This window comes from Choloepus didactylus, chromosome 18 (assembly GCF_015220235.1).
Source record: "Choloepus didactylus isolate mChoDid1 chromosome 18, mChoDid1.pri, whole genome shotgun sequence".
NCBI classification, from domain to species: domain Eukaryota; kingdom Metazoa; phylum Chordata; class Mammalia; order Pilosa; family Megalonychidae; genus Choloepus; species Choloepus didactylus.
In genome coordinates this window covers 62910553-62962363 of record NC_051324.1, presented here as the reverse complement: position 1 = coordinate 62962363, position 51811 = coordinate 62910553, and the positions used below count along the sequence as shown (strand labels likewise).

The following is a 51811-nucleotide window of genomic DNA, read 5'->3' as shown; positions in this document are numbered from 1 at the left end:
AACAACACTTGTTATTGTCCTTCATTATTATTATTGTTGTTGTTATTATTATTATTATTATTGCCATCCTACTGAGTATGAAATGATAGCTCACTGTGGTTTTCATTTGCATTTCTCTGATGGCTAAAGATTTTGAACATGTTTTCATGTGCTTATTAAAAGCTTTAATTCTTATTTGGATATTACTATAAAAATCTTGGTTACTTAAGGATAATTGCAAATATCAAGTCACCAGAGAATAAAGGGCTGAAGTTTGGTAACTGAGTGCCCTCCCTGGTGTGCGTTTCCCTGAGAGGCTTGAGCTGGCTTTTGTAAACAATTGTGAGGAAGGACATCCTTGGACATGAGTCTTATATAGCTAGAGAATGTCCTACAAATTGTATTCTTGGCTCAAACACCTCACTCCTCTGGAATTTGAGTCATGGAATTTATTTGCTTTATAAAGTTCACAGTTTGGGAATACTATACGGGTATGGAAAGAGCACTGGACTAGCAACCAAGAGGGCTGGCTAATGCTCACTTTGCAATTGACTGTGGTAGAATACAAAAATAGTAGAAACACCTGCAGCAGAATGCAAAAATGATAACACTAAGGATCAAAGTTGGCTAAGTGACTTGTTTTGGCCAATAGGGCTTTCATAAACACAATGCAAGCAGAGGCTTGAATAGTACTTGTGCACTGGGACTTCATCTCTTGCTGTGCTTGGAACCCTGAGGCCACTAAATGATAAGACCACCTGGTCTGCCAGAGGAGACCCAAGTCACCAGGAGACATATGAGCAAGGCCATCCGGGGTTATTCAGCTGTCAGCCAACACTCCCGTTGACCTGAGATGCATGAGAAAGCCTGGCCTGCCCAGATCAACCCCCCATAAACCCATGAGATAAATAAAATAATTGCTGTTTGGGGTGATTTGTTACACAGCAAAGGCTGAAGTACCATTTAACGTAGGACAGTCTGTTCACCTTTAATTTCAGCAGCTTCATTGTAAAGTTAAGGGTTTGGATTAGATCCACATTTATAAACTTTTGAGACCACAGACTATCCACCTCATTATAAACATTTTACTATTAACTATCCATAAAAATGTTTTTAAACAATTGTCAAATCAAGAAAAAAAGAATGCTGTCTTTTAGAAATACATATTGAAAATTTTCAGTGATATTTATATGACATGATGTCTGGGGTTTGCTCCAAAATATTATCTGGGGTGGGGCAGGGAAAAGTGGGGGTATGGATGAAATAAGATTGACCACGAATTATAGTTGAAGCTGAGTGATTGGTACATTGGGGTTCGTTATACTATTCTATTTTTGTATATGCTTGAAATTTTCTATAACAAAGTACAAAAAAAATCAAACCAAAACAAGAAGGAAATTAAACTAAACTGACAACAACAACAAAACCCAAAACTCGAGGAATGTAAGAAAAGAAGAAAAATAAAGCTCAATCTTACAATGCAGAAATAAAATCATTTAATCCATTTTTGTTACTAAATAGGCAAAATAATTTCTATAAGATTTTGAAATATTTTCCCCAAACTGGGAGTTATTCACGGATTCACAGAACACAGATCCAGCTTTAAAATGTTCTATCCTCTTCTATGGTGCTGCAAAGAAGGTATAGTTCAACCCTCACAAGGCCTTCAAGATGTTAGATTTAGTAGGAATATTGGAGGATTTCAGAACCACATTCACAGGTTTCTGGGGGGAAAAGTCCTGTTCAGAAGTAATCTCTGATTTCCAGGAATTTGAAAACAAAGCAGATATTGTCATTGTTGCTACTGGAAGAACAGTTGGTATCATGAGTTTGGGCAAGGAGTTCAAGTAGAAAAAAAGGCCTGCAGTCAGTGAAACATGCAACTATTTAAAACAAGTATCATAGGGATTTATGCTAATGATATATTAATGAATCATATATAGGGAAAACTTAATTGGACAGAAACACTAAAATTATTTATAGTGGTTGTGGTAGAGTAATGGGATTATGGGTGATTTACCCCCCAAAAGTTTTGGTAGTATACGAGGAAAAGTTCTATCAAAAAATGTGCAAATGGAAGATGCTCAGGAGCTGCTAGATTCTTATCCTTGCACTGACCATTGGAAAATGGTTCTTGGAGAAAAATGGCAGGAAATCAAGCTTAAGTCAAGTCAACTCTGCTGAAGTTTTGGTGAGCAGGAAATGAATTTGACCTTCATATATGTGGTAGATTGAATCAGGTACTCCAACCAAAGACATGTTCTTAATCTTACTCCGGGTTTCTGTGGGTGTGAAAACCCATTTGTAAACAGGACTTTGAAGATGTATTAAGTTAAAGGGTGGACTCATTTGTGAATAGGATCTTCTAAGATTCTATTGAGGCATGCACTGAATCAGGGTGGGCCATAATCCTTTTTACTAGATGCCTTATAAAGAGAGGAAATTTGGATACAGAAAGAAGCCAGAAGTCAGTGGAAACCAGAAGAGCAGACACAAGGAGAGTTTGCCACGTGATGGGAGGCAGAGCTGCAAGTCAGCTACAAGGATGCAGAACGCCACAGCTTTGGGGAGAAAGCACGGCCTTTCCACAGCCTTTTGGACCTCCAGCCTCTGAAACTGTCAGATAATAAAGTCTGTCATGAAGCTGACCGATGTGTGTTACTTGTCACAGCGGCTCTGGCAAACTAGTTGGAAGCACCAGTTTTTTGAGGCCATCAAATCCTGACTTTAAACGCCTTAGAACGGCCAGCAATGTGCACTTTATTTATTTTTTTTTATTATTTTTTTTTGGCTTTTATAAAGGGGGTTCATTTGGTTACAAGGTTACAGTCTTAAGGCCATAAAAATGTGCACTTTAATATCTATGACTTGTTACAAGGAAATTCCCCATGAGAGAAAGAGTACAGGGCAAAAATTGTAAAAACACTGTGGGTCCACTCCCCTTTGTCTAGTTTATGGATGGATGAGTAGAAAAATAGGGGAAGGAAACAAACAAACAAACAAACAGACAAAGGAACCCAGTGCTCTTTTTTACTTTAATTGCTCTTTTTCACTTTAATTATTGTTCTTGTTATTTTTGTGTGTGTGCTAATGAAGGTGTCAGGGATTGATTTGGGTGATGAATGTACAACTATGTAATGGTACTGTGAACAATCAAATGTACGATTTGTTTTGTACGACAGCGTGGCATGTGAATATATCTCAATAAAATGAAGGAAAAAAAACAAAAAAAAAACCACTGTGGGTCAATATTTTAAAAACCTATTGAGTTGCCTTTAGTGTCCTCAACGATACCTAAAATTATCTCATTAAGTCCCTCCCTTTTTAATTTTTTCAGGAAACATTAAAAGCCTAATAATAAGACCTTTGTGTTATAGACTATAAAATACTATATTATACTAAAAACAATTTTTGTTACAAGTTGGAATATTCTGGAAGGCGGAATATCCAAGGAACCCGAGTGTAGTAAGAAGACGGAAGCCATCTGGTTCGACCTCCTCCCTGCCCGGTCTCGTCAGTCTCGCCAGGCCCCTCCCGAGCTGGGCTCGGTCAGCTGGAGAGCCGCTTCTCCTCGCCGCCGGCCCGGGCCGCCTCGGGCGCAGCGCGGGTTACTCGCGGTCACTCTCCGGCAGTCAGACGAGTCTCTGGGCGTCGGTTACTCAGGGAGCGGAGCGAGAGCGTCCGCGTGCAATTGGGGTTCACATTTCCATCGCTTAGAGGAGCCAAATCAGAAACATAACAAGCTCCAAAACGACGCAGAAAGCTTCAGTGCACCGAGGGAGGGTAAGATGGGAGGCACGATGGGAGAAACTGCTCGCAGCCCGGGGTGGGCGGGAACTGGGGACCCTTCCCCTGAGCCAGGCCTCGGGGGAGGAGTAAGATTTGCAAAGAGAAGCAGCGAGAAGCCGGGGGCAAAGCGAACGCCCCAGGTCAGCTGGCGTGGAGGCCGCGGGAAGGGACGGGTGGTTGGAGAGGCAGCTGGTCTCTAGATCCCGGATGCCTCGAATGCCAGGCCAGGGAGTTTGTACCCGACTCTGTTATATGCACTTTGGAAGGTTTTAAGCTGTACAGAACTCTGCCTTAGATTTATGCTCATTATTTCCATACAGTTGGGCATCCAGCTCTTGGTCTGCAATGTATTCCTCGTTTACGTTGATTTATAGCATCTTTTCCCAAACGATAACCTGCTGCAAATGCAAGGATTGCCTGTAGAAAATGAGCCTTAACTTGTAATTTCATCAAGAGTTGAAGTTTGGGTGCTGTGATGTTCTTTTTTTCAGGATGAAGTTTCAGATGAACTCACTCTGATGTTAAAATAAATCATCTAGGTAAATCCCAGAGTTTGTAAGAGCTGGGATTTTCCATGTAGAAAATAGGAAAATAAAATAAATATACTTTTTCTCTCCCAAGGTCAGCACTGTTTGACCCTGAGTTTCATTTTATGAGCTTGTTCGCTCTCTTCAACGTTTAATGGGCAGAAAATCAAGGGTAAGTCTAAAGCTGCAACATAATTAATGACAAAAGGATTGTCAACTTTCAAAAGACGTCACTGCTTTTGTTTTCCTCCCATGTATCTTCATGGGGAAAAGAAAAGTCAACACACTCCCTCGCTCAGAATAAATGTTAATTCTGGACACAATTTCTCAGTATTCTCCTGGTGAACAGAAAGGCCTGGCAGCTGCCTTGAATGGTTAGCTTGTACTGAATGCTTGTTTGAGTCTTTTGTTTTCTTGGTTCACTTAAAAGAAAAAGGAACTCTTGTGAAATACAGCTGCATTGTTTTCCTAGTTATTCCTCCCTGCAACCCACACCACTGTATTTCAGGTGTCCCACTAATTTCCGAAACAAAACTATGGCATGTATTTTAAAACACTGCCCTAGGTCATCCGTTTTTTTTTGAGGATTTGCCAAATTTCCCAAGTTGGCAAAACGAACTTCTGGTTTAACCCATAACCTTGAGTTTCCTGTGTTCTCTTTCTACAACCCAAATTGTGAGCCATGGAATAGGTCATTTTAAGAGCATCTTAAACAAGTGAAACATGATCCTGACAGTTAACCATGATTGTGCCAAAATACTTTGCTAGCCATAATCTGAGTTTTAGCTATTTTCTTTTACAATATTGAATTCTCCCTTGTTCTCAACAAGAGCATAAGAAAAGGATTTTTTAAAAAGGTGTTTTGGTTTGTTTTGGGGATTCAAATGCTCAAAGAAGTTTAGTTTCAACTTTAAAAGGATCTTAAATCTCTTGCAGAAGGCCTTTAACAACCTGTTCCCCAAATCTTAGATTTTTAGATATTTAGTCTGAATTTTCCTGTCTCAATTTTTCTTGGCTCCAACAATGAAATCTCACGTTAAAAGTGAGGTCCTGAAGCAAAATTTTCATTTGCCAGAGAGGCATGGAGCCAACTGCTTGGGTATACCCAGTGACACTGAACATTTGATGCCTGCTTGGCATTTCGAAAGGTGGTAGAAAGCCCTTCATTCTGCTTTGGGGGAACAAAGAATAGAATGTGCACCTCTTTCAGTAAGTGCCACGCAAGGGAGAAAGATACTGAAAGTTACTTAACAGCTTCTCATTTAGCTGAAGTTGTAAAGGGAAACGATGACTGGGAGACCACGTACCCTCCATGTGACGTGATGAGAATGGGACTTCACCTCTGTGCTCCCCCAAACCCGTACCTCCAGTTTGACATGAGAAAAACATCCGACAAATTCCAATAGAGGACTTGAATGTGACTAAAAAGGGAAATGTTATGTTGTAGTTCTGTTACAATAAAAATTAAAAACAAACAAAACAAAAACCAAAAAGAACCACCCAAGAGAGACGGGAACAGCCTGACACAGAGACTGTCCAAAAAAGGGGTCCATGCAGCTCCCAGTCTGTCCTTGAAAACATCGCTATAAAAATTTTATTGTAAAATATATTAGATACTGAGAAACAATATCACGTTATGACACGTGTACCTACCTTCCAGTTTATCAAATCTAAAGACATTATGCTGTATTCATTTAGAATGTTTTAAAAGATATTTTAAAAGGTTTACCGATATAATTGATGCCCATCCATTTTCCTCCCTCTCTCTCTCCAGAGACAACAATAAACTATTAAAAAAAAAAAAAAAATCCCAACAGAAGGAGGGATGTTCTACAAAATACCTAACCAGTGCTCCTGAGAACCTGTCACAGCCAAGAAGAGCCCAAGGGGCTCATGGATGGGATCCTGGACAGAAAAAGGACATTAGGGAAAAACAAAGGAAATCTGAATAAGGTATTGACTTTAGTTAATATTAATTATCAGTATTGGTTCATTAATTGTGACAAATGTCATACAAATGTAAGATGTTAATAAAACAGGAAACTATTTACAAGGGGGGGATATAGGGGAGCTTTGTGTATCTTTGCATTTTTTCTGGAAATCTAAAACTAGTCTGAAATTAAAAGTTTATTTATTTATTTATTTATTCAAAAAGATGAGTCATAACATGTTGGCTTGTTTTTTAAAGGCTATTTCAATTGCAATAGTCGTAACAGCCTTAATTCCGTAAGCTGGACAAACCATGAGCCCAGATGCACCACACTGCAATTTCAGCTGTGTAAGAGGAGCCCAGAGAAAAACGAATGGTTCCTCTTTCCCCAGTCCCACGTCAAAACAAGTTGTGTCTGTGAACTCCCTTGGAAGAAGTCCACATCTCCATCTTTAATAAGGAAAAGTTTATAAGCAAAGGCAAAGTATTGTTGGCGATCTGCTGAAATAATTTCTGCGTCTTAAGTCACTAGATGAAACTTTAGACAATACTATAAATTTATATTTTATATTTATCAAACTGTTAGTTTAAACATCACAGTATTGAATAGTTTATTAAATGTCTAATTTTTACAAAGCAAATATTAATAGCAAGAGGCAAAATGTTTGCAAAATATGTACAAAAGTAAAAAGCCTTAATGAACTTGCAACTCATTTTATAAATTCAAACCATTCTTTCCACTTTTAGACTCCTTTAGAAATAATTTATTGTCAAACCTGAACTAAAGCACTAACAAGAAAATAAAATTACAGTATCAGATAATGTGCTTAGTTCCCAGAAAGTTATAAAAAGATACATGTATTAAAAAAATCCTAAGTCACAAATACTTTTATACAGAGCTAATACAAATCTTGTTTTGTTAGGTACAGTATCTATGAGGTTGTTACAAAGTATACTTTAATAAGGCTTCTTGTGATAAATGAGCTCTCATCACATCACAGTTGTATAGAAGAGCCATTTAAAACATTTTGCGATTCTGCTTTCAAGTAAGAGGTTAAGAAAGGGTAAATGGCATAGGAGGTTGCATTATTATGTATATTTTCCAAGAATTAACCCCTACTCACCCACCCTACCTGGCCTTTTTTCCCCTGGTACCATCAAATAGGCATGATTGAGGACAAATCCATCATTTGACTATGGCAAGAAATAATTATAAACAAGCTTTCTAAGTACAAACCAAAATCACATACCACGTAAGTAGCATATTACTATTATGATATTCATGGACTGAGAATGTGTGCATAGTGAGTCCAGGCATACTTCCATCCATCTGTACTTTATTTTCATCGTTATTGTCAAGAGCAGATTTGGGTAGGTCACAACATCTCTATCAACTCAGAAAATACTGCCATTATCATTCATGCTTAAAAACAATCAATGTTTCACATAAGCTCTGTTATCTGAAACCAGATGGTTAGACTGGAATGCCACAAGAGTCAACACATCTATTTAAATGCTACGTTCAAATACAGACATAAGAATGCTGGTGGTACAAACATGGTGCTTTAAATGACGTTCATAATCACTTACCACCCAAAGGCTAATATCTACTTGATGATATGTGAAAAAGCCATAAAGTCTAACTTGTTTAAAATGTTCGGGTTTAGACCTATATACTTCAGTCTCTTTGTATAAAGAAGCTCACACCTTGTACCGTGATACAACGGGTACGTACTATACCATGTGCTTTACTTAGAAAGTGGAGGCACATACACAACCACCCACTTACAAAACAGCCGCTTTCTTCCTCATGGTTACTAGATTGAAGCCAAAATATATCCTACAGTTTTAAAAAAATCAGTATTTTTACTCAAGCGGCACAACACATGGACGATCATCTGTAACTAACAGAATTTAGCAGGTTGAACTGATGGGAAAGAGAGAGTGACCCTGTACTAAGATTTCCAACTGAAAAAGACATGTGCAAAATTTCTGTTCCAGATTCCTCAAATAAAACTAAAAGAAATGAAAAGGTAACAGAGTGACTTTCTCTAGATTTATTAGGGAGTTTGTTACAAATGTTTGGGCTTTACAGGCATGATTTCATGGATTCAAACAAGAAATTAAGAGTTAACACTGATATTTAACCTTCCCATTACATATACAGATATAACATTGCTACAGATTGCAATGGAGAGAATCTTGTTTCAAATGGCCTATTTTGCGGTTTTGTTTAAATGTATCCATTAACTAATGAAAGCACCAATTTGAGGGCTTCTTCAAATAGTGATTGGAGTTTCAGGACATAACAGTGCATAACTTGGTAACTTTATTCTTCATTTAAATAAGGCATAACCGGATATGTGTACTAATGATGAAAATACATTTTATCAAAAGCATAAATACAAGTATTTGGGTATACATTGAAAGTTAAGATTTACCCATCCCCTCTTACAAAAAATTATAGGGCTTATGATTTCTATTGAATCTAAAACAATACTTACAGTTATTTCTGGCATTAAGCAATTTTACCTCCTTTTATTTTAAAGCAACCACTGCCCCCTGACTAAACAAGGATTTCCCTAAGCAGCCCCACTGCAGAGATGAACCAGCAGACGTTCCCCATGCAAAGTACATGCCAATGTAACTTGTTAAAACAAATCAAAAAAGAATGATCTTTTTCACTCCACCTTGCCTTCTTTGGTTGCAGTTGCTCTCTATCAAGTGTCCTTTCCAGGCAATAAAATTGAAATGATTTCAATTTAATAAAATATTTGGCAAAAATCAACAATTTAAGTTATTTAAAATAATATTTAAGTGGCAGAGGCATACAACTTGGATTATTATTTAGAACTTCAGAAAACATTTAACAAAACTCTCTTTAAAAAATCAAGGCTCAAACTTGTGTTGTTCTTTGATTTATAAGGCAACTCTGTATGATATAAATTTCTTCAAGGTCAGTGAAGACACTTGTGTGATATTTCTTGAGAATAAAACAAGAAGGCATTCAGGTTTAAGAACAGAATGTAATATAGAATTAGGCACATTTTATTTCAAAACATAACCATGAGGACAGAAAAACTGAACATATAACAAAGAATATTAAATTTAAATTACTTTTTTAGAGGTTAGAGGGAATTGGCATAATGAAAATTACAAGCATCCTTTCAATTCTGATCACTAAATATTCTCTCTCTCTTCGTATAGTGGTATTTCAGAAGGATCTGGTTTTCATGCTACCACTATAAGACTCCTTCAAATGGTTTAAAAATACAGTATATTACAAATGTGATCTAAAGCCTTTAGATTGAACCTCACAGCTCTACTGAATGTTCTACACAAGTCTGCCATGAAACACAAGGAATTTACTGCCTCAAAATATTTTCTAGATTTTAAAAGAATGTCGACTCGGAGACTTCACACATGCCAGGAAAGAAAATCACAAATGCCAAAAATAATATCATATCTATTTGGTGTTTTAACATTTCTTGGTGGTAGACAACATGGAGAAACTTGGAGATTTCTGCTTTGTCAGGCAATGTTTATGATTCACAGCACAGATATTAAGTATAATTTAAATAAGACTACGTTTCCTCTTTATGTAGGGAATTTATGTTAGCCTTCAGTAAAATTAAATATTCTGACCATTCCATAAAACTATATGCTAAATGTTCACATAGACTCTTCACCAAAAAATCCAATGTTACTGTGCACATACATATCCAGAGGGAGTCACTAGCACTGAGATTACATTAACCCTGTGGATTTAAACAATGTATCCTTTTTGGCAAGAAGCACTAGATGGAAAACTATTCAAACATGCATGAATTCTCCTGTGCACACCTGTGTTATGATGTGGGGCTACACGTTTGTAGCTCATGTATTACCAACACATGAAACACCGGCAGCTAGTATGCGTATGACAACGGTAGCACTTCAAATGCAAGAAAAGTAGGTATGTTAAGAGCAATGCCTGGTTGGCTCACTGAGAAGCCCACCTCTTACCCTTGACAGCAGAACAGACCAAGCGCCAATGTCCTGGAAAGGCTGGGTGATCCACAATGTTGACCAATCTTTGAAGGACTTTCTAACCAATAAAATACCTGAGAACACAGTCAGCTATACAGTAAAGTGACAGATATCACAGTCTTAATCACAATTTTCAAATACAGGAGAAAAGCTGTTCAACTTTTCAAACTGTCACCAGCCTTGTAAATTTGTTTCTCTAAATCCAATTCTAGCACTACATATAACCTACATGACAGTATTTTTTACTACTGCAAACCAGCCATTCTGGTGAGTTCACTATGAATGTATTTATAATCACAAAGCTACTTCATGGGTGCGTTTTAACTTGGTAAGCAGCGGGAGAAGTCAAATGTAATTGTCTTTAAGTGTGAACTAAACAATTACCATTTATCCATAGAAGTATCCTTAAAACATTTAAAATGTACCTCGAAAAAGCCGGTATTTCATAAACAATAATTATACAAAAATGTACATACTGTATCTTTTAGAGATACACAAGAATGAGTAAGAATCTCAAATAATGCCTTCTTGAATAGCTTGACAGAGAAATACTGCCTTGGCAAGCCCCAAATAAACAGAAAATCCCATAAATGCCACAGTCTGGAGTTGATGGAAATGGACAGGAGAGCAAAAGAAAGATGGTTGTGATGGTGCAATAATGTTTTCTACAATAAGGACCAAAATCATATGAGACAGGATTTAGAAGTGTGACTGGAAAAGGTATGTTTACTCAGAAAATTCTGCTTCCAAGTTGCTTGTAGCTTTTAGTTGCTACTATGGCCAGAATGTTTCACATATGGCACATTACTTATATGATAATTAAATATGAAAAAGACAAATTATATTTTACTCTTTACTGTTGATCAAAACACTATACATGGCATTTGCTTACCTTTTGCTCCCCCTTCCCCACCATTTGTGAACTCTTCATTAGCATCAGATCAAAAATCCTCATGTAAACTTGAAAACATTAAGAAAACTATCTTCAGAAACCAAAGAAATTTTAAAACAAAAAAAGGGGCTAAATCTGGGTAAACCTACAGAATGCATTCCTTAGATCAAACTTTTTTCCGATAGCCCTTTCAAAATAGGAAGTCAAGTGTCATTGCTATGTGTTAGGCAGACTAAAGACATCTTATTTGGTTTACTTGTTCTTGGCCTCATACCTGCAAGTATTTAAGGACAACCTCTAAGCTTGGCACTACAGGAAAATTCAGTTTGAAAATTGGAAGAATTTAAAGCCTGAAATATACCTAATCTGACGTATGCCAAGAAATTACCACTTGTCTCAAATGGAAGCCATAGTGAAACAGATCAAAGCCTGAGCTTCAGCAGATATTGGCAATGTGTTATTCAGCAGCTTTCACCCACAAACTAAAGTCCACAAAAGAGGGACTAAGACTTCCAGGAAGTTAATCAAAGAATCAAAATTTTTCTAATTCCTGTTGTAGACTGCTACTTTAAAAAGAAAAAAAAGAACAAAAACAGAAAACAATCAAAGACACAAAAAGATATTAAAATAGCAAGTCTTTTGTACATCACTGTAGCATAAGCTGCTTGAGGTTGTCATGAAGAATAGTATCCTTCACATCACGGAAAACAAGGCGGATGTTTTCCGTGTTAATAGCAGTGGTGAAGTGGTGGTATAAGGGCTTCTGCTGCTGGTCCCGGCGTTTGTTACGGAAACATTCCACCAGGAATTTTTGGACGTCTCTTAAGCAGTGGGGATCCCCTTCAAATTCTAAGAAATAGTCTTTGATGCTCACAATTTGCACTTTCTCCTCAAGCAAGTCTGTCTTGTTTAAGAAGAGAATTATGGAGACATTGCTGAAAACCCGGTTATTGACAATTGTTTCAAAAATGTTCAGAGATTCTGTAAGGCGATTGGTCAGTCGATCTTCCATTAGAACCTGGTCAAATTCACTTGAGGAAACAAGGAAAAGTATTGATGTCACACTGTCGAAGCATTCAAACCAACGTTTCCTTTCTGATCTCTGACCACCTACATCAACCATTTTGAAAGGAACACTTTTAATTTCAAAGTCGTACTCATGAATGCCTTTGGTGGGCCTTCTGGCAAGCAGAATATCTTGTTGTGAGGGAACGTAATCCTGGAAAGGAAAAACACTGTTTTATACTTAGTAATCCAGAGGCAGTAATTATTAGAGCTTTTAATTAGAGTTTTTAACTACTAACTAGTCCAGTGTCCAGTGAACAGATATACAAACAAAATCACCTTTTCTTTTTTTTAAACGATCCTGCACAATATACAGGATTTCCATACACCACTCCACCATCAAGATCACTTGCATTGGTGTGAAAAATTTGTTACAATTGATAATAGCACTTTTTGTAATTCTACTATTCTATTTTAAAAATTTGTTACAATTGATGAAAGATTATTAAAGTAGTACTATTAAAACTATTGTCCATAGTTTATGTAGGGGTGTATTTTCCCCATATTCTCAACCTCAAAATGACTGTTTTTAACACTTCCTGATAACAATAGTTGTTATTTTCATTATAAAGTGCCAAAATACATTAAAACGTTAATGTACAAAGACTGTTTCAAAATTCACTGCAAATGACCAGCATCTATTATTTTCTTCACTCTAGCAATACTAATCAAATTTAAGTTTCCATCTTCTCTACCAATTGTGGCCCCTACCCCACTATACCTCCACCTTCAATTCTGCCCCCATTATTACCCACTCTTACTTAGCTCTAACCAGGGCAACCTTCTTGCTGCTCACGCATGTGCCGTCTCGGCACCTGCTCCTTGCCCCTCTGTTAAAGCGACGGGATCTGACGTGCTGACTCGTGAGGATCTCCCAGGTCACGGTCCTGTCTGTCTCCCTAATGCACTATAAATGCTCCTTTACTGTGCATTTAGCTTCACGGCTTAGAATTCTAGACCAGGTCACTCCATGTTTTCGTTGCTGCTATATTACGTGGGTGAAAAACACTTTTTCTGCTGTAACTAATTAACCACATTTACACTGGGGTGTTTTCTACGTTTGTTTCCAGGGCACAGTCTAAGTAGTAGCAAGACTCTGGCTTTCTCATTTATTGACCCAAGAACTTGTAAGTGGTCACTGTGCTGAGTGTCAGTACCTTTGCCTGTGCACTGGAGACCCTGGCCTCTCTGCCTCGGAGCACTGCTGAAAAGACCAAGTGAGTTCTTCCCTGCGAACAGGACCAGTGAACTCCAGGGGCTACCTAGACAGCAACCCCTGCATACTTCTGTTAAGCAAGGTAGCTGGTTCTTTTTTCTCAGCTGAGCATTTTCCAGACGTTGACACAGCTTTCTGGCAATAATGAGGAGAGCTTTTAATGCTTATCATCGAGATCAAAGTATTTTTTAATAATTAAGGCAGGATTTAAAACAATGCTGCATTTTCTGCCTTCCCAAAGAGGATAATATGATTTTGAAATTTTATTACAACTTGAATACTCATCTCAAAATGGCATAATGGAGTTAAGGAAAAAAAAACACAACAAAAAAAGGCAGTTTTTACGTTATCTGCAATCCAGGGCCATTCATTAGATAACCCGAGACCCTATCAAAAGTGTTAGCTTTCCCAAGTTTCCTTCTAGCTTGTGTTCACACATTACTACTTTACTCTTAATCAACATATGCAAACAATTTTTAGCCTCCATCTCCCTCCTTTTTTGCCTAAGATTTTATCATGAACCATTCCATAGGCTGATAGTCATATTTAATTTTAAAAGACTGTAAAATAGCTCAAATGGGATCAATGTGCTGTAATTTACATAAACATTCTTAACTAGTGAATTCAAAGTTGTTAACAATTTTTTGCTGCAATTAATGGTAATGCTGCAATTAAAATTCTCATGCACATGTTTTTCTCCTTCTGGACTATTTCCTGAGACTAAGTAACAAGAAGTAAGATTATGAGGTCAAAGGTTATAAACATTTTGATGACCCTCGACACTTACTTCCAAACTGCTTTCCAGAAAAGTGGCACCAATTTAGTGCCAGCAGTTTCAGAAAAGATGCCAGCAATGAGCTTTTTTTAAAAAAATTTCCCAATTCCATAAAAATATAAAGTTCTTTATTACTGTTTTAATTAGGAGCTAACAAGCTAGTTCAGAAGCTAAAGGCTAACTCACAGGAAGCACAGAACACAGGACAATGTAATGAAGCTTCTGAGCTAAGTGGACCGGCAGAGAAAAGTGTAGTGACTGTGAGTGTGAATTCTAGAGCCAGATCTCCACAAACTAGCTGTGAGATCTTTACCTAGATACTTAACTTCTCTGTGTTTCAATTTTCTCATTTGTAAAATAGAGACAGTAATGCTTACAGAGTTGCTGGAAGAACTAAATGAGTTAAGTGGGTGAAGAGCTTAAAAGCCATGTCTGGCAAACAGTCGATGTGTCAGCTCTTACCAGTTCTAACATTACTGATGGCCACCAGCACCACCACTACCAAGGAAGAGAAGAAAATCAATGGCAGATAAGGCAGGTAAATTCCATTTGAGTCTCTCGTTTTTAAATGGGCACTAGTCATTGCCCCTGACAATCTACTGACATTCGAACACCTGTCCAATAAGAAGCCTCATTTTCTTTACCACCAACTCCCCTGAATCCAACCAGCTTGCCTTTCCTCTCTACTTCCCACCCTACCAACACTACCAACATTCTTTAAGTGTCCTAGTCTTGGACTCTTCTCTCTGTCATCTCTTATTTTGTATCAAATACTGTCACTCGTTTGAATCCCTTTCTTACATTTTCCGTTTCCTCTTTACTCCCACTGCCCTCATTTTTTTTTTTTTTTAAATAATCTCAAACATGGACTTTCATCTCCTCACTGGTTTCTTTGTCTCGAGTGTCTTACACCTCTTGGATCCATCTCTAAGCCTCTCTGAGATAACCTCTCCCAGACTAACCCTCCTAACGTCATGGCTCCAGAACTTACAGGGCACTCCTCACTGCACTAGATCCAAACTCTGCTGACTGGCTTTTGGGCCCTCCTTACCTTTTCATTTTTGGAACTGGCATGCTCACCCTAGTGCCCACACAAAGCTTCACTTCTTGATACAACAGTACAAATGCAATGAGCGATGCATAAAAAACCAAGCTACTGCCTTCTAGAAATCTGTTTTTACAACTTAGAGCCAAGAACTTCATGTATCCTTCATCAGACAGCTGTGCTTCCTAAAACTAAAACACATCCAGCTCTCTCCCATCTTGGTGTGCAGCAGTTTCTCTTTACATATCTAAATCCAACCCATCCTTAATGCAGTTCAGATTCACTTATTCTTACGTGTTACCTCTGACTTCTCCAGTCAAAACATCTCTCCATTTTATAAACTAATATTATCTTCATGATCAGTATCATTTAACTGTCCTCTGCATATTTCACTGTATGTTACTTTTGTCTGACTAGACTGAGCGTCTTAGATACAGGGATGAAAGATGAAAATAGCTATCAATGAGCCTTTACTATGTGCAAGGCACCATTCTAAACATCTTGCATGGCTTGGTTCAAGTAATCATCCCATAAACCTATGAGGTAGGTTCTCCTACTATGCCCACGTTACGGATGAAGAAACGAAGCTTTAGATGCCCAAGGTCACACAGAGCCAGCCCATGTGGAAGCTGGAAACTGAACCCAGGAAGCCTGGCTGTAGATCCTATGTCCTTGACCCTTGTGCTGTTGAGACTTCAATGGCCCTGGTAAGTCAGGAAGAGATGGAACAGTGAATGAAATCCTGGACTGGTTTGACAGGCACAAAATGGTTGGCAAACATGTGGCACACCAGGTGTATCCTCCCTTCCTTTACAACTACCTACTGATCATAGCTCCTTATCCTTTCTATTCCAGATGTAGCTTCAGAGTTGTTCTTGACATAGCACTCTAAGCAGCTACTACAGATTGATGGAGTTGACCTAGAGTCATTCCTTCAAAAGCTGCAGGCCAAGCATTATCACTAGACACCAGGAACTCAACTTTCCAACCGAGAGATGAGGTCTTAGCCCTCAGGGAAAGAGGTGGGTAGAAAACAAGTAAACATATAAATAAAAATGCAAGGGCTGAGATTGAGAATAAGAGGAGGGGACCTACTTTGAATTGTGTGCTCAGGAAAAACGTATCTGAAGAGGTAAACTGAAAATTTAACAAGTCAATACTGGGACTGGATTGCAAAACATGAAATAATTCATAAAATTAGAGTTTATCTACAAAGTTCTCTCCATTTGGCTTATGCTCACTTTTTTAAGGCTTCAAATTGGACCAGATGGAAAAGTGGTAATGAAATAGGTCTTAATAGGAAGTTTCACTAATGTGGACTGAGTAAAAACAGAAAAACAGGGAAATCTCAACTTCTGGGAGACATCTGTGTCTAGAAAACAGGCAGCATAAAAACACTGGCTTAAAGGCAGGCAGATGTAACTTAGCAAAGTACAAGAATGTAAAAATCAACCTGTTAGAGCAAAAAAAAGGTACTTTTTCGTATGTCATAGATACACTAGTATGTAACTTTCCCACCTGCAATAGATGTCACTTTATGCTTTCTTTCAATTACATATATATATATATTATAGTTAAAAACCTCAAAGAACCCTAAGACCATAGTAAACTTTGTAACCGAAATTTGCTTGAAGAGGAGGCAAGCAAACTATACTAGCTTTAGTAGGTAATAAATGACTCTCAAAAATTTTCTAAGTAGCAGAAACCTTTTTTCCCATGAATTACACAGAAGTCCAATTATGTAGGACAGAGAAGTGGAGCTGCTCTGCCTGCAGTGGGCCTGGGAAACCAGAGCCAGTGACAGTGCCAGCTCCAAGGAACATACTACAAGAGAATAATAAACTCTCTTTCCCAAGACGATTCTTTCTCCTACATCTAGTCTTTTCAGCAGGGCCTCAGAATCTAGCCCTCCTACACTGTAACTCAGCAGCATAGAGGAGTCCTGAACTGGAAAATGTCGTTTGCCAAAAGGTTTTGAAATGATTCAATGTTATGTTTCTGCTTGCAAAAAAAAAAAATAATAAAAATAAAAGGCACTGAAGTATAATAATGTGCAATCTCATCTTCAAATATAAATTTTCTTTAAATGGTATTACTTTCACGAAATAGTGGATGGGGCACTCTTCAAGTAAACAGTAGAAAGCTGGATGATAGAGGCAGGAAAAAAAAAAAAGAACAGCGTACCAACTGAAAAATAAAAATACTTTTTTCATTTTGAAAAAATAAAAATCATTCCATATTCCTAGCTATCAGTCTAAAATAAAGCAGGAAGAGTCAGAATACTACAACTAGGAAAAAAGAAAGAACAGAGAGTTTAATAATTTTTCTAAATTTCCTAACAAGCTGCCCTAAAATAAAACTTCAATATCCAGACTACTGTTTTCAAGTAGCAGTAACATAAGCATTCATTTTAAAACTTACTGATTCTCCAAGTTTATCCAAGTTATCCAGGAAATATTTTACAGATTCACCCTAAAAACAAGAAGAAAATGTAGAGATATTAGAGCTTAGACATGGAAGATGTTGTTACAACAGTTTATATTACACTGTCTGGCTGAACGTTTAATCCAAACATACTTGTTTAGTCACCAATTTCAGATTGAATAGCTAACCCTTGTAAAAACATAAAAATTCTTTCTCTGTCATAAAATGCTAAATTTGCAAAGCCCAGTTAATTTCACAAATGCTTTATAAAAAGCCACACCCTAAGAGATCTAAATGGATAAAAATATATGCATGCTTTGCCATATAACCATCCATATACCCCCAAGGGAAGATGTAATTAAGTAGTAAAAACAGCTTTTGAGATAAAACATAAATACACAACTAAAATTCAAGTGGGATTCTTTTTGTCTACATTTTCTCTATCTTAAGTTTATAGCAAATGGTGGTTATTCTAGAAACTAGAAACAAACCAGGGATGAGGTGTATAAAATCTCCCAGTAACAGGCATGTGCCTGGAAAACAGGTCTTGCTCTGGAAGATTCTGGATAACGCTACAAGGTTCCTGTCTCCAACAGGTCTTCTACCGAGTGCCTACCCTTTCTAAAACCCAGGTCACTATTAGACCTTCAGGCAATTCTGAACGTCTAATCTAAACTGTAGGGGAACACACTCTATGATGAAACATTTGACTAGAGGACTGACAGATAAGAGGAAGAACCACTTTGGGAAAGAAAGGCTGTAAATCTTAATAGTTGCCCAATTCTCTCTCCCCACACTTTCACCTTCCTGCGGGACTTCTACCAGGACTGCATTCCCCCTGCCTGAAGCTGTGTACACAAGCTCCTTAAGGCATACTTGAAAGTACAGGAAAATCACCTGAAGATCTTGTTAGTTCTGATTTAGTGGGTCTTGGGTGGGACCCCAGTTTCTGCAATTGGATGACGCTGGGGACCACACTTTGAGGCACAAAGTCTTAAAGCAGCCATTTTCAAGCTTTTCGTTCTCAGGACCCCTTTATACTTCTTAAGATTCTTGAGGATCCCAAAGAGCTTTTATTTGTGTGGGTTATAGCTATTGATATTTACCAGTTTTACTAATGAAATGCAAAATGGGAAAAATATATTTATTAATTCATTTTAAAATATCAACAAACCCATTATGTTAACTGTAATATATATTTTTGCATGGCTTAATAGAAGACAGCTAGATTCTCATATCTTTTGCTTTCAAACTGCTGCAATAGGTTGTTATCGTTGAAGTACATGAAGAAAATGTAACTTGAAAAGGGAGGAGTATTTTAAGAACCCTTTCAAATACTTATATTCTTCATTATCACACCAAAACTTGACAAGTGGTAGATTCCTTTTTTTTTACTTTTGAATTTTATTTTGAAATAAATTCAAACTCAGAGGAACAGTTGCAAAAACAATACAAACCCCATACACAGAACTCCAGCATACCCTGACCCCCCCCCCGATACCCCAATCTACCAACTTTAACTTCCTGTCACACCACCATTTCTTTCTCTCTCTCTTCTTCCCTCCCTATCATCCATCATCTATTGCTGTCTTCTGAACATGTGAGAGCAAGCTGCACACATCCTTGAACAAACAATATAATTCACATATACATTTCCCATGAACAAGAACATTCTTTCATGCAATTACATTAAGCGCAGCTAAGAAGTTCAAGAAATTCAACATTGATACAAAGCTTACATTCTATATTTCCTTATTTTTCTTATGTCCCAACTGCGTCCCTTTGCGCCTCCTGTCCTCCATCCTCAGATCCCATCCAGGATCATCCTTGGCATTTAATTGTCATTATCTATTTAGACTTTTTTTTTTTCCCAATTGTGGAAACATACATACAGCCTAAATCTTCCCATTATAACCCCTTCCTAGTACTCCATTAGTGGGATTAATCACATTTAGAATGTTGCAATGCTATCACCTTCCCACCATCCATTACTAGAAATTTCCCTTCACCTCAAACAGAAACCCTACACTCATTTCTTAACTCCCCATTGCCCCTTCTCGTAACCCATACTCTACTTTTCATCTCTAAGGTCATATTCTCTGATACTGTCTTTGTGTTTACGGTGGGGCTTAAATTTAACATCTTAAATCTATAACAATCTTGTTTTTCTTTGATTCCAACTTAACTTCAATAGGACACATAAACTATGTTCCTATACTCCTCCATTCCCCAACCTTTATGTAGTTCTTGTCAAAAATTACATATTTTACATTGAGTCCAAAACCACTGATTTATCATTACAGTTTATGTATTTATAGAACCTATAGGACGTAAATAGTGGAGTTACAAATCAAAAATACAGTAGTATTGGTATTTATATTTACTACGTGATCTTTACTGGATATCTTTATTTCTTCATCTGTTTTCAGTCAATTGTCCCTTCCTTTCAGCCTGCACAATTCCCTTTAGCATTTCTTATAGGACTGATCTACTAGTGATGAAGTCCCTCAGCTTTTGATTATCCGGGAATGTTTTCATCTCCCCCTCATTTTTAACCTCCAGGTGTTTGTGAATTTTTTAAGTCTCTGATGGTTATTAACTTCTATTTGTACTCCACTGTGGTCAGAGAATGTGCTTTGAATAAATTCAATTTTTTTTAATTTATTGAGGCTTGTTTTATGTCCCAGCATATGGTCTATTCTGGAGAAAGATACCGTGATCACTAGAGAAGAACGTGTGTACCGGTGATTTGGGATGTAATGTTTTATATGTGTCTGTTAAATTTCTCTATATCTCTCTCTCCTTTCTTTATTTCTCTGTCGGTAGGGCCTCCCTTTAGTATCTGAAGTAGGGCAGGTCTTTTATTAGAAAAATCTCTCAGCATTTGTTTGTGAAAAATTTAAGCTCTCCCTCAAACCTGAAGGAGAGTTTTGCTGGATAAAGTATTCTTGGTTGGAAATTTTTCTCTCAGAATTTTAAATATGTCATGCCACTGCCTTCTCACCTCTGTGGTGGCCGCTCAGTAGTCACTACTCAGTCTTATGTTGTTTCCTTTGTATATGGTGAATTGCTTTTCTCTTGCTGCTTTCAGAACTTGCTGCTTCTCTTCAGTATTTGACAGTCTGATCAGAATATATCTTGGAGTGGGTTTATTTGGATTTATTCTATTTGGAGTTCGCTGGGCCTTTATGCTTTGTGTATTTATATTGTGTAGAAGGTTTGGTAAGTTTTCCCCAACAATTTCTTTGAATACTCTTTCTAGACCTTTACCCTTCTCTTCCCGTTCTGGGACACCAATGAGTTTTAAATCTGGATGTTTTATTTTATCTATCATATCCCTGAGATCCATTTCCATTTTTTCAATTTTTCCCCCATTCTTTCTTTTGTTCTTTCATTTTCCGTTCTGTGGTCCTCGAGGATGCTGAGTCGTTGTTCAGCTTCCTCTAGTCTTGTACTATGAGTATCTAGAATCTTTTTAATTTGGTCAACAGTTTCTTTTATTTCCATAAGATCATCTCTTTTTTTATTTACTCTTGCAAGTTCTTCTTTATGTTCTTCTAGCATCTTCTTCATGCTCTTCTAGGGTCTTCTTCATGTTCTTTATATCCTGTGCCATGGTCTCGTTGTTTGTCTTTAGTTCTTTGATTAATTGCTCCAAGTACCATGCCTCCACTGATATTCTGATTTGGGTGTTTGAGTTTGAGTTCTCTATATTGTCTGGTTTTATCATATGCTTTAACATTTTCTGTTGTTTTTGGCCTCTTGGCATTTGCTTTACTTGATAGGGTTCTTTCAAGATATGAAAAACACCAATCTCTAATTTGTCAGATCTACAGCTTGGTGGCGTACACTTTCTCTAACTAACCAGCAGATGGCGTCCACAAGTCACCTATTCCCCTCAAATTAGTTCTCCCCAACTTTGTCTTTTTGTTGTGTGCAGATTTGATTCTTGTGGGTTTTCAATTGGTGCACCAAGTTTGGGTGTGTTGCTTGTACTGTCCGCTCTGAATGTGGGGCGTGTGTCTGAGCGGTTAGGGAGGCAGGGCAGCTTTAATAATCAAACCTCCCAGGTGTTCCCAGAGATTTAAGGCTGCTGTAAGAGTTTAAACCTTCATTTCAGTCTTGCCACAGACTCTCTCTGCTGCTGACCCACAAGTCCTTGGTATTGGCGTAGGGTCCCTGGGATTTCCGAGTGGGTCCCCCTTCCCAGCCATGCTCTTCCAGGACCTCTGCTGAGGGAAGGCTGTGCCATGTCACAAGTGCGCGCCGGCCCTCCAGGGAAGCCCTGGGCTGCCGGGCCGTGCAGGGGCATTCCCAGCCTGCTGTAAAGATGGCTGAATGGTGCGTGTTAACTTCCCCTTTTCACACAGCTCCACCTTCCCAACTCTGGGACAACTGGCTGTGGGTGCACGAAAGGCCACTGTCCACGGCCGATACTGTGGCGTGTGCGTGTATTGCGGGAAACACTCCCCGTCACACTGGGACCCTTGGTGCGGCTCTGGGCTGTGACTCCGGCCCCGGGCAGGAGCATCCCCAGCCCGCTGGGAAGATGGCTGCAAGGGGCGCAGTTTCTTTCTCCATTTGGCTCCGCTCTGCCCTCCTGGCTCTGAGACAATTAGCAGCGGGTGCAGGAAGGGCTATCTTCCACGCTAGATACTGAGGCGTTTGCAAGGCCCGCTCCTGCTGCGCTTCACTGCTCATTTCTCGCCGCCATATCCACAGCCGCTCCCGGGTTTTTTTTTTTTTTTTAAAACAAAGAACTAGTCCATCTCCAAACACCAACCCATGGTTTCCCCATACCGCAGTGCGACAGCCAGACTTTCAGCTGGCTTACTCACTCGTTTCAGAACGCAAACTCCTGGTTTCACCAAATACACGGTCCCTGTGGATTTAGCAGACCTTGTCTGGCTGGTGCATCGCTGGACCTGGTGTTCTGGGTCCCTTTCTGGCTTTTATCTAGTATTTTTCAAGGAGGTGTTTTTTTGCCCTGTCTCACCTAGCTGCCATCTTAGGTTCCCTCTCAGTGGTAGATTCTTAAAGGTTAGGTGCACTACAGAATCTGAAACCCAATCAGTGAACTTTTTGCATTGTTATATTAAAATTCATTCGTCTATCCCGAACTTCTAATGAATCTTTTTACTTACGCACGATTTTGTAACATCAGTCACTGGTCATGTGGAACATATTCAGTCTCTAAGTTATGCAGCTCTTCCTAATGTTGACACATTTCATTATACAGTATTAGAAAAACTATTTGTTAATTGCACCACCCATCTCATCAGGCCTTAACTATTGAGAAGCTGTCAAAGTCACAGTGGCAGGCAGACAAGCTTTTGCTTGAAAGCTTAAATTTTATCACTGCAACAAATACTCGCAGTTATTTTCCTTGACGTGACAAGCTAATTTCCTTTTCTTAAAAAGGTCTGTTAAATCAGTTAGTAAAAATAGTATTCCATGAAAAATGTGGCTAGTTCAGCTCACAGTGCAACCAGTGGTACAGTGCTTTTTGTTGAGACAACAGTCCTGTTTCAGCATGCTGCAGGAGTGTTTCTAGCATACCAACCTTTTCATCATACAGAAAAGTAAAGAGGTGAATACTTATAGCTGAGATGAAATACAATTAATAATTTTTACTGCTTAATCAAGGATATTCTGAAGTGAGCATGAATTTATTTTTAATGTTTTTACTGCAAATGCATGGCAGTGAAAAATACAACTAGAAGAGCTTGGAACCAAATGCACTAATCTGTGCCGAGGCACGAGCAGTTTCACCCATGGATGGTTTTACCAATTGTTCTGCACCATTGGTGTAAGTGTCGACATAGCAAAAAAAGGGAAGTAACATCTGAGTATCATTATGAAGAGTTTTAAACTAGAAGACACCCAAGGAAGGGTTTCAGGAATACCCAGGGGTCCGTAGATCAAACTTTGAGAATTGCTGCCTTCAAGTATCTCATGGAGGAAGGCGTATGTGTGTGTGTATATGTGGTGTGGGAGTGATGGGGTGGGGAGTGTCTGACTTCTACTTCCTTATGATTCTAACTCATGGTAGTTGCTTTTGCTTTTTTCTGGACCTGGAATATTGGTGTCTAGCATTTAAGATGATTTTTAAGAGAAAGGAAGAGAAAAAAATCTTTTAAGAATTCATGTTGGGTTAATGAAGAGATTATTTTGGTCAAATCTATACTGATATTTTGTATTATATCAGCTATTTTAGTGAAAAAATATTTTCATTTTTTTGATGGATAACATAGGTCAAATGATACTGAGCTTCGTCTTTAAATAACATCTTTAGTATTTACTTATAGAATTGTCTGTACAACCTAAGTGAGGTTATGCATTTAAAGTACTTAAAAAATATAATTTGAATAACTATCACAAATTCTGTTATACCAAAGTACAACCATCAGATTCTCTTGGACAAATACAAAATTAAAAAGTGACTCTATGTATGAACCAGATTTACCATTACCCTTTCAGTGCTGTGCATATTTGAATACTTAAATAATGTTAAAATATTTTAAATGAAATTTAATACACTTCAGAAAATATGCTATAACTGCTTTGTAATGTGCAGTATTGTATTTATTGGCTTAGTTTTCCCTCACTTTAGAAGTAATACATTTACAGTGGAAATATGAAAATCTGAAAACTTGAAGGAAATACAATGAAGGAAATAGGCAATAATCTTTAATTCTACCACTCAAGAAATAACCACAGTTGACATTTGAGGCTATTTCCTTCTAATCATTTTTTATACATATTTAACATAGATGAAATTATAATATAGAAGCAAGTTCGCAACCTGATTTTTTGATTTAAGTAAACTGTAAATTTTAATGGCCATATAATAATCTTTGCTATTGATAGGCTAAAATGTTATATAAAACCATTAATAGAATGTTGGATATCTGAGTTATTTCCTTCAAACACAAAAACCATTATAAATAATGTTAGGATAAACAGCTTTCAGCATATAGTTCCATGTGTTTTGTGGATTATGTCCTTAGTGATCTCAGAAGAATTACTAAGGCAGAGTATAAACAGAGACTCTTAATACTCACTGCCACAAGGCTGTACTAATTCTCTTCTACCCCACCACTGTTAAATGCCAAGTTTATTTCTTAATAGTAAATCTATGATGAAGGTATACTAAGCCAAGATCATATAAGAAATACAGTTTTGCAGGTGCTTTCATAATGAAGTAAGGTGCAAACTCTGAGAGGCCACACTGTGGTGAATGATGCTTGCCATTTTAAGGGCCCTAGAGCAAGAAAAAACACCTCCCACATCCAAATCAACAATAAAAGTTCAACCATACAAACATTTATTCCAATACGTATTGTTTATCTTAACTGATGGCCAAAGAAATGAAAGTTAAAGTAATCTGAAGATGAACATTATCAATATTATCTAAAGCAGCAAGTGCCCTCCTTTTTTTTTTAAAAAGAAAATGCTTATCCCCAGCTCATTGCAGGTAAAGTAGAAGAATTCATACATTCATTCTAGTGACCCACTGTTTCACACAAACCTTTTGGTCTTGGTCTTTCATGGAGTAGCATACTTCATAAAATCTTTAATGACCTTTGACCTATTCTAAGGAATTTATTCAGCATAAGCAAAACGATAGATACAAAAAGATATTTGCTCAGTGCTATCTATGATGGCAAGATCTGAAAATTCACTTTTCCACTTAGAACTAGGGGAATGGAATGATTTAATAAATTATGGTAACAAAAAGTCTTTTAAGTCATCAAATAGCAGTTATACTTGACATAACTGCTACACATGAAATATGTATGCCATTAAATGCTAAATTAAAGTAGTAGATTACAAAATGCAGGTCCATGGTCCCTTATCCATAATTCTAAAATTTAAAAAGTGTAAAAAAGTTTTTTTTGCAAGCTTGGCACCAACACTAATTTAGCAGCAAATACTGACCTGAACTGGTGTGCTTATTTATTCTACTTAGTGAAACTATTCATATGTATTGCTGGGGAAAAAAAAAACAGAAAAAGAAAGAAAGAAAGAAAAAGAGAAAAGAAAAACACTGTGGATAATAGATATATGCATTGTATTACTTTTCTGAAATCTGAAAAATTCTTAATCCCTTATACAGCTGACTCAAGGATTCATAAGAAACTAAGGACCTATATTACATATGCTTTGATTTTAACCATTTAAAATATGACAAAGGCAATTGGTGGCATTATAGGTGACTATATTCTCTTTTCAAAAGAAAAAAGAATAATCAATCTGTTTTTCTCTTGGTATTATAAATGTAAAAAAAAAATTTAACAAGTTTTTTCACTATAGATTTTTGACTTAACTGCCTTCCCCATGAGGAGACCTTAGGTCTTCCGGATACAAATTACCAGATGCCTTTGCTTATTAGAAATTCATAATTTCACCAAAATCAAATGATAATAACTACAGAAAAATGCATGTGCTCCCACTATTAAATTCCAACTCCAAATGAAGGAAGTTACATCAATGTAATTGATGAAATCCTTTGTGCCCTGGAGACTGCATAAAATCAAAATCAAAATATTTATAATTCACTTCTCCATTTCAATGTGTAGATTAGCTCTAATATTTTAAGTCCTAAATTAAATTCCCTACTGCCAACTAACCTATACGTTGCCTTTTCCTCCATCATTCAGCCAGTCTCTCTTCAAGGAGTATAAACACTTTTAAATGTTATTCCTATGAACAATACCTTTTGCTTAATACAACTCTCCAATCAAAAAATGTTAATTCATCATTTTCCATCACAGATGCTACTACTGATCCTTCCATTAGTAAGAAGAGAGAGTAGAAAACGTAAGAACGGGTTAAAAACCTTTTAATGTTAGTGGTTGTAAACCAAAGCAGCAATACTGTTAAGAAAATTAAACATTAGATTTTCTACAATTTATCATAAGAGTCCAGATAAAAATTAAATGACCAGGTGGTTCCCCCAAATTATCTATTCTGAAACAAATGATTTTAAACACACACACATACACAAACACAAGTGTGCATGTCTGTAAACACTGGCGATTTGAAAGGATGAATACTTTTCTAAATTAGGTAATTTTGGGGAAATTTCTCACAGCAATTTTTAAGAGTCTTGCTGATAAAGCCCAAAAGAAAAAAAGCTGTCTTTTTACTATCTCAAAAAAAATTCCAAATCAAAAAAATATTTATAATATGTGTATCATTTGCAATTCAGCCAAAGGATGGAGAAACGAATAATGCTGTCTCCGTTCTCAGTCAGCCAAGAGTTTCTGATCATCAGTCTGTTTGCCTTTACTGTCCATATGCAATACACCTAGCTCAGTGGCTGGCATCTAATAGCCACCCTCTCCCCACCAAAAGTGTTTGGCGAGTCAAGTATGAGTTACTGGGACAGTTTCCCCGAAATATTTTTTCCTAACAATTTCAGAAGAAGTGATCAAAAGCTTTCTAGTGGTCTAATGTTAAGGTTAAGGAAAAGATGTGAATTCTAGTTCTTTCTCTGAGTGTCCAGCCAACTTCCCGAGGCCTCAATTTCCCCCTCAGTAAAATGAGGAAGCCCAGTGGTTCAACAGAAAATCACTCAAGTTCTGTCCTGCTCAACAACTTCAATTGGTACAATTGATTTAAATATAAGTTCTCCTTTCGTTATATGCCACCTGTCCATTAAACTTAAATTCACTTCAGTTATGACTCATTATTCAAGTTGTGTTACTTAGTCTCTTTTGCTAATACGGAAATAAATGATTTCATGTCTAGGGAAAGAAGCATCATCGGTTTGAGACTCACTTTTTGTTGGTTATTTATCAGAAGATTATGATGAGATTACTATAGAATTTCCCAGTCCATTTTATATTACTGAATGGAATTTTTAATAAAATTCCAAAGAAAATCCATTCCACATATGGCTTTTTTAATTCAAAATGTTTTACATCATCTCAGTTCTTTTTTCTCTGTTCAGGTTATTGTCATAAGCACAGCATTCTGAGAGTTTTCCAGTATTTCTTTGGCCTTGTGATATGTAGGTTCCCTCTAAATAGTGGCATAGCAGCCAGTGGACCTGGGTTCTAGCCACAAGACAGGTTTTGCTAATGACCAAGTCAGTGACCACTGGTAAACTTAAGTTACCTCAAGCATAAAGTGATGGTAGATGAGATTAGTTCCAGTGTCCCTCTGAGTTGTAAAACTCTTTGAGTTCTATGAACTATATTTGATATCAGTTTTGCAAAGTTGTGTCTAAGCTGGAAATGGCCTAAATATTATTGCCCTTTTCACAAGAGTCATTTTGTTATAAATATTCATTCTTTGCTTGCGAAGACAAAATGGGTTGAGGGCCCTAAATTTGAAAGTAACAGAAAAGCTGAGAACACAAATTAGACAATAATTTCTATTAAATAAACTCACAGTTACAGAGACACTTAGCAATTTATTTGTTCAGTTACTTAACAAGTGACAGATTTATTCCATGCTTTCTTCTGCATCAGCTAAAATAAAGTACATAAAGGACAGGATTTAGAATGTACTAGTTTAAAAGGATGTGGAATTTAAACAGGAACAGGACAGTCAAAGAGTAAAGAAGGAGAAATTACTTGTTCTTTCAGAAGAATAAACTCAAATACTGGCAGCTTTATGTCAACAGGAAGGAGGCAACTCTACTAACAGAAAATAGGTACAAAGTAGAGATTTTAACTTCAAAGTCTGATCCATGCCTAAATGATATTACGGTAGTTATCTGTAGAGATGAGGATCAAATCTAGATTTTTTACAAGCAAGGCATACATATTCTAAGAAGCAATTTGGCAGTATGCATCAAGAGCTCTAAAAAAATTCTCACTGTAACATTACAGAAAGATTACATACAACTACAACATCAGCAGTGAATCACTATTGTGGCAGAAGGAAAAGGTGGCTCACAGCCACTGATAATTCCTTTTATGCACCTAGATTCTAGACCAGGGGTCAGCAAGCTGGGGCCCACAGGCGAAGTCCAGCCCACTGCCTGTTTTTGTATGGACCGAGCTAAAAAATGTTTTTTACATTTCTAAATGGCTGAGAGTGGGGTGGGGTGGGGGAATCAAAAGAATATTTTGTGACATAAAAAGTATACGAAGTTCAAATTTCAGTGTCCATATACAAAGTTGTATTGGAACACAAGCATGCTTCTTTCTGTATATATACTGTCTATAGCTGTTTTCATGCTACAACAGACAGAGCTGAGAAGTTGCGACAGAGGCCATATGTGGCGCCTTCATTGCTTTGCACTGTTGCTTGGTGTGATGGTTAGGTTCATGTGTCATCCAGGCCAGGTGATGGTACTCAGGTGTCTGGTCAAGCAAGCACTGGCCTGTTACTGCAAGGACATCTGTGGCTGGTTAATAAACCAGAAGGCTGGTTTATCAAATCATCAGTCAACTGGCTGCAGCTGTGACTGATTACATCAACCAAAGGCCTGTCTTCCACAATGAGAGAATCCAATCAGCTGGATTTAATCCAATCAGTTGAAGACTTTTAAGCTAGACTGATAGAGGACCTTTGCTTCTTCTTCAGCTAACCAGCAAAGCGTTTCCTGAGTAGTTCACTGAAGTTGCCAGTTTGCTGCCTGAGGAGTTCATTTGAACATCTTCACTGGAGTTGCCAGTTTGCTGCCTGCCCTATGGAATTTGGACTCGTGCATACCCACAGCTGCGTGAGACACTTTTATAAAATCTTATATTCATAGATATCTCTTGTTGATTCTGTTTCCCTAGAGAATCCTAACTAATACACTTGGCGTACCAGAAATTGCAGTGTCACACGTATAACTAGACAGCGTTTCACATGCCTCTGGTATTGCCATACTACATTTTTTTTGTTACTACAAGCATCCATCAATACAAGAAACAAAAAAGAAAAGTGGACTTGGAATGTCATGCTCTTAAGGCAAGATGGAATGTGGATTATTTTGATAATTCGTTAAAGCACTGTTACTAGATAATGGCAATACAGCTGTTCTAAAGGAATACAATGGACATCAAAATTACCAGTTTAAGTACACACAAGAGTACTCTCAAGAAAGCAAGGGTCAGAAAAATTACAAAGCTTACACTGGAATAGCAGAATTCCTTCACAAAAATTAAAAAATTAAAATGAAACTACCACCAAAGTTAATTTCCAAGTGCCTCATTTGTTAACCAAGCAAGGAATGCTGATTATCAATGGAGAGCTGTTTGATTACAAAAGCTGAAGGAATGTGTCAGAGAAAATAAACTTGTTTAAGACAACTAGCCTTTCAGTGAGAACAGTCGCTGAAAAAATTCTGGACGTTGGGGAACAACCATCAATAATCTACTGAAAAAACAAGGCAAGTGAATTTGATCTTTTCCTTGGCTCGTGATGAGTCCATAGATGTTACTGATACTGCACAGTTGTTTATTTGAAAAGTCAATGCCACGTTTAAAGTGACTAAAGAGTCAGCCTGTATGAATAATCTGTGTGAAAGAACTACAGGTGAAGTTTGAGAAAACATTAAATCAGTACAACTTTAACTGGAATATGTGAGGATGTGTTATAACTGATGGTGGGAAAAATATGTATGGAGCAGAAAAAGGTTTAGTTGGACAAATTTACAAAGTTGTAAAAATGGTCATTCCTTGTGTTACTCATTAGCAGGTAATGTCGACAATGAATTTGATTCCCTCTCATGGATTTACCACCATAGGTTCCATAAATTTCTGTCAGAAATAGAAGCAGGACATCCATACTTGCCCTACCACATGGAATGATGGCTAGGTAGTGGTAAGTTTCCACTGAGATTTTTTTTAGTTCAGTGCTGAAACTGAATTTTTTCTGAATGAGAAGAATCACCTTCAATTACTCTTTGTGGAACACTGAAGAGCACTGAAAATTAGCTTCAGCTGCAGACTTGAAAATGTGTCTAATGTTCAACACAAAATTAAAAGGCAAAACAGCATTTTCTGCAAAACCTACACTGTGGTTTTGCAGAAAATGTTGCAAATTTTGACAACTAGTATTGTCTGAATCACAAGCAATGTCCAACTGCTTTATAAACATTTTTTTTTCTGTCAAAAGTTAAACAGGAAGTGAGATCTCCATTCCCATACAAAGTTGCAGCAGATATATTTCCACACTCATATAGTTCCAGTGGCTTATTTCCGACCCCAGTGTAGGTGCAAGGCAATTTCCATATTTCAAAATCCATTTAACTGTACAATTAAGGAGCTTCCACCTAACCTTCAACTGGAAGTGGTTAATCTGCAATTAAGGCTAAGGGCAAACATCAAGAAGAATCTAACAGAATTCTATAAATGTCTTTCAAACAACAAATATGTGCAATTAAAATACGCTCATCCGGCAGTACCTATCTGTGTGAAAAGATTTTCAAGGATGAACTATATCAAATCTCGTTACAGATTAGCATTAACGTATGACCATTTGCAATCGATTTTGATAGGGTACAGTAAACTGTGAACCCCAATTAAACAAAATGTTACCTCTCTCCCCAAAGAATGCCATTATTCTATATTATAAAAGAATGCCATTATACCTATATATTAACTGTACACCACTTAATATTATTCTATTTTGAATTTCATCAACAAAAAAATTCATGGAAATTTGTTTTCTCTCTTTTTATATAAATACCTACACATAATGTTCTTAATTTTCCCCTTGGCCTGCAAAGCCAAAAAATATACTACCTGGCCCTTTACAGAAATAGTTCACTGACCCCTGTTCTAGACCATTTGTTCTCAATCCTGGTAGTGCATCAGAATTACCTAATGTGCTTGTTAAAAATACAGATTCCCAGGTCTACAAATGAAAATCTAAGCAAGTTCCAAGAGAAATGATTCTGATGTCACATCCCTAACATCAGTTCAGATCTTGACATATATTTTACTCAAAATTGGATTTTATTTTAATACCATCTTTTGGGATTGATTATTCCAAATAAGCAGTTTTTTTTTTTTTTTTTTTTTTTTAAGGCTTGTAAAGATGCCAAGAAAACCAAGAAATTGGATTAGAAATTTAATTGTTTTACTGCAAAAGTATGTTCCAAGCAACAAATACGTTCTTCACAATTCAACTAGGATCTCACAAAATATTAGGCCTTCATTTGGGCTATCTGAATTGTGACATGCGCAAGTAGAACTAAGTCTAAAATTAGAACTTTTCCTTTTCCTTTTCTTTAACTGACTTGGCAATTCAGACATACATTGTTTCCTATTTTACTAGCTACCTACCTCTCCACATCTCTAGAGACTTATTTCAAATGTCGATCACAATCATAGCCTTCAAGATAACTTGAGATTTTGTGCTTAAAAATTAATGAACCTGGTACACCAGACTTAACACCATTAAGCTGCTAAAAAGCACAAACGAGAAAAAATATTAGAACTGCTAACTTATATCTTAGCAACAGGATGGCAAGGAACATGAAGCCTTAATTAAAGTTACAAAATTAATGTGCTTCTATAATAGACATCTAAACTTTGCATGGCAGGTAAATAAAGCAATTCGAAGTGCGTAAGAAACACTCTCCCTTTTTTAACATGATAAACAGCTAAAACTTGCACTGCAGGATAAAATCAGCAATACAGCAAAATACAAAATACAATGAAACACTGACCGTAAGTCATGTTTTAATTTTTCAGAGTTAAAATAAGAGGCTTACTTTGCCAAGCAATTATAATTTTATAAATGTTAGAGCTGTTAATCATCACTGAAAATCCTAAAATGAGAGCGTTTTCTGTATTCTACAATCCCTAGATTACGACCAAATCACTAGCCACCCCCACAAAAAAAAAAAAAAAGAAAAAGAAAAACCCATAATAAAAAACAAAAATCATACCCAAACCCTAAACAAACCTAAACCCTTCAAATCAAGACTTCACCATCCCTCTGAGTCAAGTAGGGGTAACGATAACATACCCAGTTCACAAGTACATTGCACTGCATTACTGCTTCATTTTATCCCCAAAGGGAAAAATAATCTCTAAATAGTATCAGTTTCAGAAAGCTATGATTAGAAAACAATATACAGCTTAGATGTGAGGCTTTCCATTAAAAAAAAATAATAAAGGGTAGTCATTATCACAAGCCATAAAATAGTATTATAATATGTAAAATAAAGCCATTTCCATAGATAAAACACAACTAAGGAAATAACTTTTGCCAAGTGAATCCGACACTAAAGAATTTTAATTCTGCCAAAAACATGTATCTGAGGGGAAGATTAAAGATTGAAGACCTTATACAGTATGATCCTCCCTTTAAGAATAATGCTTAGAAAAAGATCATAAGGAAACTCATTAAAATTTAATAGTGGTTATATGGATATATACATTTACCTTTTTTCCAGTGAGCCCTCAAGGTTCACTATATTTTCTGGAGCAGAAGGAAAGGCACTATTTTATGAAAATTCAGCTTACTGACTACTGAAACACTTTCCTATATCCTGATCTTAACACTTTTATGTCCCTTCTCTTGTCTCAGAAATCCGAGGTACACCTGTCTCAAATTATCCAGTTCTATTTATTTAGTAAAATCAAATTTCCATGTCACAGTCTTTTAAAAATGGAAGAGACCCTTTGCTTAAATTCCTATACCATTTTTATATCAGCACCTCTCTTCTGGTCTGAGTCATTTTTACTTTGCACCCAATCATTTGTGTACTTGTCTTATCTCTCTTTCGACAATGTATTGCTCCTGGGGACAGAGTTCATGTCTTATTCGTTATTGTAATCCCCTACCATTTTCATATAGCGAGGTTTTAATATATATGTTTGAAAAAAAATGTCATAGAATTGGACTCTCTTTGGAACTAGAAACACAGTGATATGCTAATTTCTCCTGTTAACAAAGGTCCTTTTAAAGAATAATAGCCTAAGTAAAAACAAACAAAAACTAGAAACCTAATTAATCAGTTTGGAAACACACTTTATAGGTAATTCTTAACAATGCCCATCATCTACTTCCAAGAATAGCTGTAATTTGAATTTTCCTAAATTGAAGCAGTTGCCTCCATGAAGGAATGAACTCATTGGCACTTAAGACATTTAAAGAAATACTCCAGGCTTATGGGAGCCCAATTTCATATAGCACAAGAAAAGTCCTAACTAGATCATCTGTCCTGGTCTTGGGTGGTATAGTGCCACAACCTTATGCAATTTTCATATCACCAAGGATGGTGAAAGCCAAGGAATAAGGATCTAACCATCTCTAACTGCAGCCCCTCCCCTTTGCTCTTCCAACCAGCTCCTTATTCTTTGAATCTGTAGCCCCTACACACACACACACACACACACACACACACACTCTCTTTCCAGAAAGCTACAGTTTTCACATGTAATCTCTAGTCTAGCTTCCCCCACTGGGTGATAGCTTTCTTAAGGAGAAAAAAATATCCTTTTTTGTTTAAATAAAGGGGAAAAGGGATACTAACAAAATACTGGGAATTTTATCTCACTGACAAATGTTAGAGTTGTTGGGGAAAACTCAGTCAAAACTGAAGGATCAAGGATATCAATTAGTTGTGCTGTTCAGTCAAAAAGTGATTACTAACAACTACCTAAAGTGTGAGAAAAATAACAGCCTCAAAGATAAAAGCTGAGTTAGTGGTACAGTCAGTATTTTGTGTTCAAACTCTCTAAAGATAGTCCCTACTTATCTCACCAATGTATTTCCTATTTTTCTCTATAAAATGTGCTTCAATCAAAAGCAGTCTCCCCATACTCACTGAAGATTGTCTGTCTACTCCTGTAACTTCTAACACTACCTCCCCCCATATCCCTCCCCACTTCCTCATATGACTTTTCTTTCTAGATGCAATTCAAACCTTAGCTCTTACTCTTAAATACATAACAGGGAAACAAAGACACAGATTTCAGAGTGGGAAGGAGCTTGGAGAACAACTGACTTTATCTCCCATTTTACATCTAAGAAGCCTAAAGCTCAGGGAAGTTCAGTGGTTTAGCCAACTCACCGATCTATTTTAGTGGTGGAAATCAAGGCCTGAATGTAAGACAGTCTGATTCTTAGTCTAGTTTTTGCTCCCACTATACCACGATTTTTTCCCCCACCTCCATTGCAACCTCTCAACTCTAAGTAATATACTCTTCACTGAATATCTATTGCACTTAGGGTTTATACCTCTCAGCACATTTTTATATGTCGTACTGAATGTAAAAATCTAGACTGCAAGTGCCTTTGAGCTCTTGCAGTTTAGAGCTCTCTATATCCCAGAATAGGAATATTGCCTGGCACATGGCAACAGCTACATAAACATCTGTTGAATTTTTTTGGTATTATATCTTTCCCTTCATGACATCTTATTATTTCTGCAAATGTCAGAGTCTTTAGAAGCATAATATATAGACCAGGAAAGCTTTAAAATAACCTTCTATTATGAAAGCCCATTTGTTTATTAAGATGTAAATACATCTGGTCACCAAAGATAGAAAATTGAGAGATCGAAAACTTATATGGCTAAGTTCTTCAGAGGCATGGAATGTCTTACTTTTTTCAATATATCTGGATGCTTATTACATGAAAAGTATAGTTGGCAGTGGCATTAGGAATATGCTAAGATAAAATGGGAAGATCCTATTCCATGTAAGTAACTATTAAATGTTAATATCAATCAAAAAGTCATGTCATAAAAGTGATAAAAAGTATTCTGACAGTTCAAAGAGAGCAATATTCAGATTCAATTTTGAAGGGGGCAAAAGTGACCTCAAATTTTGAGGACTGCTTCTTCCCTAAGCAGATTTAAGAACTTTCAAAATACTTCTAATCCTGAAGTTTCGGCAAATTCAAATTCAGTGATGACCTAGCAAGACTGTGCATGTTCCAGGGATCGCTCTCCAGACAGTGGTAAAGAATCAAGATGGTTCAGAATTCGAAAGGTTTTCGTTTTTGCCATATGTTGTACATATTTTAATTACTACTATGAGGAAATGTGACAAATGTCAAATTCTGAGAATTTTAAGATATATCACCCATGCAACCGACTTCATCTCACAAGACTATTTTATAGACAATATAATGAAAGTCAGAAGAATGTTGCAATGAAGTGAGACATTCAAGTTTGTTTTCTACTAAAATGAACCACTGTTGCTTAAAATGTCTAGAATTTAACTGCAGACCAATTAAGTGTGTCCATAAACAGCAGAAAGTTCACTTTGAAAAAACAAATTGATTATAAATAAAAAGACGTGAATTAAAAAGTATCCTATTTTTATGTGTTGAGGCCCTTTTAATTGTGAGACTAAGATTTCTTAATATAATCTTTTGTTTAAAAGTAAACATAACAGTTGAAGAAATATTAAAATTCTAAGAAAATCTGTATTACCAAGCTATTTTAGTGAGAAAATCTCTTCAGAAACCTAAGGATACATGTGATTCTGAAATGACAGCATAACTCAAAGTTAATATCCAGTTTCTCTTTATATAGAAAACCAACAACTAGCCAAGCACTATAAACAGCAAGACATATCCTGAGGTACTAGCATACTACAAAATAGATGCTTGTGTTCTAAACGGCTAAATCTAACGGCTTAAAAAAGCTTACATGTTTTCCATGAATAGTTAAGTCCTTGTATTTGCAAGCATGGAATATTTCAAAAAGGAAAAGGACCTAGAGAAATGAGAAACTAGAAATCTGTTTACTGTTTAACCCTGATCATGACTGTAAATTACTTCTACTGCCATGAGATTGTTGTATACCTGTAATACACCTTTAATTGTTATCAGTCTTACACTCCCCAAAACAAATCCATGTCAAAATTTTTTCCAAATATTCATTAGACAGCCTTCATCAATCATGCCTGGAGAAAGCTATTTAATAGGAAACATATTAACTTGCTTTTAAAAGTGATCTAGAAATAGGTTTTCATCAATAATTCACATTTGTGTGTATCAGTAATTTCAGTCCTGCAAAAAAACTGATGAAGTTATATCTAAATAAGGAGGCTTTAGCATAATATTGTATGAATGATTGTGTAACACAAGGCTTTTCATCTAGCATGTATTTATGAAAGGCTTTCGACAAGGATGAAATACCAGATATAAACAAGGTACAAAATGGAATATTCGGGGGTAAAACTGGTTCATGCAACAAGACTTCATTTCAAACTATGAGTATGGCAAGTAACAAAGACAGAAGGTGGTATTTCTTATTATTTAAAGATTCAATTTACCGTCCTACCTGTCCTCTTTCCATTCTCTCTCCACATACTCACATGAAAACTTGAAATGTACCATCATATTGCTCTGTCCATACTACATATCTGAAATCTAAGATTTTAACACTTATGGATAAGTCCTTAAAGACAGTAAACATAAACTGAGCTTGATTATTTTTAAGAATTTGTTCATAGCTCTGAAAACAACTCTAAAGTTAAAAGAGTAAATATTAAAATTATACAGATCTTTTTAACAGGGTTCTATGTGTTTTCTCCCCTTGCTTTTTATTTCAAAATAAAATATGATGAAGTAATTACTAGCTTTACACATGGGGCAGACACACAAAACTGATCCTGGTTGTCAGAGCCTGTCATGCAACAGGGTGACTTCTCTTAGTTAGTACCTTCCAGCATTCTCATTTTGCCTGGTCTTCACAAAGGGCCTTTTGTGTTGTTCCTTATCTTTCAGATTACTTATCTGTTTTTTATGACTTTCTCTCCTTACTCCATTCTTCTCTGGAAAAAAACATTATAAAGTATTTGATGTGACCCATATCACATGTTTTTAATAAGGGTATTATTGTCAGCTTCATTACTAAAGCATACGTAAAGTACCATCACATATCTTTTTGTTTGGTTCACAAGGAGCAAAACAGTATTTACTTAGCCAAAGAATAAAAGCCATTTCCCCTTTGTGCTGCAGATATGTTTTTAAAAAGTAGACTCTAACTGAATGCACAATTTCAAATTTCTTCCTAGCATTTTCTATATGCATCAGTTTAAAACTTCTAAAGAGCCAGAATTAGACAGTTACAAATAGTATAAACTATCTCAATATTTGAAAACTTTAAAAAAATTAAATATCTTTTCAGACCAAGCTAAGATAGTTTATAATAGTCTAAATAAAATTTCCAGAAGAATATAATCCCTTCTTTAAAACAGAACAGATTTTAGAGTGGAGTGATCAAGTTACGGCCCTCACTAAAATAGGAAATGATCATAAGTACAAAGTGAAAAATACTTCTATGTTTGCTTGGCCTAACATTAATATTAGTAACTGACATTAACTCTTCTGAGAGTGGGGTTCAACAAACTGGTTAATATAAACACAATGTCCTCTTGAACTTAAAAAGGTCTTAAAAAACTACACCCTACTAAGCCATGTGGTAGTAAGATATGAGTCCAGTCCGCTTGAATTCAAGTGAATTCTTCTCCACTTCATCATCCTTCTCCCCTCTCCAAGTCCTTCTTGTTTGGCTTTCCCTTCACCACTTCTCCTGCCTCAGTCAACAATAATCTTCCTGTTGCCAAAACCAATGGACCTTACTAGACCTTTCAGTGGCACATGACACCGCTGACAACTTGTATCTTCTTGAAACACTTTCCTGGCTTCCCTGCTATGTGAAGTTCCTGAATTTCTTCTACCTTTCTGACAACTGCCAGCATCTCCTCTAAACATTCTTAAAAAGACTGGGAGATTCTTTAAGACTCTATCTCGAGTCCTCATCTCTTTTCCTTTTATAACCTCTGGGTAATCTTATGTGTTCCACAGACTTTAAGTAACACCAGAATGCAAACAACTCATTAAATTCAAAGCTCTGTTCTGGATTCCAGATGCATGTATCTTACAATCTACTTGCTACCTTCACCTGCTGTCTTATTAAGAGATCTCAATATACTCTGCCCAAACTAAACAATCTTCCCCCTTGAATCTCCTTCTCCTACAATTTTCCATTTTCAGTAAAAAGCACCACCATCTCCTAGTTGTTAAAACCAGAAGCCAAGTCAGTCTTAACATGCCTCTCTCATCCCATATTCAAACGAACAGAATCCCAATGATTTTCTCTATAAAATAAACCTCGAATCCATTTTCTTCTCTTCATCTCTGTAGTCACCACCTGTTTACAAGTTGCTCTGGCCTGCACTCTGCAAGTCTCCTAACTCTGGGACTGATCAGTACCTAGAACAGTACCTGGCACAAAGGCTCTCAGTAACTGACTGCTCTCATACTGACTGCTCTCCTCACTTACCTCCAAATTCCACACAGCAGTTTTGTGAATATACAGCATTCAATTATTTAGGTATGGAAGATTAGAAAAAAAATGAATTTACAGACTATCTTACATTTGAATAGCAATTTATTTGTTTAAAGTATATTCATGCACATGACCTCATTTGTTAGGCCCAGTGCAGCACAGGTTACACTGTGAGTGACTCTAGGACTTGGGAAACCTGGTGCAGCTGTTCAACCCTAGTAGCTTCCACAATTTTCTTTTACCTAATATCAATAAATGGATACAGCTACACTTTACATAACGAGGCCTAAATGAAGTTTCTCCATACAATACCTACTGAACCAATTTGTCCTATTTAACAGGCAAAGAATTTTTAAGTTACCCAGGGAATAAGAAAACAATAACCAAGATGCTGTAAAAGAAAGCCTTTTCGAGTCTCTCACCCCAATTGTTTCAGCTCTTTTTCTTTAATCTTTATAGAAGGATTAAAAGAGAAGTGTTCTATTAGCAGACTAAATGTAGCTGCTCAAGCGCAAATAACTTTTTTTGGTATAAAATAGTTCTGTTTAATGGCCAAAAATGTTTTTAAATAGCCAAATTAAAAAAAAAAAATCTTTTTTCTTTGGTGGGGAACAAATTTGAAATTGGTTATTTTGCTCCATGAGAAAAAGAAATTCTGTTAGACTACCACTTTTAGTTGTTTTTTTTAATACAGAATGTTAAGAAGTTCCAAGATCTCACAAAAAGCAGCATGAAATCTTAAAGATCACGCCCTATTTTATGAATATAGAGAATTTTTTACTTTAGAAAAGAATCCCCAAATATTCTCTTTAACCTGAGTATTTACATCACCTATGAAAAGTTATAGGCAAGGGAAATGGCAGAAAGGGAAAGTGTGCACAGCCTGGAGAGGGAAATGGGGAAGGGAGTGCTACAGAACCCAGGAGGAGAGAGACAAAAAAGGGAGGAAGTACCTGAGCCTTTGCAAAGGTTATCTCGCCAGGCCTCAGCAGGAAGGTAACAATTTAGCTAATTCTGCCTACACATCAGAAGCTGTGGTTTCAGAAACACATTCTCCAAACAAATAATTCTGCCTAAAAATCTTGTAGAGAAAATGGGAAAGGTCAATACTGGTCAGTTTCACCACACATCTATATAAAGTTGTATTATTTTCAAAGCATTTTTATTTTCATTGTTAACATTTGATTAATCATTTACAAATATATACAGGGACTAGTCATAAAGATACAGCCTTATCATTTATAAAATGATTTTGTTGGTTTAAGATGAAAATACAAGCAAATGGCTTTCAGAAATGACATCACTGTGGCTGTTAGGAAGAGACATGTGAGCAATATTTCTTCAAAAGTTTATACAGTAGGACCTTGTTTTATGTGACCAATAAGATCCAAGACCCTTTGCATGGGTTGAAAATCACAGATAATTAGAACCCCATTATTAATAGTATTTCTTATACAAAAATACCTGTCACATTTTTTATAAGTAAGGCAAATAAACACAACAAAAAGCAAACAAAACTAATCATAAAATAATTTTTAAAATTTTTAATTCTCTGCCTTTATTTTTTTTGATTGCCAATTGTGCTGAGTTCCTTTAAAACAAGGTCCTACTGTATAGTCAATGTGGTGTAAAACAGTCAATATAATTAAAAGTAAAGGTAAAATGAGCTAATCAGAGTCGGTATCAAAACTTATGTATGAAAAAATTCAACATTAAAAAAGCACAGAAGAGGTTTTTAAACAGACACTAGGCTGGAGTACCTCTTTTGTTTCTAATGTTAAAAGTCCAGAAAATATGAATTAAGCAAAATGATATTAAGAATCAATTTAACTAATGAAAACCTCAAAGCTCTCTTTGATGTACTATCTTGTTTAGACAACATATGGTCAAAGGAGACTATAAATCATATATTCTACATGATTTAGAATTAGAGGCTGAGGGACTTGCCCAGCTCAAACATCAGTGGCATGTGAGTTCTGGCTGCCCATCTTTTTCCACATTATCCTGCATTCCAGCAGAAAACCAGCTCAAATTTTAAGGTCATGACATTAAAACCACTTGTAAAAATATTTCGCAGTATGCAAAGTAAATCAATGAATTTGAACATGATTTTCTAATTCATTTGGAAGATAAAAAGTAAGGTCATACATGGCACAACCAAGTCATAGGTCTTACTACTTAGACCAAAAAACAAAATATTAAAGTAAAATGCTTCTACTGCAGAGTAGACAGGAATGAAAAAGTTTACCTACTGCACTGGTTTAAAAATCATTTTGATTTGTTTTGCCAAAAGAAGAGACATTAAATTTGAAAGATTAACATAAAAAACTACCATCACTACAACAGACTGGTAACTTAAACCAAGGCCACTGAAGTCCAGTTTCAAACAAAACTACCCCTTGATCTGTATCAGCCCACTCCAACACTGCTCTGCTAAAATGGATATAACAATGTAGGAAAAAAAGACATCTTGTAAAAAAGATAGGTTCACAATATGAGGAAAGGTAAACTGTAGCATGTAGCTAGAAAAAAATGAAGTACTTTCAAGCAAGGAAAGAAAAACCACTGCTAATTTCCAGAAATGTGCTCTTAAAAAATGGGGTGGTGGTTTCTAATTGGATCAAAAATCTGTGACAAACTGCAATCTGGGATGCTTATAAGCAGTATGAAAACTGTTATAATTACATGAGAAGAATTTGAACAGAGTTCATGAAAATAATAATAGAAGTGCTCTGATATCACTCTTCCCCAAACAAAAAGCAAATTTGGGCAACTGAATACCAGATAGGTGTGAATTTCCAAATGACATTTTCCTAAAAATATGTATGGTCACCTGTTTCACAGAACTGGTTGCCAGTAAAGTCTTTTTTCAAAGTATATTAAGAGCCATGTTCAATGATGGAACATTAGGTAAGGATCACTAGCTACAGTTAGTTTTGAAGGAGATGAAGATGCAAACTGAGCCTTTACCATGAGGAATGGTGGTAAGGATGAACTGTATACCACTGTAACTTAGTGTATTTATCATTAAATGTCATTTAAGATTATTTATATCATAACTACAATGTAAGTTAGTAAAGTAGAAAAGGAATGATGCAGGATATTTTGAAAGTTCAGAACGTAAAAGAACTACATGAATAATAGTGCAATGCTATATACTTAATAAAATCTTATACAGACTTAAAATAATGTGCTTAATGGGGGTCTATTAATTATTTCTGTGTATGAGTGATGGTCAGAACGGGTTGGGAAAGAATGAATGAAGAATGAAAGAAGAATGCTTCATGATACAATGCTTGAGCACTTGCAAAACAGTTTAGTGGCCACAGGTATGTACTAGGAGTACAGAGACCAGGGATCTGGTTTCTATTCTCGTATCCTTTACTTGCTCTGTGATCTGAAGCATCTCCCTGAACTTCTCTGCATCTCAACTGTTTCTTCTGTGAAATGGGGACAATATGACATCCTGTTTCTCTCACAGGTTTTTGAAAAGGGTTATATGAAATGTAAGTAATAAAGTTTTGAAAAGTACAAAGAAATTTTTATAAAACATAAGTTAACAAGCAAGGATATAATTATCAAGCACCGTGAATTACTTTTCTGACAGAAAAATTGGCACTTGCTTTGGGCTAATATGACTAGATACCCCAACTTGGCTGGGCTGTGGCCTATTTGTGAAAGATGAACAGAGAATATCAATCTGAGTCCCTTTGGCAATTATGCTTTTATTTAATGCAAGCTCACACCTTTTTCCTGGGTTAGGTCCACACTCTAGGTTAAGAGTTCTGAAACTAAGCCTAGCTTTCATAATAAAACTATTTCCTTCATCCATCTCCAAGGGTGTTTAGTAAACATTTTTGGAGTAGCATACATTACTGTCCCACCAGCCTTGTATAAAGATAAAAGGTAATATAGAGAGCAGCACAATATTTTACAATTCCCCTAGAGTCCAGACACCACACAGCCAATTTTCTACCAAAATAAAAAAACAAAAACATATGAAAACATCAACATAACACATCAAGTGATATACCTATGTATGTGTGTGCATATGAAATCTCATTAGGTTTTACTGACATTCAAACATATGCAAAGACGTCCTCTTTGATTTTAATGTCAACAGTATTGTAGATCTGGGTTTCCGAGGTGAGGATAAAATGTCATTCTGACATTTGAGCAAATTCACCAACAGGAACTACCTAAAGAGACCTAAATTTAAAAACTCTACAACTTCTAATATTGTATATAATCCTTATGTTATACAGACTGAATATTTTACCCTTACTCTAGAATCAGTAGCAACTCAAAGTCAAAGTCCTTTCCTGATATTATCCATACAGAAAATGGATCAAATCCTTCTCCAACAGAAACATAATTTTTACAACTGAAAGTAACTGATTCATTTTATAAGGCAAATCCAAATTAGTAATAAAGAACAAACAGATGCCTCTGATTCCATTTCAAAAATAGGATGCAATGCATTAGAGATAAATATTTAGCCAAAACTAAAGCTTCTAGTTTTACTTAGTTGGTATTCAGTTCCTAGACCAATTCCTGAAGCTAAACAGTTACTCTGTTACACAGACTGAGGGAAGATTAATGAGTAAATTATCTTTTCAGCTTTGGAGAAGGGTAACTCACCAAGCACAAACTGTACTATTTGAGTAAGAAAAATTAAGTCTAACCAAAGCTACCACGATAACAAAGAAAACAGTTTTAGTTTCAGGAATTGCAAAGAAAGGCTGGTCATTACAGGAAATTGTATTAATGCTGACAACGTTAACTTGTTTAGAGAAACTAGGAAGCTGTGGGGTGTTCCTCCCTGTGTCACACATACTTTCCTGTCCTACATAACCAGTTCTATAAATTTTGCTCAGAGTTCTGAATAAGTAAAATGTAAAATAAAACATTCAAAAATAATGAATCGGCAATGATTTCTACCATTTTGTTGTATTGCTTCATGTCTGCAGTTATATCATTTCCCGGCCAATCCCTGATCCCTCTCATTTCTTTAGTCATTTAAATTACCAAATTCTCTAGCTATTGTCACTTAAGACTTTTTTCCTGAAGACAGGGTATCTGAGTGCAGTTGGCAGATGATACTGAATACACAGCCAAAGCTGAATATTACAAATATTTCATCCAGTACTAAAAGAGACCACTTCTGAGGCTCTTCAATATGCTAGTTTCTAATAACAAAAGAGATACCTTAAGCTATACCAAGACTGTGAATTTCAGGTTTTTCTTTTTCCACAGTAAATTATTTAGCTTACCCATAATGGAACTAGCCAGAAAAGGAAATGTTTGCCTTTGGGAACTGGGGAAAGAAAACATTCATGTTTGCACCCAAAGTTATTACTAACAAAAATGAGTGGCCTGCTAAAAAAAACTGTGATATCACTACGCTATCCCTTGTCTGAAAGTGATTAAAGGACAGGCATTCTTTTTTTTTTTTAATTAAATTCAGTTTTACTGAAATATATTCACCTACCATACAGCCATCCATGGTGTACAATCAACTGTTCACAGTACGATCATATAGCTATGCATTCATCACCACAATCTATTTCTGAACATTTTCCTTACATCAGAATCAGAATCAGAATAAAAAATAAAAGTAAAAATGAACACCCAAATCATCCCCTCCATCCCACCCTATTTTTCATTTAGTTTTTGTCCCCATTTTTCTACTGATCCATCCATGCACTAGAAAAAGGGAATGTGATCCACAAGGCTTTCACAATCACACTGTCACCCTTGTAATCTACATTATTATACAATCGTCTTCAGGAGTCCAAACTACTGGGTTGGAGTTTGGTAGTTTCAGGTATTTACTTCTAGCTATTCCGATACATTAAAATCTAAGAGGTGTTATCTATATAGTGCATAAGAATGTCCACCAGAGTGACCTCTTGACTCCATCTGAAATCTCTCAGCCACTGAAACTATTTCGTCTCATTTTGCATCCCCCATTGGTCAAGAAGATATTCTCAAACCCATGATGTTGGGTCCAGATTCATCCCCGGGAGTCATATCCTGCGTTGCCAGAGAGAGTTACACCCTTGGGAGTCGGGTCCCACGTGGGGCTGGGGGTGGAAGGGCAGTGAGTTCACCCACCGGGGTGGTTCAGTTGGGGGGGTGGCTTGCCACATCTGAGCAACAAAGAGGTACTCAGGGGGAGACTCTTAGGCACAATTATAGGCAAGTTTAGGACAGCCATTCATTTTAAGCCAAATGTAAATCAGGGAAAGCCTTAAAAACCTTCAGCCTTGTTTTTTTTCCACTTCAATTAGCATTAATAAATGTAATAATCAATCATTAATTGAAATGAAAAAGCTAACGTGTGATTATATAATGCAAAGACTTTCAAGCTCCTGGAAAATTAACAAGCTAGCAGAAGGAAATATTTCCTATATCCTAGAAGGAAATTAATGTACAATGTTTCTTCTTTTTAAAAGAACCTTCTAATTCAGTGTGCCTAAGAACTGAAGAAATCGAATAAGTGCCAGGCCCTATGCTAATGGCAAAGAGAAAAGACAAAGCATACCAAAGGAGCTTCTAATTTAGTGGGAGAGCCAATCAAAAATGTAAATGACTCTAAAACATGGTGGACTATGAGTGTTAGGAAGTACACTAAGGAGAGCACAGGGCACAGAGACCTATTTCAAACAGAAGAACTGGGGAAAGCTTCAAGAAGGGACACACCCGCTAAGGCATTGTTCTTCGAGTGTGGCCATGGAGCAAATCCATCCAAATCACCATGACTATTTGCTAAAAATAAAAATCAGCCCCAACCCAGATTACTGAATCAGAACCCATGGTGGTAGAATTTGGGAATCTCCTTTTTTTTTTTTTTAAGGTACCCCAGGTGACTCTAATGCAAGGGGTTCATGGACCACATGTACTCACATTAAAATTTGATTACCACTGCTGTAAGTGAAGGGTAAAACTTTAATGAACAGATATGGAAATGAAAGATCCTGGCAGAGGGACTTCATGAAGAGAGCCATGGAAGCAGAAAATCAGAGTATACGGGAATTAAGAAGTTACAGGTTATGTCCAGCAGGCTAATGAAATGTAATGCTGGAATGACACGTTAGCTAGAGTCTTGATTTACACAAAGAAGGTGAATACTGTTCTGAAGGCAGTGGAGAATGATCAAGCTTTCTGAGCAAACCCATGCTTCTGTTTGAACAAGATTACCCTGGAGTCCAAGCAAGAGGCAGTAAGACAATAATGTAAAGGAGGGAAGGAGGGAAAGGATACAAGAGACTTTACAGAGATAGAAAAGACAGGACTTGGAGATTTGCTGTGTGTAGATAAGAACTGAAGATGACTTTGAGGAAAACTTTAAATAAGCCAAGTGCCTTCTCATGCCCAACACTATGCCAGGCACCAAAGGCATCCAAAAGAAGAGTCATTAATTCAGCTTAATACAGGATGCCAAGTACTATTAATGATGAGGATACACAGCAAAAAAAAAAAAAAATCCCTGTCCTCCAGAAATTTAAAATAGATTTCAACCTGTTCCTTTTTTCTTGTATCCCTACTTTTTTAATCAGGGAAAAAAAAAGTGCTTCTATACATTATGCTGAGTGAAGAAGCCAGACGCAAAAGGTTCAATAGTGTATGATTCTACTTACATGAAGCATCTAGAATAAGCAAATTCATAGAGACAAAAAGTAGATTCAGAGACTGCCAGAGGGAGAGGAGTTGGGGAGTTACTGCCTACTAGGTACTGAGATTCTGTATGGGGTGATGAAAAAGTTTTAATAATAAATGGTGGTGACAGCAGCACAACGTTGTTTATGTAATTAATACCAATGAATTGTACACTTAAAAATGGTTAAAATGGGAATTTGTGCTATATGTACATGTTACCACAAAAATTTTTTTAAAACAGTGTTTCTGGAACATTCCCCTGCTCACCCCTGACGCCTTCTTTGCTCCTAAAGCATCAGTTGAGTCAAGTCAAAACATGCAGATCCTCATCCTGGGTGGTTTTGTCAACTTAAATTCTTAATTTTTAACATGTAACGCTGTCAGCTACTAAACAATAATGATAGATAGTCCCTGCTCTTCAGAAATGGACCAATTACTGGATGAGACAAGATACACACATGAAAGCAGAGAACTATACAAGAAGGTACATAATCAAGTCCTAGGTTGTATGATACAAACAGCCATAATTAAGAGAAAACAAAGATTAAGGTGTCAGTTTTTTAAAAAGCTAATACACACACTTTTCTAGAAATTTCAGTAGCCAAGACTGCTTCTGAGTACAGACTGTAATAGCAGAGTCTGCTGGTTGTATATCATTTTGTAGCCACACCCATAAATGGGGATCACGTTAATACCAGTGACATCATCAAACAACTTTCTAAGCAATTTTACTTTTAACTGTCACTTTATTTTGATCATATTACAGTAAAACACTTCAGGGCTGAACTCTGAACTACCTCCAGATTGCATATGAGTCTAGATTGCTATCGTTGCTGGAACCTTTCCGGTCTTTGGCAAATAAAACCAAGAATGCAATCAAAGCGTTCACCATTAAGTCAGAAAATACTTGATTAAAAATCTATTTCAATCATTGTTTTTGTATCTTTAACCTAGATCTCATCTTTTCTTTTATATCCTCTCTTCTATGCTATTTAACTGTTATAATGTGTTTCGTGTGCAGTCTTAAGACAAAGGGAAGTAAGTAAATGTAAAATAAATTCTCAGTGATTTCCATGTGAAACCAAGGTACAAAAAATAACTAGGATAATTTTATTTTTTAAGACGGCACATTTGCTTAGGAGCCTTAAAAGAACATATAAAATGCAAATATATAAAAAATACATTTACTGTAAACATTATTAAGGATTTTAATCTTTCTTGATATTACATTAACTTGTATCATAAAATTAGTACCTCTGAAAACTAAATGGCACATCTGAACAACTAGGTTCAGTTAATGAACTCTTATACCAAGAGTAAAAGGTAAATATTTTAGAAGGATGAACACTGTTATAATTAAGAAAAAAGTATTTTTTAAAAGAGAAGAAAACACCTAAGAGAATCATCTTGACCTTACTTTCAGAAAGGAAAGAGGCCCAATTAAACATAATAGCTTTCCCATATCTATACGGTTTACCTTATTTTTATCTTGCTTATCAAAAAGCTCATCTAGACAGCAATCCAAATTTCTGAGGCCACAATTCTGAGTAGATACATTATACTGTAGAAGTCAGTCAAAAATGTGTGCTAATCAGGTATTACTAAATGTCATTAAAAGAAAATCATATTTTAAAAGAGCAAATCTCTTACCAGTTGAAATTCTCGTCGTCGATCATAGGCATTCTGTATGCCGCTGTCTGCCCATAACGCTCTTATAGCAGGAAGATATTGTAAAAAAACCCGTGTTTCCACCATTCCCTGGGCTGCCATGGGTGACCGGGTATCAAATGCCATCATTTTGTCTCCATTGAGTTGGTTTGAATTATCTCCCCAAGGAATATGAAGCTTCTCTCGGGCATCTACCAGCACCCTCATACCTTTGTTTTTAAAAAAAAAAAAAAAAAAAAAAAAAAGTATGGGGAGGAGTCATTAAATATTCTCGTAAGATTTATTCCTTAAAAAGCACTAGTATTACTTTCTTTAACTTAACTATTCCAGACCCACCTCCTCCAAAAATGGAAACCACCCTTAAAACAATCCCCCCATAACTCCTCAGAGTTTTCAAAATCTAACAGCTGCCCATGCTTATAAAATTAGAGCCTTGAAAAGCAAACACAATTAACATGACTGCTCTTTCTCAAGGATTTTAACCTGTTTTAATTTATAAACTTAGACTTCTGGGGTACAAAGTGGTTACAAGAGAACCAAAACCACTGTAGGATAAAGAAAACATGTTGCAGAGCCTGGTGTTCAGGCTCTGGAAAAAAAAAAAAAGGTCGCAATCAGGATTTTATGAACCTGACTAAAAGACACTTATTAAATGCCAAGAACCAATCATTATCGCTCCGCATTCTATTTGTTTCCTCAGCACCCTGCCTAACCCCAACTCTGCCTCTGCTAGGAAAACACAAAACTCAGAAACTTCTCCCAAATCACGCTTCAAATCAGTATACATCACAGATGGTCTTAGGAATCTCTAAAAGGAAGACCCAATTACAAAATGAGATAAAAACAGGGATTGCAACTCACTGAGATTAGTTCAAACCCAGCAGTCGATCACTGAACTGTTACCTATTGGTCCATCTTAACAGTCAAGTGCCTATTGGAAACTCATTTGTTTGGATAATTGAAAAACTATTTTGCTACCAATTTTCTGATTATGCCGACTCAACAAAACTAGATGTCTAATGACACTGTCTCATAATCAATGCTCAAAACAGGTCACCTTCAGACCCAGGGTACATTAAGGAACCAGATGTTTACCTGGTTCGTGATCAGTTAACATGCTGATTCTAGTCATTAACATAATTCCTTAAATTTAGCTGCACCAGGATACAAAGGTACCTTCAATTAGGACTGGTAAGGCAAACAGAATCTGAGGCCTTAAGAGACCTTAATTAGGATTTGTGCTAAACTTGGAGGGTTAAATACAACTGTTCTCATAGTGGTCTGTTTGCTTCTTGCCTAGCGCTCTTCTCTGGTCATTAAACCATACTTCTCCCCATTCAGGGAGTTTTCCTCTACCACAACCTGGGAGAAAAAAACCTGACATGAAGGAGTTGCCTAAGTACTTCTTAAACAAAAAACCTATTTAAAACAAAAATTTTTAAAACTGCGTGAAAGGATCTGAAATCTGTAGCAAACTCCTAGACAACTGCTACTCAAATAAAAGAGAATCCTGATGCACCTTAAGTACCCAGCTCTGTATCTTCGTTTTCTCCAATGTCTTTTATGCAGAAAATATCTGATGCTGAGAAAAATGAATGCTAATTATCTTTCAAATGATAAAGGAAAAACTTCTCTTAGTTCCAGAATTAAAATTTTTGTGCATTTTTCACTTAAGAACAAAGTTTAACTTTTTAATTAAAAAGATACCACCAAACAGAAGCAGAACCTGTAATCCAACCTGACACTGATATTGATTTACTGACTCAACCTGTACAAGATCCACATCACTTTTAGGCCAAAGACTCTAATATTATTATACAGTTTCACTTAAACAGGAGAAGCAAATGGTAGTACACTCCCCGCTTACCCCTCCTAACAAAAAACAGAGTGGAACGTGTAGCACAGTGATTACAGGCAAACATCCTGCCCGCCCGTGACAATGCGGCGAAAAACCACAGATGTTAATTTTTCAGAGCTAACTGTATGGATCTACCCTCTCCTGAATCCAACACTGAGAAAATGACACCCTCAAGTTTCATATCCTTTTCCAAAAGCGCCCCAGAGGCTGTCACCCTTCGCCCTTGAGAAGAGCCTCGGATAAAAGTTTCCTTCTTGCGACGGTTGCAGAACTCCCATACGCAGAAGGCGGCCTAGAAAGCTGGAGGTTGGGAGCGGACCCGACCCCATGTGACTCGGGTCACCCACCCCGGGCAGCGAAGTTTGGGCCGCAGGACCGGCGGGGATGGGGGTGGGGGAGAGGGTCTGATGCCGGCCCTCGGGTCTTCCTGTCTCGTCTGGAGAGAGGAAGGCAGGAGAGGTCACCACGCATCCCGAGACACCCGGTTCGCCTGACTTCCTTGTAGGAGGAGGCGACGCCGGCGGAGGGATGGGGGGTGGGGAACTGGCCGTGAACCCCCCCATAGGGGCGGCGAGGGGGAAAGCGGGACGTCCCCGTGCATCCCCTCTCCTGGAGGCGAGGGAGCCCCGGGCGGGCACGACTGGGTACCCGGGGCGCGCCCCCTGCCCGCCCGCCCGGGCCAGTCCTGCGCGAGGGACCGAGCGGGAGAGGGCGGTGCCCAGCCCCGCGCATACTGCCGCCGACCCCAGGCCCGGCCCTCGGTCCCCGGCCCCCAGCCCGGCACCTTTGATCACGTTGCTGTAGATGGTGGGGCGGAACTCCTCGCGCGCGCGCTGGTCGAAGTCCTGCCCGTGGATGATCCGCATCTGCTTGAGGAAGGTGGACTTGCCGCTCTCGCCCGCGCCCAGTAGCAGAATCTTCACGAGCCGCTTCACGTAGGTCTTCTCCCGAGACAGGCATTTGTCGATCTCCTTGGACTTGCGCTGCTGCTCGGCCTCGCCGCTAGTCAGCACACAGCCCGGGAAGCACACGGACAGCACGGACCGCGACGGCAGGAAGTCCGCCATCTTGCCGCCGCCGCCTCGGCGGGCCCCTGCGGCTCCGTCCACCTCCTCTTCGGGCGGCGGGCGGCTCCGGCACCGCGGCTGGAGGGCGGGGAGCGCTGCGGCGGCCCTAGCGCGCCCGGGGAGGGAGGGAACGAGCAAAGTGAGTCGAAGGGCGGGCCAGGCAGGGCGGGCCCGGCGAGCAGGGGAGGGAGGGCAAGAGGGCGGGCCCGGGAGGGTGGGCCCGGGAGGGGCGGTGGCCCCTGGGCGTGCACGCGCCCGCTGCCTCTCGGAGACGCGCACGTACGCCGCGGCCAATTTTCGGCGCCCAGACTCGGGCCGGCGAGTCACGCGCTGGCTCGCTGGCTCTGTCGCGTGCCCGCGACCGCAGTCGGGCGCGCGTGCGGAGTCCCGGGAGCCGCGGTCACGTGGTCTCCGGCCCGACTCCGCGGCCGTGCGAGCGCCTGCGGAGCGTGGCTTTCTGTTTCCCTTTAATTAACTTCGTTTACTTAGGGGCCCAGGGGCTCCTCCCCGAGCCCAGGCGGCCGGATCCTAGACACTCCCCTTTGGGCTTCCCCCGCCACTCCGCTCTCCAGCCGCTTCCGCTGCCCTTTCCTTCGGTTACGTGCTGGCCGCCTGCTGTCACCTTCCCGCGCCTTTTTTTCAAGGCTGATAACTCAAAAATCACCCAAACA

General features: G+C 37.5%; 1 protein-coding gene and 1 long non-coding RNA gene across 2 annotated transcripts; one reads left to right on the top strand and one right to left on the bottom strand.

Annotated features, from left to right (window-relative positions):
- Window positions 1-3524: 3524 nt before the first annotated feature.
- On the top strand, window positions 3525-10993 carry LOC119513065. Its single transcript, XR_005212542.1, has 4 exons — window positions 3525-3762; window positions 4390-4467; window positions 6070-6248; window positions 6484-10993. It is a non-coding gene; the product is annotated as an uncharacterized LOC119513065 (long non-coding RNA).
- On the bottom strand, window positions 8268-51324 carry GNA13 (G protein subunit alpha 13). The gene is made up of 4 exons (XM_037807918.1): window positions 50858-51324; window positions 48198-48424; window positions 17669-17719; window positions 8268-12365 (listed from the first exon to the last, which is right to left on the bottom strand). Exons 1-4 carry the CDS (start codon window positions 51138-51140, stop codon window positions 11793-11795), a joined length of 1134 nt encoding a protein of 377 aa, XP_037663846.1. The 5' UTR covers window positions 51141-51324; the 3' UTR covers window positions 8268-11792.
- Between the last annotated feature and the right edge of the window lie 487 nt (window positions 51325-51811).

Coding starts and splice junctions, on each gene's coding strand:
- GNA13 (XM_037807918.1), bottom strand. CDS start 51,140: ATGGCGGACTTCCTGCCGTCGCGGTCCGTGCTGTCCGTGTGCTTCCCG. Junction 48,425..50,857: donor CTACAGCAACGTGATCAAAG/GTGCCGGGCTGG, acceptor TTAAAAACAAAG/GTATGAGGGTGCTGGTAGAT. Junction 17,720..48,197: donor GACGACGAGAATTTCAACTG/GTAAGAGATTTG, acceptor TCTTGTTTTTAG/GGTGAATCTGTAAAATATTT.